Below are 70,928 nucleotides of genomic sequence, written 5' to 3' on the forward strand. Positions count from 1 at the left end.
GACCGATATCTTAGTAATTGAACCTTCCCACCACCCCTTCGTCCCCGATACCATTTTCCGGTCAGCCATCTCTGTCCTGGTAATACTTAGCGTGGCTTGGGCTAATGGACAGAATACCGGTCTGTGAATCAGAGAGGACCTGGGTTCTAATCCCAGGTATGCTATTTGATGTTGGGCAAGTCACTTGAGTTCTCTGTGTCTCCATTCTCCGTTACCTCATCTGTGAAATGGGGCTTAAGACCACAAGTTTCATGTGGGACATGGACTGTGTCCAACCTGATTAGCGTATGTCTACCCGAATGCTTGGTACGGTGCCTGCTCGTACATAGTAAGGTCTTAACAAATACCATTAAAAAAAAAAAAATCAGTCTGTCACCGTAAAAAGAACTAGCCAGCCCTCTGCTGACAGAACCTCCTGCAAACCAGAAAGGCATGGTCCTGGGTCTTACAGCAAGATAACATCAGAACTGGGGACTTCTGCCTCCCTGCCCTATAAAGCCCTTATGGTAATGGCTGAGGAAGTTAGAAATAGGGGATTGGCAACTTTGGCAATGACCTCAAGCACCACTCTGAGGGGAGAGGTACAGATACAGTTAGGAAAACAAGGTCTAGTGCAAAGAGCTTGGCTTTGGGATTAAGATCTGGGTTCTAATCCTACCTCTGCCACTTGCCTGCTGCCTGACCTTGGGCGAGTCACTTCTCTGTGCCTCAGTTTATTCAAATGGGGATTAAGTACCTGTTCTCCCGTTTAGCTTGTGAGCCCCGTTTGGGACAGCGACTGTATTCAACCTGGTTTTTTTTTATATCTACCCCAATGTTTAATACAGTGCTTGGCACATAGTAAGTGCTTAACAAATACCATGATTATTATTACAGCATAACTGTCTAGGTCGTTGGCCTTGAGAAGGAAAGCAATCACTGATAATACTGTCTTCTGGCAACTGTAGCAGGGGTGGACACAGCATCTGGAGAAAGTAATTGCGCCACTTGTGCCAAAATGTTCAGGACTGGCAATCCAAGATGAGAACTAGGTTCACACTGCTGATCTGGTGAAGTTTGCCCAACCAATCTTTCCATACTTAGTTCCCCTCTTCCTCTGAAAATGGGGGAGAATAGTCATGTTTCTGTGCCTCCCCGAGAGGGAAGGTGATGAGGATGGAGAAGGTAGAGTCAAACAAGTGAAGAGAGTGAGGAAGAGAATCAAGGCATAATGCCAGAACAAGGAAATGTTATTTAGGTCAATCAATCAATCAGTTTTATTTATAGAACACATTGTGTTCAGAGCACTGTACTAAGTCCCTGCCCTCAAGGAACTTACGGTTTACAGGAGGAATCAGCCACGCAAATTGATTAGGGATAGGGGAAATAAAGTATAAGACTACCTAAGTATTGTGGGTTGGGATAAGTATCAAACTGTTTAAGGGTTACCTAGCCAGGTTCGCAGTCAACATAGAGGGCAGGGTGGATAGGGGTTAAGAAACAATCTTAACATTGAAAGTTGTTAAAACCTGGAAAGGGTATCCTAGGGATTCATTCAATAGTATTTATTGAGCGCTTACTATGTGCAGAGCACTGTGCTAAGTGCTTGGAATGTACAATTTGGCAACAGATAGAGACAATCCCAGCCCATTGACGGGCTCACAGTCTACTGGGGGAGACAGCAGAGCAAAACAGAACAAAACAAAAACAAGACAACATTATCAAGATAAATCGAATCAAGGGGATGTACACCTCATTCCACCATAGCATCAGGATGGAGCCCATATCTTTGGTCTGGATTTGGAGCCGTCTTTGGCAAAGAGTGGGAGGATGAATTCTGAAGATCCCTGCCAGACCAGAATGCTTGAGATTCTGTCAACATCAAGAGTTATTGTTATGGTCTCTGCAGTTTGGCAGTGAATGTTCTCACTCTGCCTTGCCGTCAGTGCTCAAGGATTTAAATCAATAAATCCTCTGTGTACAACTCCTCCCTCAGCCCTACCACACCCCCTCCACTCCCTTGACCACTGAGTCTTGTGCATTTAAACAGAGACTTAATAGAGCAGCCTTCTCACGATCTGGATCCACTCTACCCCTCCAGTAACACGGAGGTCTTCTCTTAAAAGAACAACTCCTAGTCCTGGCAACAGGGATCCAGGGTTTGTTCCTATCAGATTCTAAGACTCACGGCTGTCCTAGAGAAGAGAACGTGGCAGGGGCAGAGGAAGAGATCTGGAGCACTTCAGCTGAAAGGAAGACAGGTTTTAATAGGAAGGTGAATTGCTAGGTTTATGTACCTTCATCTACCTTTCCTAGAGGGCACATGGTCTGGACCAGAGTGGGCTGAGAGGCCAATTTGTTCTGAAAAGGCAAGCCCCATCCTACAAAGACCGCACCCCCAGTGGACTCTGAAACTAACAGCTGCTTGATAAACCTCCAGACCTCCAGGGCAGGGCACACAGGTCCAAGCAAACTAGACCAGCAGGCTTGTGGCTTGTGTGGAATTTAACCACTTAACCAGGTTAGGGTTGGGGGTGCTTTAAGCTGTGGGAGAGTTAAGGGACCCCCATGAACCTGGGGAGAGAAGTGGAAAGGGAAAAGGGGAAATGCTCTATAATCAGTGGGAGAAAGGGATGAACCTGAAGCCAAATATTTTCTGTTTTATTGGCCTTCAGGAAAGAGAAGAGTATTTCAGAAATGAGTGTCAACTTCCCACATGTTCTTAAGCCCCTCATTTTGAGTATTATTTTTCACTGGCAATACATGCAAAAAGGACATCAGGTAGAGGACACATTTTCCTGTCTGGGGAGAATGGCTCTCATTTTGTAGAGGAGGAAACGGAGTCCCACACAGAGAGAAAGGGATAATTCACCTGAGGTTGCCCAAGGAGCCAGGGGTCGATCTGAAATTCTGACTCTATGACTCAGGAGCAGTTAGAGAGTCTCCCTCGAGGCAGAGCTCTGGAACAAATGACAAGAGGAGGTTATGGAATTTTCCTCTCCGGAGAGCTGTCAGAGTCTTGAAAAATTCACTACCAGCCAAGTATGGTGAAGGCAAGGGGACAGAGTCAGTACCCACCCTAGGCCTCTTAGAGTTGTAACTCAGGGAGAGGACATGAGCAGAACTGCACACTGAATACATTTTAAAGTACATAACACCCTCAGCATTGCAGATTCCATCTCGAAGATGGTGGAAGTGAAGACTCAACCAATCTAAAGGGTCTAGGTGATGTGGGATTTTAGATAGCTTTAAAGCACCTCTAGACTGTAAGCTCACTGTGGGTAGGGATTGTGTCTGTTGTTGCAGGGGAGTACACTGTACTAAGCGCACAGTTCTTTGCGCACAGTAAGCGCTCAATAAATATGACAATGAATGAATGAACCTATTTGGTATTCCATCAATTTTCTCAGGATCCAGTACCAACACCGGGGATTTGCCCCCCACTCAAAAGCCAGAGCTAGGTTAGCGAAGGAGGGGTGATTACTCTTGCTGACACTAGCAAGAACAGCATTAACCTGCTCTGTGGCTGCCGACTGTTGCCAAGTTAAACCATTTCTTCTTTTTTCTCACCCCACTTTCCCCCATCCCTCCTCACAGGGCCCTAAACTCTGCCTCTGTGGATCCCTGGGCCTTATCTCCTATGCAATGGGCCCCTGAAACATCTCCCATGCCCCTCTCTTATACTACCTCCCCTGACCATTCCAACCCCCCAGAGCCTGAAACCCCAATCATCCCCCACCCCCCGGCCATTTCTTTTATTTAAACTTGTCTGACTGTTACCACCCCCGGTTTCTTCCCTTTCAACCCACACTGTCTGGGGCTTCCAAAGCCCCAGGGACAGGACTGGGGTGGGGAAACCTGAGAAGGTACCATGTAGCAGGGAAGTGATGAGAAGGGGCCATCGTGGGACAAGTTGAAAGGAAAGAAAAGTTGAGCGGGGTAGACGTGAGCCTTTAGGGCCATCCGTGGTTCCCTGGGTCAGGGGACAGGAGCATTGGAACTGAGGGACAAAAGTTAAAGGAAGTCAGAGAGGAAAGAAAAAAACCTTTTTTAAAGGCTTATCGGGGCAGCAGGTGACAACCATAAGGTCGCTTACATCAGACTTGTGGGTCCTCTGCCCTGTAAGTGTGTTGTGAGTAGAGGACCTGTCTACCAACTCTAATATATTATGCTCTCCCAAGCACTTAGTACAGTGCTCTGCACATAGTAAGCGCCCAATAAATATGATTGATTGATTGGTGCTGCAAATGAAAGATGCCCCACTGACATAGAACCATTCAGAGACATTCAGAGACAGAGAAGCAACACAGTGTAGTGGATAGAGCACAGGCCTGGGTGTCAGAAGGTCATGGGTGCTAATCCCAGCTCCACCACATGTCTGCTATGTGACCTCGGGCAAGTCACTTTACTTCTCTGTGCCTCAGTTACCTCACCTGTAAAATGGGGATCGAGACCGTGAGCCCCACGTGGGAGAGGGACTGTGTCCAACCTGATTAGCTTGTATCCACCCCAGCTCTTAGTACAGTGCCTGGCACATAGTAAGCACTTAACAAATGCCATTATCATTATTATTACCATGCCGGCTCGGCTCTAGTGCAGAGGTCACGGAGCCTCTTCTGGACTGCCCCTAAATGATGGAGAGGGTTGATCCTCTCCTCTCGCTAGTGGTCCCTGAGAATGACACCCTCCAGCCTACCTCCCGACTTACGCTACTGCAGTGTGAGAGTCTCACACCCTTTACTTTTGGGAAATTCTATCATGAGGACTACAAAACATCTTCTCATTGCACAAGGACAGAAAGTGAGACTCAGAGAGGCTAAGAGAGTCTCCCGAGATCACACATGAATACAGCCAAAATGGAATCTTTATGACTTGCATCCAAGTGCTATTTTCAAAGAGAAACCATGAGATAGATGATTAAGCCAATGGTTGACTATATAACGTGCTGGTGCATTCCCCAAATCTGCACAAAGCCTTGGGGGTACAGGTGCTGAACTCTAGAATTTAAAATCTCTTTTAATTAAAGGCTTTATTTAACATGGGCATTACATTTAAATTTTAAAACAGTAACAGAAGAAGACACAACCATCTACCTTAGAACTTCAATCATTTGTGGGTGCAATGGCAGACAAAAAAAATCCATTAATCGGAAAGCAAGATACCCAGAATGGAAATGAGAGTAAATCATTTCCCTTTTCATTTTCTTTCCCAAATCTGATTGTAGGGATCTGGTTCCCCTGTTTATAGTATTTGGCATATACCCATACACCCCTTAAGCCAAAAGTCTGTGCCAAGCAGAATTCGGGTTAGGTTGCCTTTTAACAGCTCTATCTTGCTCAGAGATCAATCAGTCAATCAATCAATGGCATTTACTGAGTGCTTATTGTGTGCCGAGTGCTGAAGTAAGTGGTTGGAAGAGCACAATATAACAGAGTTGGTAGACACACTCTCTGCCCACAACAAGATTACAATTCCTTCTCCCTGCTCTTCACTCTCCTCTCCAGCCACAAAGGCGGGACCCTGGATTGCCCTCCTACTAGCCTGCAGGTAGTCTCATATTTAAATCATATAAGGGATCCAACCCAAATTTAAAGATTCCTGATGAACCCTTCCAGTGTCTAATAAAGTCCTCCACCTTCTCTGCTGAAGAATGATTTTCCCTTCTTTTATAGGCCCTGCCTACTTTCCAATCATTTAACAGTTCTGGTTGCTCTGCCTGTCTCCTCTCTATATTTCATACCTCCATAAGTTTTCTTCATCTACAGACTGGGGAACCCGGAGGAGGGAGTGGTTATTAGGCCAGTGGTGGTGTGGTATTCCCCCCTTCTAGACTGTGAGCTCGTTGTTGTGAGCTCGTTGTGAGCTATTTGTTGCCGAACTGCACTTTCCAAGTGCTTAGTACAGTGCTCTGCACACAGTAAGTGCTCAATAAATACGATTGAATGAATGAACGAATTAAGGAGGCAATTTCTTCATTGGTAACTCTTACCCAGCTTGTCCTCCCCTCTACCCCAAAGTAAGCCTTACTGCCAAATTCAGGCAAAACCATTCATTCATTCAATCATATTTATTGAGCACTTACTGTATGCAAAGCACTGTATTAAGCACTTGGGAGAGTACAGCATAACAACAGACACATTCCTTCCCACAACAAGCTCACAATCTAAAGGAGGAGACAGGCATATAAGTAAACAAATAGGCAATAAATGAATAAATTACAAATATATACATATGTGCTGTGGGGGTGGGAGGAGGATGAATGAAGGAGAAAGTAAAAGTGGTGCAGAAGAGAGTGGGAGAAGAGAAGAGGAGGGCTTAGTCAGGGAAGGCTTAGTCAGGGAACCAGCCAATCCCCACTGTGCAATTTTTGTGATTTGTCTTTCCAACCTGTTATTTCCATTCCATTTCACTTCTACAGTTTAATACAGATGTGGATGAATCCTAATCTAGCTGCTCACTATTGCAACCATCCCCCTTTCTTTCCCTCCCTCCCCATTACTCTCTAGCAAGGTGTTGTTCACTCCCTTAAAGAAAATGGACTCTCCAGTTCATTAATCAATCAGTAGTATGTATTGAGCACTTACTGTGTTTATCTGTACTTCTTGGGAGAGTACAGTTCAACAGAGTTGCTAGATATGCTCCCTGCCCACAAGGAGTTTACCCTTTAGAGGGGGAGCCGGACATTAATATAAATAAATAAATTACAGATATGTGCATAAATATTGTGGGGCTCATTATCCAGGCTTTGATGAAAATACTAAAGAGGAGAAACACTAAACTTGGGAGACCCTTCTATTGTCTGTCTTGGTGCTATTTATCTCAGACTCTGCCTCAAGCAGAGAGGCAGGCAGTGAGGTGCCATAGATAAAGAGTATCAAAACACACAGCTATTATTCGGTCTTAATTGCTATTCAGTGGCTCGGAAGCCATCCCCTTCTTTCCACTTATTCTTCTTAAATGATGAGATAATAGATGCAATTAAGAAGCCTATATGGAGGAGGACAGTGAGCAAATGAGCCAGCAAAAGCTCAGTTCCTCCTCTGCTGAATGCAAAACTCATGATTCTCTTGACAGGAAGCTGGTGAGGGATTAAGGCATAGGCAGCCGGGTGAAAGGGCAGCAAGTGAGTCACGGTGAACAGGAGGTGATTTGGAACTTGAAGCAAGAGAAGCCACCTGACTATCTTTAGGAACGTCAGCTCATCCAAGTGTAGACACTAGCCTTCTGTCCTTCAACTGCCCCAAATCTAGCCCTAGTCCATGTTCCACACAGAATTCACAGTCTTAATCCCCATTTCACAGACGAAGCAACTGAAGCACAGGGAAGTGACTTGCCCAAGGTCACACAGCAGACAAGTGGAGGAAGTGGGATTAGAATCCAAGTCTTCCTGACTCCCAAAACCCATGCTCTATCCATTACACCATGCTGCTCCTCAGCGGTTCTCACCACCGTGTCACGATGCTTCAAGCAGGGAGGGGGGTGGCTCATTCTTTCCACTGAGACTCCAGAGATGTTGGGCCTGTGGGTTTGGCTTCTCTCTAGAGATTCTGGTAACTGGATCCAGGTCACTCGACAGGCCTCCAGAGCTTGCTGAGTCACCTGCTCCTCACTCCCACCTGTCCCTGTCCGTCTCCCGGAAAGACAAATGACACCTGCAGACGCTCGAGTTGATGTTGGGGGAAGGGAAGAGGCTCTCTGGGTTTCACTAGTAGAGTCTCCAGGACAACCATGATGGCAGGGACAGAGATTTCTGAACCAGAGAACACAGAGGGCAGCGCATGTCCCAGCGTACAAGAGCTCGAGCAGCTCCTACAGACCGGGCGGGTTTCCTGCAACCACGTGGATGAAGTCTGGCCAAACCTCTTCATTGGAGATGTGTAAGTGGCCATTTTGGAGAGAACCAGGGTCCCCGAGCTGACTTTGCCAATCTATAGCTCCGGCACCTGCCCTCCCCTTGGCTTAGAGTTCCGTTGAAAAGCTTGTTTCTGGGCAGGGCAAGGAGTAAATCTGGAGACTTCCTGTTCCTAAAGGTCATTTGCAGAGAGCAGCCTGATGGAGCGATCAGTCAATCAAAGGTATTTATTGAGCACTTGCTCTCTGCAGAGCTCTGTACTGAGAGCTTGGGAGAGTACAACAGGGTTGGTAGGCATGTTCCCTGCTCATAAGGAATCTACAGTCTAGAAAGGGAGGCAGACATTAAAATAAATACATTTTGGGTATATGCGTAAGTGCTGTGGGGCTGAGGGGGAATATCAAGTGCTTAAAGGGTACAGATCCAAGTCCACAGATGATACAGAAGGGAGAGGGAGTAGGGGAGATGAGAGCTCATTCGAGGAAGGCCTCTTGGAAGAGATGTGACTTTAAAGAGGTTTTGAAGATGGGGAGAGTGGTCAGATATGAAAGGCGAAGAAGTTGGAGGGAGGACATGGACAAGGGTTCATCAGCGAGACAGATAAGAGCGAGACACAGTGATTAGGCTGGCATTAGAGGAATGAAGCCTGTGGACTGGGCTGAACTAGGAAATCAGTGAGGCAAGATAGGAGCGGGAGAGCCAATTGAGTGTTTTGAAGCCAATGGTAAGGAGTTCCCGATTGTTGTGGAGGTGGATGGGCAGCCACTGGATGTTCTTGAGGAATGGGGAGATAAGGGCTAAATGTTGGGGTTTTTTTTGAAAAATGACCCAAGCAACAGAGCAGAGTATGGACTGGAGTGGGAAGAGACAGGAGGCAGGGAGGTCAGCCAGGGAGCTGATGCAGTAGCCAAGACGGGAAAGGATAAGTGCTCGGAACACATGGTAGTAGTTTAGATTGAAAGGAAAGGGCAGATTTTAGTGATATTGTGAAGGTAGAACTGATAGCATTTGGTGACAGATTGAATACGTGGGTTGAATGAGAGAGACGACAAGGATAATGCCAAGGTGATATGCCTGTGAGAGAGGAAAGACAGTGGTATTGTCTACAGTAATGGGAAAGACAGGAGGACGACAGGGTTGGGTGGGAAGATGAGGAATTCCATTTTGGACATGTTAAGTTTGAGGTGTTGGTGGGACATCCACGTAGTGACGTCGTGAAGGCAGGCGGAAACATAAGACTGCAGAGGAGAGGGATAAGGGCCGAAGACTACATTGGAGAATCGTTCACATAGAGATAGTAGTTGAAGCCAAGAGAGCGAATGAGTTTTCCAAGTGAGTGGGTGTAGATGGAGAATGGAAGGGGATCCAGAACTGAGCCTTGAGGGACTCCCACATTGGGCAGTGTGGTCTAGTGGACAGAAAATTGGCCTGGGATTCAGAAGGACCGGGTTTCTAACCCCAGCTCTGCCACTTGCCTGATGTATGACTTGGGCAAGTCACTTCACTTCTCTGTCCTTCATTTACTTCATCTGTAAAAGGAGAATTAAGACTGTGAGCCCCATGTGGGACGAGGACTGTATCCAAAATGACTTGCTTGTATCCACCCCAGAGCTTAGTTTAGTGCCTGCCACATTGCAAGCGCTTAACAAATAACACAGTTATCATTATTATTAGTTAGAAGGTGGAAGGCAGAGGAGGAACCTCTGAAAGAGATTGAGAAGGAGCAGCCAGAGAGATAGTCGTTAAACCAGGAGAGGACAGTATCAGTGAAGCCATGGTTAGATAATGTTTCCAGAAGGGGAGGTCCACAGTGTTAAAGGCAGCTGAGCGATTGAGGAGGGATTAGAATGGAGCAAAAGCTATTCGATTTGGCAAGAAGTATATCACTGGTGACTCTAGAGATGGCAGTGTCCAAAGAGTGAAGGGGGTGGAAGCCAGATTGGAGGGGGTCAAAGAGAGAGTTGGAGGAGAGGAAGTGGAGAGAGCAGGTGTAGATGACTCATAGGTGTAGATGGAGGGGGATTTTTTAGTATAAGGAGAGACAGTTAGAGAGGGGTTGTTGAACAGGTGAAGAAAGGAAGGGAGAAGGGAGAAGCCTCCTCTCTGACCAAATTGTGGCTGAGTCCAATCATGAATGGTCTAGCTCTTTTTCATCTGCCCTGTTTAGTATTTGGGTCAGATTGCGGGGGTGGAAGAGATCACATTTATGTAGCTCATCTGCCTCCCATGACCCCAAAAAGATCTCCAGTTTTCTCTGCTTGACACAGTTCTGGGGCTGATGACTGACAGTATGAACTTGGAAATGGGCAGGATCAGAAGGAAAGGATGGAATTTGCACTTGGATTCAAATTCCTTCTAACTCAAAGCCTGAGTTATCAGTCCTGAGGGCCTCTGAGCTTGGTCTCAATTACCCTGTTAGGAGTTCAGTCATTCTCTTTCAGGCAAGCATTCCCTGGTAATAATAATAATAATGATACCTGTAATAATAATGGTATTTGTTAAGCAGTTACTGTGTGCCAAGCACTGTCCTAAGTGCTGGGGAGACACAAGATAATCAGAATGGACAGTCCCTGTTTCACATAGGGCTCACAGTTTAAGTAGGAGGGACAGCAGGGATTGAATCTCCATTTTACAGATGAGGAAACAGAGGCACAGAGAAGTTCACACAGTAGGCAAGTGGCAGGGCCGGGTTTAGAATCCAGTTCCTCTGACACACAGATCTATGCTCTTTCCACTAGCCACACTGCTTCCCTTGGTCAATTCCCTTGGGCCAAAAACAAACCCCCATTCTGGTTGCCTCTCTCCCTTTGCTCCTGCTCTGCCCTAGGAGAAAACGTGTCTACCAACTCTGTTGTACTGTACTCTCCCAAGCACTTAGTACAGTGCTCTGCACATAGTAAATGCTCAATAAATATCCTTGATTGATTGATAGAAGCAGGTAAGCTGAGCTGTCAGCCCCACCATGCAGGACCCAGGGTTCACCAGGCCCCTGGGCGCAAAGGTTTGTTACTATTGATTGGTCTTTACCTCAGAGCTACGGCAAATAACCGATTTGAGCTGTGGAAAATGGGTATCACCCACGTCTTGAATGCAGCCCACGGTGGGATGTACTGCCAAGGGGGAGCCGACTTCTATGGCAGCAGAGTTCACTACTTTGGAGTGCCCGCCAGTGACCTCCCCAGCTTTGACATCAGTGTCTACTTCTCTTCTGCTGCGGAATTCATCCATGGAGCCCTGAGCACGCCTGGAGGTAGGAAGGGGTGTTATCATGCTGCAGAGAGAAGGGACCACACAGCTCAGCTCACCCACAGGCACGGGCGTCGGTCTCTAGCCCTCTGTAACCCAAAGCTCCAAATCGTCCTGCTTTCAAGGAATTCCCTACACCCTACAGACAGAACCGATAATGCAGGCTCAGCAGGGTGACTTAGCTGCATTTCAAGTAGTTCTACTATTGATCCGTTTGATTGATTACAAAAGGCATGGCTTCAAAATTCTCTGAGAGGCAATGTGATCTTTTAAATGCATATATATGCATTCCTAAAGTGCTTTCCTAATGCCTCGAAAAATCATCTAAGAGTAGAGTGTGGGAGAGCAGAGAGCCCAGAGGCAGACCTGGGGTTGGGCAGGGTTGTAAACTGGCTACAGATGGCTGCACTTTGATTTTTAATAAGGAAAAATGTAAACTTGCCTCCTCCAGAATATGCAGCAATGCTCATTTAGCTCCAGAAACAACTGGAGTCGGGTGATGCCAGAATTTCAGAGTTAACCACACTAAAGGCCTTAAAGAGAACAAAATGTCCCTAATCCCTCATCACATCTTTGGGAGTTCGGTAAGACGAGCCCTAGGCCAGGAGCCCAGTGACCTGAAATCTGTTCCGGCTCTGTGTGATCTGGAGAGTGTCACTACCCCTCCAAGGGCCGCCGTGTGCCCATTTATAATCCAGGGAGAAAGAACAGGGACGCTGTGGGGATGGAGATGGTCACGGCTGTTGGACTGGAAACGGCCCGGTTGTAGGAGTGAGGTGCCTCAAAACTGTTCCCTTAGCAGCGAGGACCACAGTTCTTGGCTTGATTGTTAACTTAAAGTTTCTTCCCTCATGTGTCTCTTTGGCCAGTTTCTTCTCCCAACCCATCTTTAGACTGTAAGCCCCCGGAGCTCCCGAGCAGCTCTCAGGGAGAGGGAGGAGGGTGGTGGGAAGACACAAGATAATCAGGATGGACACAATCCCTGCTCCTCACGGGACTCACAGTTTAAGTAGTAGAGGCAGCAGGGATTGAATCTCCATTTTACAGATGAGGAAACTGAGGCACAGAAAAGTTAACTGATTTACCCCAGATCACACAGGAGGCAATTGGCAGGGAGGAAAGAAGGGTGGCTGAGAAGGGGAGGAGGAGGGGGAGAAGACAGCAGCAGTCCATCTCGGGTCTGCTTTCCTGATCAGCTGGCCCAGTCTGGCTGGTCCCTGTGCTGTGGTAATAGCAGCAGGAGCCAGGGTTGAGTGTGGGCGTGGAGATGGGAGGATGGAAAGTCTTTTAGCTGGCTAAAGAATGGGCCTGACTTTGAAACAAGATTGCACAGAGGTGGATTCAGGAGGGTGGAATATTTGGGGGGTCACACAAGAGCCACAGGAAAATAGGAAGCCAATTTTGGGAGGATGTTTGAAGAGGGGAGGGGAGGGTGATAGGTTGGAGTCAGCCAGGAGGGCCGGCATCGCCATCTTAGCTCCACTGAAATACTGGACATGGACAATAAATAGAATGAGTGTCCAAAGGAGACTTACTTAATGTTGGAAAGCTGAAATAGGGTATGCATGGAGAAACATTTTAAATGCCACTCATCATAACTCATAATGCAACTCTAGGTTGGCAGTCCCCTGCTCAGCACTTAGTATATTACTTGTGCACAACAAGCACTCAATAAATGCAATAAATAATAATAATAGTAACAGGGCACCAAGGCTGAGGGAAGAAAGGAGCAATTGAAATTCCAAGATGAGGCTTTATTGTTTCCCATCCCACCCCAGGGCCTGTCTAGTCAGGTTCAGAGCTGGCCAGGTCAGTTGGTTGGGCGGCTTGCTGTCCTGCAGTGCGGGCCGGAGTCCCGGCCCCAGTCCAGCTGGCTGTGCCCCGACCACCCTCTGTCTGTCTGTCTCCTTTGCCAGCGAAGGTCCTGGTGCACTGCGTGGTGGGGATGAGCCGCTCAGCCACCCTGGTTCTGGCCTACCTCATGATTCAGCACCGGCTCTCCCTGGTCCAGGCCATCGACACTGTGAAGGAACGCCGCTGGATATTCCCCAACCCCGGCTTCCTCCGGCAGCTGCGTGAGCTCGATGGGCAACTCCGGCACCCAAAAGACCAGTGACCAGACCCTCCGAGGGATGGGGTGGCCACATTCGGCTCTCAATCTTTGCTCGGTGGCACGGAAGTTTGTTGTCAAGCTGCAGCAAGAGTGAGGGAAACGTCTATGAAGGCCACACCAGGCTGGGGGGTTCACCACTGTTGCGACTTGGGAAGGTGAACCTGAGGTCCCAGACCACATGCCCAGGCTGGGCGAGATGAGGGCAAGAGCGGAGACTGAGTCCCTAGGGGGTGAGAAGTGAGACTGCAATTCCAGATTAAGGCATCATGGGCAAACTGCCCATTCTAAACATCCCCTATCCTTCCCTCCCGATGGTCAGTCGTGATCGAAGCTAAACCCATCAGAGTCCCCTCTTGTTATGTTTTTGGTTTTAGGAAACCCTAAGACTACCTATGTAGAGACAATCGGAACCAAGAGCCACTGAGGTTGAATGGGTTTTTGGTTTGGCCTTGTTAGGGTTTCGTTCTTCTATATTCACAAGTCTCTCACCTCACCGTAGATAAATCAAAGACAAAAGTAATAAAAATAAAAGAGAAGATCCATAAAGAGAAAAGCACGTGTGTTCTCCTGCTTATTCAGATGATGGGGGAGGGACAGTACATGGGGCCACACTCACGCTGGGTCTACTAAGCGGGAAGTAGCATGGCTCAGTGGAAAGAGCCTGGGCTTGGGAGTCAGAGGTCATGGGTTTGAATTCCACTCTGCCACTTGTCAGCTGTGTGACTGTGGGCAAGTCACTTAACTTCTCTGTGCCTCAGTTACCTCATCTGTAAAAATGGGGATTAAGACTGTGAGCCTCATGTGGGACAATCTGATTACCCTGTATCTACCCCAGTGCTTAGAACAGTGTTCTGCACATAGTAAGCGCTTAACAAATACTCACATTATTATTATTATTATTATTAAAGCTTCTTATGGAAGTAGAGCTTCCAAATCCCTACAAATCAGCTTTGCAAATGTGGGAGGGCCCCAGGCCTGGCCCAAATTGGTGTGTGGGACGGCAGAAGTGGTGGTGCAAAGGCACTACGAAAAATCAGGATTTGAATTAAGAGGTTGAATACCCTCATGGGCAGGATCATGTCACCAACTCTATTGTACTGTAGTAATTATTATTATTATGGTATTTGTTAAGCACTTACTATGTGCCAAGCGCTGTTCTAAGCACTGGCGTAGATACAAGGTAATCAGGTTGGACACAGTCTCTGTTCCATATGGGGCTGGGAAGCAGTGTGGCTTAGTGGCAAGAACATGGGCTTGGGAGTCAGAGGTGGTGGGTTCTAATCCCGCCTCTACCACTTATCAGCTGTGTGAGCTGTGTGACTTTGGGCAAGTCACTTAACTTCTCTGTGCCTCAGTTACCTCATCTGTAAAATGGGAATGAAGACTGTGAGCCCTATGTGGGGCAACCTCATTACCTTGTATCTACCTCAGGGCTTAGAACAGTGCTTGGCATATAGTAAGCACTTAACAAATACCAACATTATTATTATTATTATTATTATTAATATTAATAATCCACATTTTACAGATGAGGTAACTGAGGCCCAGAGAAGTGAAGCGACTTGCCCAAGGTCACACAACAGACAAATGGCAGAGCTGGGATCATTATATTCTCCCAAGCACTTAGTATAGTGCTCCACAGAGAGCAAGGGCTCAATAAAACCAGCGGATTGAAAGCAGCGTGGCCTAGTGGAAAGAGCACAAGTCTGGGAGTCAGAGAACTTGGGTTCGAATCCTGGCTCTGCCACTTATCTGCTGAGGGACCTTGGGCAAATCACTTAACTCCATTGTGCCTCAGTTTCCTCACCAGCAAAATGGAGTTTAAATTCTACTCCTATTTAGACCATGAGCCGCATGTGGGACAGAGACTGTGTCCAACCTAATTATCCTGTATTAACCCCAGTGCTTAGTACAGTGTTAACAAATATGATTAAATGAAAAAAAAATTTACTCCTCACTTGGTTCCCATTCTTATGTTGGCTCATCACCATCTGAGGCATTGCTCAGAGACTCTATTGTGGGGAAAGAGGGCAAAGCAAGAGGGCATTTGGGTGAGGTTAATGGGACCAGGAAGCCAGAGATGTTTACATTTTCATTTCATTAGCCCACCCTGGATGAGGTGGCCCCTCCCCAGCTCCTGAGGCCTAGGAGGGCCCAAGTATTCATAGGAGTTTTTGTCCGATAGGGTGAGGCAGTCTGACTGGGTGGGAAGTGAGCCACTCCAGTTTCCTGCGGCATATGCTGAGGAACGACAGGGAAATGGGGCAATGTCCGGGGTGACCCATTCGTTGCCTAATTGGGTGTCTGGAGCAAAGCCGTCTCCTTTCCCTACAGGCGGGGGAGGCAGCAAGTCTCTCTGAGAGAGAGCAGGAAGCTTGAGTCAGCAATGTGGATACCCACCTGTTAGCAAATGTCAGCCACTACTCCCCTCCACTCTTCTTCCCAAAAAAGCAACAGCCCTTTCTGTCCTCCTCCCTCTCCCAGTCCCGCCTACCACTACAGTCCCTCCCAGTCATTCTGCTTGTCCCCTTGATTCACCAGCGCTCAACCCCTCCCTTGCTACATAGCACTTATGTAAATATCTTTAAACTCTGTGACTTCCCCACCTGCAATTTATTTTAGTACCTGTCTCCCAGGCTAGGTTGTAAACTCTCAGAGGGCAGGGATCGTGTCTTTTAACTCTACAGTAGCCTTCCAAGTGTTTTGTACAGTGTTCTGCACACAGACAGCGCTCAACAAATACTATTTAAAGAACCAGCATGGCCTAATGGAAAGAGCACAGATCTGGGAATCAGGATGCTCTGTTCTAACCCTGGTTTTTCCACTTACTGCTATATGGTCTTAGGCAAGTGTGCCTCAGTTTCTTCATCTGGGAAAATGGGGTTGAAATACCCACTCTCTCTCTGCCTTAGACTGTGAACTCCACATGGGTCAGAGACTGCATCTGACCTGATTATCATGCATTTAGACCAATGCTTAGTCCAGTGCTTATCACATAGCAATCGCTTAACAAATAACACAATTGTTATTATCGAGTGGTTGACTGAGTGAATTAGAGGTGCTTCCGCTCCTCAACCTTCCCAACCCCCTGCTGATCTCAAGTCTTCATGTTGAGGCACTTGAAGACTTCCTGGTAAGTCGATTAGACTGTAAGCCCGTCAAACGGCAGGGACCGTCTCTATCTGTTGCCGACTTGTTCATTCCAAGCGCTTAGTACAGTGCTCTGCACATAGTAAACGCTCAATAAATACTATTGAATGAATGGTAAGTTTTCAGATCCAGACCAACCCCAAGCCATATAAGTAACACTAGCCTGTAGCTGGCAAACCTCTCCTTTGTGAACCCTTCATTTTCTTCTGCTGGACCTTGGGCAGACATAAAAGGAGCTACCACAGGGCAAGCCAGTAGAGTCAGTGAGCCTAAAGTTCCTCTTGGTGGTGGAGACATTTTCCAGGTTGGTTCTGCTGTTCATCAGTCTGGGGAGCCAAATAATAATAATAATATCTGTATTATCGGTTAAGTGCTTACTACGTGCCAGGCACTATACTAAGCCCCGGCGTGTATCAAGCAAATTGGGTTGGACACAGTCCCTGCCCCATGTGGGGCTCACAGTCTCAATCCCCATTTTACAGATGAGGTAATTGAGGCACAGATAAGTGAAGTGACTTGCCCCAGGTCACACAGCAGACAGGTGGCAGAGTCAGGATTAGAACCCATGACCTTTGATCTCCCAGGCCCATGCTCTATCCATTAAGTCATGCTGCTTCTCTGTTCTCACTGCTGCTTCTCATTTAGGCAGCTGCCCCTGTAGTAAAGCTAAGGTCAATGACCTTCTGCCAGGAGGAGACAAAATGCACTTCCACTGTTTAGCACAGTGCCTGTAACACAGTAAGCACTTAGCAAAAAACATTTTAATAAAAAGAGTGTTCCGGATGGGAAGGAGGATTGGGAGGGGGAGAAAGGGGAGTGGGATGTCAACCGTGGCTAGTCTGAGGAGTTTAATGGTTGAAACCCATCCCCCTCACAGAGGAGGCAATAAAGGCTTTGCAGGGGAAGGGCTCTGAGCAGCAGTCAGACCTCAGCAAGGGGTCACACACAGTCTCAGGTGCCACAAACTGCAGGTCCAAACAAGTCCAGCTTGGGACGCTGGGCCATGCCGCCCTCTGCTGTCTCTGCTGACTCTCCCAGGGATGACTTTCATGTGCAACTTAAGCATCAGAGAAGCAGCGCGGCTGAGTGGAAAGAGAGCCGGTACTTGGGAGTCAGAGGTCATGGGTTCGAATCCAGGTTCTGCCACTTGTCAGCTGTGTGACTATGGGCAAGCCACTTAACTTCTCTGTGCCTCAGTGACCTCATCTGTAAAATGGGGATGAAGACTGTGAGCCTCACGTGGGACGACCTGATTATCCTGTATCCCTCCCAGCGCTTAGAACAGTGCTCTGCACATAGTAAGCGTTTAACAAATACCAACATTATTATCTTCACTGTTCCATCCCTAAGGCAGCCATCTCAAAATGGGATCCTCATTTGCTTCTCATTGTGCATTAACTTCCCCCAGCACTGTTCCCCAACCCACTCACCACATTGTCCTTAGTCCTTGCCCTTTGCCCTCATGTTTCTAGACTCTGTTCCTATCATCTCAAGCCACTGCACAATCTTTACCCTCACCATCTCTGAAATCCCCCAACCTCCTCACTTGCCTTCTCTCCAACACACCTCCTCCCTGCAAATCTGTGCTGTTCCCTCACAGAGACCTCCTATCCTTTTGGCCCTCCTATTTCTCAGTTCATACCCGAACTACCTTCCCTTAAATGACCAAATTAACACTTTCAACAGCGCCCTCTCTAATGAACTCAACTCACTCCTCCTCTATCCCTTCGTCGATCTCATACCATTTACCCACATCCCTGGATCACTTCCACATTCCACGCCTTTCACTCTTGTGCATGAGCCACCAGCACTGCTGGCGGAAATCTAGATATCAATCAGTCAGTCAACTGTATTTATTGAATGCTTACTGTGTGCAGAACATTGTACTGAGCATTTGGGAGGGAACAATATAACAATATAACTGACACACAGTCCACTTCAAATTAATCCTTGTATGTTTTAACTTTGTCCTCTCCTCTGCATCTTCAACTGTTCGCTCTAGAATGGCTTCTTCTCCACTGCTTTCAAACGTGCCCATTCGTCCGCTATCCTAAAAAAACCTTCCCTTGATCCCACACTTCCCTCCAGGTACTGCCCCATCTCCCTCTTACCATTCCTCTCCAAACTCCTTGAGCAAGTTGTCTACACCTACTGCCTCAAGTTCCTCTTTCCTCTCCTCCAATTCTCTCCTTGCCCCCTTCCAATCTGGCTTCTGTTTCCTTCAGTCCATAGAAACCATCCTCTCAAAGGTCACAGATGATCTCTTTCTTGACAAATCCAACAGCCTCCACACCATCCTAATCCTTCTGTACCTCTCAGCTGCCTTCGACCCTGTTGACCTCTCCCTTTTCCTAGAAACATTATCCTACCTTGGCTTCACTGACACTGTCCTTTCCTGGTTCTCCTCCTATCTATCCAACCATTCATTTTCAGTCTGTTTTGCAGGCTCCTCCTCTGCTTCCCACCCCTAACTGTGGAGATCCCTCAACGTTCAGTTCTGGGTCCCCTTCTATTCTCCATCTATCACTCCCTTGGATGTCCTCTTGTCACCTCAAACTTATCAAGCTTAAAACAGAACTCCTTATCTTTCCACCCAAACCCTATTCTCCCCTGACTTTCCCATACTTTTAGACAGCACCCCCATCCTTCCTGTTTCCCAGGCCCATAACCTTGGCTTTATCCTAGACTACTCTCTCATTCAGTCCTCTTAATTCAAACCATCACTAAATCCTGTCATTCATTCATTCAATTCATTCAGTCGTATTTATCGAGCGCTTACCGTGTGCAGAGAACTGTCGGTTCCACCTTCACAATGTTGCTAAAATCCACCTTTTCTTCTCCATCCAAACTGGTACCATGTTAATCCAATCCCTTATCCTATCCTGTCTTGACTACTGTATCAGCCTCCTTGTTGACCACCCAGCCTCCTGTCTCTCCCCACCCCAGTCCATACTTCACTCTGCTGTCCAGGTCATTTTTCTACAAAAACGTTCAGGCCATGTTTCCCCTCTCCCCCAAAGCCTCCAGTGGTTGCCCATCCACTTCTGCATCAAAAAACTACTCCTCACCATTGGCTTCAAAACAAACACCTCGCCCCCTCCTACCTCACCTCGCTACTCTCCTACTACAATACAGCCCACACACTTTGCTCTTCTAATGCTAACTTTCTCACCGTACCTCCATCTCTTCCTTTTGCCACCAACCTCTTGCTCACGTCCTGGCTCGGTCCTGGAATGCCCTCCCTCCTCATATCTGACAATGACTCTCCCCCACATCAAAGCCTGATTGAAGACACATCTCCTGCAAGACGATTTCCCGGACTGAGCCCTTTTTTCCGTTCCCCCCCCCCTTCTTTGCCGCCCTGACTTGCTCCCTTTATTTATTCTCCCTTCCAGCCCCACAGCATTTAAGTACATATCTGTAATTTATTTATTTATGTTAATGTCTGTCTCCCCCTCTAGACTCTAAGATCATTGTGGGCAGGGAATGTGTCTGTTATATCGTTGCATTGTATTCTTCCAAGTTCTGTTATAGCGTTCCATTGTATTCTTCCAAGTGCTTAGTACAGCGCTTGGCATACAATAAGTGCTCAATAAATTGATTGACTGACTGATCCAAAACATCCCTATCCGTTGCCTCTAGTTTTCTGGCTCCGAGTCCCATGGCATAGTGGATAGAGCACGGGCCTGGGAATCAGAAGGTCATGGGTTCTAATCCTACTCCGCCACTTATCTGCTGTGTGGCCTTGGGCAAGTCACTTCATTTCTCTGTGCCTCAGTTACCTCATCTGTAAAATGGAGATTAAGACTGAGCCCTATGTGGGACAGGGACTATGTCCAACCCGATTTGCTTTTATCCACCTCAGAGCTCAGTACAGTGCCTGGCACATAATAAGCTCTTAAAAAATACTATAATTATTATTATTACCCAGCCTGGTAAAGCTATAGTTTGGACTCCACCCTTGAAAGCCTGGCCAAGGCCTAGATGTCAAGCGTGAACACACTCCCAAAATCCAGTTCGAAGTATAATCCTCCTTCAGTCCTGGCCCCTGGACTCTGGACTGCAGGGGTGGAATCTGGCTCAGGGCACCGGAGCTCCTTCAGCCATCTGACCAGGCACACGTCTTCTTACATCGATTCCTTTTTAGCAAAGAGGAAGCACCAGATTACAAAACTGCTTCTGGGTCATGGGATTTTGGATCTTACTAATGCGGAAACGTGGGACCAGAGAGTCGCCGGGGTTATACAGAGGTCATAATGGTATTAGCGGTGATAATAATAATAATAATAATATTAGCAATATTTGTGAAGTACTTGGTAGGTGCCAAGCACTGTGCTAAGTGCTGGGGTAGGTACTCTAAAATCAGGTCAGACACAATCCCTCTCCCATCTGGGGCTCTCAGTCTGAGGGAGGGAGAATAAGCAATGCTTAGGGGAATTGAGGCACAGAAAAATTTAAGTGACTTGCCCAGGATCACACAGCAGGCAAGTGGCAGAACCAGGCCTGGAATCAGTTCTCCTAACTCCTATGCCGTGATCTTTCCAAGAGGCCACACTGGTCTCCAGAGAGGCAGGGATACTAATGACCCCAGGACCTGGAACTAAGCTATACAGTGAGCCACAGGAGCCCAGGGGAAAGAACAGAGGCTGGGAAGGGGGAATGGTACCCTGAGTTGTCAGTTCTACCTTCACAGCATCTCTAGGTTCTAACCCTCCCTCTCCATCCAAACTCCATCCATTCTGTTCTAAGCATTTATCATTTCCAACTTCCTCCTTGACCTCCTTACTTCTAGTCTCCCCCCTCTCCAGTCCATATGCCATTCTGCTGCCCGGACCATTTTTCTTAAAAAACATTCTGCCCATATGTCTCCATTCCTCAAAAACTTCCAATAGCTGCTCATCCATTTCCATATCAAACAGGACCTTCTTACCATTAACTTTAAGGTACTCAATCAGTTCTCCCCCTCCCATCTCATCTTGATAAGCTCTTATTGCAACTCAACCCATACATTTTATTCCTCTAACACCAATCTATTCAATGAGCCTTAAATTGGTTTTTCTGGCCATCAACCCTTTGCCCATGTCCATCCCCCGTCATAGCTGATGGATCACCACTCTTCCCATCTTCAAATTCTAACTAAAATCATATCTCCTCCAAGAGCCTTCCTTGACAAAACTCTCATTTTCCCACCCTATTCTCCCTCCCTTCTGTGTCATCTAGGCACTTGGACCTGTACCTTTTAAGCATATTTCTATTTACCCAACCCCCAGCCCCACAGCATTTACATACATATACTAAAAGCTTCCCCTTTAGGTAATTTTGTCTCTTTCTCTAAACTATAAGCTCCTTGAGGGTAGGGATCAGGTTTATCAACTCTATTGAAGAGTACTCTCCCAAGATCCTAGTACAGTGCTCTGAACCCAGGAAGAGCTCAAAAAAATACCACTGACTGATGGGCTGGGAGAAGAAATCAAGATTAGGATGAGAGTGCTTGCCATCCTATCTTATGGGGGCTAGGAAGCTGGGAGGTTAGGAAACTTGGGGCCCATCACCACGCAGGGAAAAATGCTGTCCTAGGTGGTCACTCTTGGCTTCAAAGCTCTCCATCACCTTGCCCTCTCCTACCTCACTTCCCTTCTCTCTTTCTACTGTCCACCCCGTACACTCCGCTCCTCTGCCGCTCACCTCCTCACTGTCCCCCGTTCATGCCTATCCCACCGTTGACCCCTGGCCCACGTCCTACCACTGTCCTGGAATGCCCTCCTTCTTCACCTCCGCCAAACTAACTCTCTTCCCCTCTTCAAAGCCCTACTGAGAGCTCACCTCCTCCAGACTGAGCGCCCCTTCCCCTCTCCTCACCCTCCCCTCCCCCCCTTGGCCCTTCCCCCTTCCCCTCTCCTCAGCAATGTGCTTATTTGTATATATCATTTATTACCCTATTTATTTTGTTAATGAGACGTACATCCCCTTGATTCTATTTATCTTGAGGATGTTGTCTTGTTTTTGTTTTGTTCTGTTTTGCTTTGCTGTCTCCCCCGTTTAGACTGTGAGCCCTTCATTGGGCAGGGATTGTCTCTAACTGTTGTCGGATTGTACATTCCAAACGCTTAGTACAATGCTCTGCACATAGTAAGCGCTCAATAAATACTATGGAAGGAAGGAAGGAAGGAAGGAAGGAAGGAAGGAAGGAAGGAAGGAAGGAAGGAAGGAAGGAAGGAAGGAAGGAAGGAAGGAAGGAAGGAAGGAAGGAAGGAAGGAAGGAAGGAAGGAAGGAAGGAAGGAAGGAAGGAAGGAAGGAAGGAAGGAATGGTCACCCTAGAGGGTAGGGATGGCCAGGAGCCAATGCCCCGGGGGATAAATTTTCTGAACAGACAATCAAGGGGTGGGTCTGAACTTGGAGGGTGGTCAGTCAGCAGGGCAAGGCTATCCTCACAGCCTTGTTCCTCCCTGTCCCCTGCTGGTCAGCACCTGGGCTATCACAGCTGGGAGGTCCTATGAGTTTCCATGAATGAATAATAATAAGAATAATAATGGCATTTGTTAAGCCCTTACTATGCGCCAGGCACTGCACTAAATACTGGGGTGGATACAAGCACATCCAGCTGGACATAGTCCCCTGTCCTACATGTCCCACAGGGGGCTCACAGTCTCATTCCCCATTTTACAGATGAAGTAACTGAGGCACAGAGAAGTGAAGTGACTTGACCAAGGTTACCCAGCAGACAAGTGGCAGAGCCGGGATTAGAACGCATGACCTTCTGAGTCCCAGGCCCATGCTCTATCCACTTTGCCATTTATTGAGTGCTTACTGTGTGCACCCTTCACAAATCCTACTAGAAGAGTGTGGGTGGGGACGAAGGTTGGGCCCGCTCAGTTGACGAGGCCCAGGGAAGCTGGCAACTTGAGTGGATAACCGGGATAACTGGAACTAGGTAAGACGCGGCTGGTCTTCTGGCCAGAAGGAGCACCACTACTCACATAACCTCTTTGTGGGAAATCTTTTGGGGCTGCGGTGCTCCCTAGAGATCCTACTAATTAATGGGAAATTTGTTAAGTACTTACTGCGTGCCAAGCATTCCACTAAGTTCTGGGGTAGATACGAATTAAGCTGGATACAATCCCTGTCCCACATGGACACAGTCCAAGTTGGAAGGAGAACAGGTAGTGAAACCTCATTTTACATATGAGGAGACTGAAACACAGAGAAGTTAAATGACTTACACAAGATCACACAGCAGGCAAGTGACAGAGCTTGAATTAGAACCCAGGTCCTTTGGCTCCCAGGCCCAGGCTTCTTTCCACTAGGTTTCACTGTTTCCTGCTCCTTCCAGCCAGGAGGGGCCCCTGGGTACAACCCTTAAAGGATAATCTGGGGCCTGTGGATGGGGCTCAGCAGGAGAAGGAGAGCTCTCTCTCCCTAGAACTCAGATAGTTTAAGAAGAGATGTTTAGGGATGCTTAGGGATGTCTTAGAGGACACAGCCACAACCCCTCCTCTGCTTCCATGTCATGCTGTTGGTTGGGAATAAGGCGATGTTCCAGAGCCTGCTATCTTTCATCGTCAGAACCCTAGAAGGTGGTAGGCATGTCTGTGTCACCATCTCACCATCTGGAGGGAGGCAACCTTCAATGAACATCAGTGGTTTCTTCAAGATAACTCACATTACCCAGGACTCTAGGTTAGGCAGGTGAGTGGGGATACTCCACACCTAGCAAGATTGTCAGGTAACTTGAGGGAAATAATTGTGGTATTTGTTAAACTCTTACTATGCTCTAAGCACTGTACTAAGTGCTAGGGTAGATACGAGATCATCAGGTTTCATGGGGCTCATAGTCTCAGTAGGAGGGAGAATGGGGATTGAATCCCCATTTTGCAGATGAGGCAACTGAGGCACTGTCCAAGGTCATACAGCTGGTAAGTGGGAGAGCTGAAATTAGAACTCAGGGCCTCTGACTCCCAGATCTGTGCTCACTAGACCTCACTGCTTCCCATACTTCACTCTTCTGCCCTCACCTGAATTGTACACCGTTGTTGAGTGGGACACTCATATTCCCTAGGCTGTGAACTTTTTGTAGGCAGGGAGGGTGTCTTCCATCTCTATTATATTTCACTCTCCTAGGAGCATAGTACAATACTCCACACTCAGTTATGCTCATAAATACCACTGATTAGCTGAGTGATTGATTCATTCATTGATCTCCACTACCAATCGCTGTGGTCTTCCATCTCTATTATATTTCACTCTCTCAGGAGCATAGCACAATACTCCACACTCAGTTATGCTCAATAAATACCATTGATTGGCTGAGTGATCGATTCATTCATTGATCCCCACTACCAATCGCTGTGGTCTTCTCCTTATCATTGGCTTCAATCACTTTGCCCTCTCCTACCTTACCTCCTTGATTTCCTACTACAACCCAGTCCACATAATTTACTACTTTAACGCCAACCTATTCTCTGTACCTCAATATTGTATAGCGCACCGGCGACCTCTTACCCACGGTCCTGTCTCCGGCCTGGTCGCCCTCCTTCTTCATATCTGACAGATGATCACTCTTCCTACCTTCAAAGCCTTACTGAAAGCACATCTTCTCCAAGAGGCCTCCCCTGGCTAGGCCCTCAATTCCTCTTCTCCCACTCCCTTCTGCATCGTCCTTGCACTTAGATTTGCACACTTTGCTTGGCAAATAGTAAGCACTTAACAAATACCATCATTATTATTATTATTATTATTCCCTCAGCCCCATAGCACTTATGTACATGTCCATAATTTATTTACTAATATTAATGTCTGTCTCCCTCTGTACACTGTAAACTCGTGGGCAGGGAACATGTCTACTAGCTCTGCTATACTGTACTCTCCCAAATGCTCAGTAAGCTCTGCACACAGTAAGTGCTCGATACATGAGACTGACTGATTGATTCAGTGGGAAGCCAGAAAAGAATACCTCTGTGTGGACTCTCAGCAGCGGATTTTGATATGCCCCAGTTGACCTGTATAAAATATCAAAAAGCAACAGGTATAGGATGTGAGAGTGCCACTTGTATACTGAAAAGTTATTCAATGGAAAAGAGCTACATATGGAGGGGTCTCTCACCCATCCTGAACCAAAGAACCCAAAACAGAAAGAACATCCAGAAAAAGCTGCACAAACTAAAAGACAGAATTGGCTTTCTGTCTGCCCAGATCTGGTTTGACTCCAAAGAAAGCCCCCAGACCAACTCCTCGCCAAGAACCAGTCAATGAGCACTCAGACCAACAACTCAATCAACTCCATTGATCATAACCAAATAAATCAATCAATAATAATGATGATGATGGTATTTGTTAAGTGCTCGCTATGTGCCAAGCACCGTTCTAAGCGTTGGAGTAGATACAAGGTAATCAGATTGTACCTCGTGAGCCTCACAGTCTTGATCCCCATTATGCAGCTGAGGTAACTGAGGCACAGAGAAGTTAAGTAATACTTATGGTACTTGTACTTTTAAGTCACACAGCTGGTAAATGGCAGAGCCTGGATTAGAACCCACGATTTCTGACTTCCCAAAACATGCTCTTTACACTAAGCCATGCTGTTTCTCTATCAATCAGTGGTCTTTATTGAGAACTTACTGTGTGCAGAGCACCATACTGAGTGCAAAGAAACAAAAATGGGCTGTTAGTGGCATCTTCTTCAAGTATGGACAAGTCTCTCTCCCTCTCTCTCTCCCTCTCTTTTTCTTCCTCTGTTTCTATGTGTGTATATGAGATGTGGTTTCGTTAAGCACTTGGTACAGTGCTCTGCACAAAGTAGCGCTCAATAAATATGAATGAATGAACATTACACCACAACACGGTGTAAACGTAGCTGACAAGATGATGTGGCCCACATGTTTTCTCCTGCATCATTTGCACCTAAAGAGAGTTCTCTGCTGCACTACTGGGTTTTCCCCATACGAGATTTATCTCTGTTTTTGTGTTTGACCCCTCGGTCTCTTGATCCTTGCGACGCCTTTACTTGAAGAGAGCAACCCCCCTCCCGTCCGTCTCCCACCAGGCTTGTCTGTCTGTCTGTCGGAGTGGTCTCCACCAGTCCACTGTTACCTGCCATTTCACATCTTCCAAACACCAGGAAGGCTCTGATTCCCAAAGTTGGCCATCTAGGAAAGGATCTGCAGCAGGATCAATCCGGGGAGAGGGGAGCCCGACAGAATTCTGGCCCGAGGAGGGTCCCATCTCCAGGATTCAGAGTGGCCTCCCCGGCTTGTGGTTCAGTCCAGCGTGACCTGAAGGCTGGCTGGACTGGTTCAGTCCAGGAAGAGCGTAAAGCAGGCTGGCTCATCCTTTCCTCGCCCACAGGGATGCTCTCCCGTGCTACACTCCCTTACCATCAGCAGATGTCACCATCGTACTGAGTGAGCGTCCGGACCTGCGGCCCAGGAGCCGAGATGGCTTCAATACCAGATGTTTACTTCCCTTCCTCAGAACTGGTCGCTAAATGTTTATACCTGAGATTGGATAAGCCTTCCCTCCATCCCTGCCTGGTGCTTTTCGTAAACAACCCGCAAATGAGAATGCGCAAGGGGAAAACCAAACCAAGTCCCAGATGTGAAAGCAGTACCCCAGGCTTGCCTGAGGGTCGGCCTGGGGTCGGGTCGCAGCTGGGCTGGGCCTTTCGGGGTAGAGCCTGTGAGGCGGGGGAATCTCTCACTTGCAGGATCCTGGGAGCAGGAGAGAAACAAGACAGCTCTGAATCCACCAGACAGCTCATTCGCCCGCTTTTGTAGTTGCAAACGGAGCACCCGAGACGGGGGGGTATTTTTACTAGGTGATCTGCCCTCACTTAGAATGTGCCCCGCTTTTCTGGGACATCCATGGCTGCCCTCGTGGTGAGCTCAGCTCTGCTTCCATTTCCCTCCTCGCTCTGTCGGTTCGGAGCTTAGCTAGCCAACCCTTCAAAGGGAGTCTCTTCCTACACCCCCAGCCGGGCTTCTCTCGCCCCATTTCCGCCAACGCCGAGGCCTTCGGCTCACAGAGAGGAGCGGGCCTGGTGTGGGAGAGTGGGGTGGAATGGGGAGGGGGCGGCAGGGGAGAAGCAGATCATGGTTTATAATTAACGCTATCAAAAATAGAAGCAGAATAAACCATCCGCAGACAGCCGGCTGGAAACCTGCAACGAAACTAGCTCATCAGGAAAAACGGCCAGTGATTCCGTTTACGCTCAGCTCTCTGCGGTCAGGAACGGGGCACTCTGGGTGAGTTCTTCCCTGCTTGTGAACGGGAGGGCTGCAAAGCGTGCGCTGGGGGGAGAGTAGGGTGGAGAGACAGGCTGGGGGGTGGGGGGTGGGGGGGGGCGGTCCCTCAGTTTGCTCGATAGAGGAAGGGAGGGAGAGTGCCCCAGAGAGAGACAGAGGGGGAACCTCCATCCCCACGGATCTAGAGTGTAAGGAATGGTAGCAGCAGAGGAGGTCAGGAGCTCTACAACCTCGACAGGTCTGAAAGGACAAAGGTTACACAGCCCTACCCTCAGTGGCGCGGCCTGCCCCCAGAGGAGAATTCCGGATGCTTTCGGAAAACTGAGCCCTTTAGGGGGTGGGACTTCAGATTCTCAGAAAGTCCCCAAGGGCCTTAACCTGAGTCTTGCTCCCAGCAAGCACATGGAAGCTCACTGTGGGCAGGGATTGTGGCTACTTACTGTTATATTGTACTCTCCCAAGAGCTCTGCACACAGTAAGAGCTCAATAAACATATTTGATTGATTGACTGATTGGTTACTATGAGTTCAGTAACCTTCCGGTGGGCCCAGGGCAGAGTTTTGGGCTCCTTCTTTCTTCACGTCCTGACCAACATGAGAATGGAGAAGGGGAGGAAAGTCTTTAAACCCACAGTTGCTCCTGCGAGAAGCAGGACGTGGGGAGGGGCCACCACTACTGTGAATGCTCTAAGCCCAGAACATGAGTGAAGAGGCCTTCATCTCCTCCGAGAGGCCTTCCCAGACTAAGCTCCACTTTTCCTTATCTCCCACTCCCTTCTGCATTGCCCTAACTTGCTCCCTTTCCTCTTCCCCCCGTCCCAGCCCCACAGCACTTATGTCTATATCTGTAATTTTATTTATTTATATTGATGTCTGTCTCCCCCTTCCCCCTGCTCATTGTGGGCAGGGATTGTCACTGTTTATTGTTGTATTGTTATTTCCCAAGTGCTTAGTACAGTGCTTTGCACATAGTAAGCGCTTAATAAATACATTTGAATGAATGAAAAGCAGTATGGCCTAATGGACAGAGCAAGGACCTAGGAGTCAGAAGGACCTGGGTTCTAATCCCAGCTCTGCTACTTGTCTGCTCTGTCACTTTAGGCAAGTCATTCACTTCTCTGTGCCTCGGTTAACTTGTCTTTAAAATAGGGATCAAGACTGCTGAATTGTACTTTCCAAGCACTTAGCACGATGCTCTGCACATAGTAAGCGCTCGATAAATATGATTGAATGAACGAATGAATGACTTTGACTCCCATGTGGGACAAGGACTGTGTCCAACCTGTCTTGTACCTACCCCAGCACTTAGTACATTGTCTGACTCATAGTAAGCGCTTAAGAGATACCATTAACGAAATGAGAGTCTAGTCATCCTTTCATAAGTAATGAGGGCCTGCAGTCTCAGAAGATTGCAGGTAGGCCCCCGTGGAGCCCACGGTCTGAGGGACAAGAACTCCGGCACCCCAGTCGGATTTCACTCGTGGGGTTCAGAATGGCATAAAGGGATGGAAGCACCCAAGCATCATCCGGTGTCAGGGAGCAGGAGTGACAGGCTAGGGAGCTACAGCAGATGGGAGACTTGCCAAGCTAGCAGATCCTGCTCTCAGAATGGGAGCCTCCCCACCCACTGTGTCCCCACCTCCCATCTTTGGCTCTAGGAACTCAGGGATCCTGATTTCAGACCTGTTTCCTAAGAGCTTCTTGTGCCTTCTCCAAATTCCCTTTCCTTCTCCTCTTGCCTCTCTGAGCTAAAGTCCTAAAGGCATCAGGGTGGCCTAGTGGATAGAGCATGGGTCTTAGAGTCAGCAGGACCTAGGTTCTAATCCTGATCCACCACTCATCTGCTGCGTGACCATGGGCAAGTCACTTCACTTCTCTGTACCTCAGTTTCCTCATCTGCAAAGTAGAGATTAAGACTGTGAGCTCCACTTGGGACAGGGACCATGTCCAATCCAATTTACTTGTAACCATTCCAGCGCTTAGTACAGAGTCCAGCACATAGTAAGCCCTTAATGAATACCACAATTATTATTATTATTATTATTATTATATCTCAAGTTGCCCCTCCCAGCCAGAACATACCAACACTTCTTGCATGATCCAGGACAAGGAAACCAAGCTGGTTAGCTTCATCTCCCTGGCCTGCCCATTATCCCTCTCCACAGCTCCAGCCCCTTGTGCCATGTGCCACACAGTTGTTTTTTAAAAACTTTCAAAACCTGAGTTTGGGTCTGAGAGAAGCAGGTGGCTAGAGCAAGTCTCCTCTATTCCTGCAGGCTCCTCTCACTCCCTGGGGGCTAGCTTTATACTTCTGCTCCCTCCCCTATGAGTTCAGAAGTCTGGGGTGCGGAGGGGTGGGGGGTGGCGTATGTGTGTGTGTGTATATATATATAAGTATGCTTGCTGGCTTCTCCTATTTTGTTATTCCATTCTCATGCTGTTTGCCAGCAAGGCAGGGAGCAGACCTGGCAGGACCCTGCCTGCTGCCTTTGAGGTATGAGTAATTATTACACGCATCTGTTATTTTGATCTCCCTCTCAACAGGTGGAGGACAAGCTGCTGCTCTGATAGAGATTTGCAGTCATGGATGTCCCTGGGTCGAGTGTCAGACTGTCTGTGTGTGTGTGTGTGGAAATGATATACAGGATTTTAGCAACAGTTCAGAAAAACATGCACAATTGTTGAGAGCTGGGAGATTAAATCTCTTTGCAAGGAATAAACCAATGGTAAACCCCGTAAGACTAGAAAAGGGTGGGGAATGAAGAAAAATCAAGAATCAGAGGGGATGCTGGACCGGTTACCATGGTGGTGAGGAGGAGGAGGAGGAAGGCGGAGGGCAAGTCAGGAGAGCGGTCAGATGCAGCTCGGAGTGGGCAGGAACCCTGGAATGATTTGATGGGATCCATGCTGAGGACTGCGTAAAGGTGAAATGGGTGATTTCTTCATGCTAGAGGGAGGTTGTAGTGAGAGGAGCTGGGGAGGGAGTTGCTGGAATATGGCTGCACTATTATCTGAGTCCGTATTAGAGAAGCAGCGTGGCTCAGTGGAAAGAGCCCAGGCTTGGGAGTCAGAGGTCATGGGTTTGAATCCCGGCTCTGCCACTTGTCGGCTGTGTGACTGTGGACAAGTCACTTCACTTCTCTGGGCCTCAGTTGCCTCATCTGTAAAATGGGGATGAAGACTGTGAGCCTCACGTGGGACAACCTCATTCCTCTGTATCTCTACCCCAGCGCTTAGAACAGTGCTCTGCACGTAGTAAGTGCTTAACAAATACCAACATTATTACGTCATTAGCAATACCAGCACTTAGCACAGTTAATCTGGTTGGATATGGGAAAGGGACTTTGTGTCTCCATTTCTTCTGCAGGTAAGAGGGGCTGCTACCTCTTCTAATGATAATAATAATGAAAATAATTGTGGTACTTGTTAAGCGCTTACTATGAGCCAGGCACTGTACTAAACACTAGGATAGAGACAAGATAATCAGGTTAGACACAGTCCCCATTCCACAGGGGGCTCACAGTCTTAATCCTCATTTTACAGATGAGGAAACTGAGGGTCAAAGAAGTGAAATGAGTTGCCCAAGGTCACAAAGCAGACTAAATGGTAGAGCCAGGATTAGAACCCAGCTCTTCTTACTCCCAGGCCCATGCTCTTTCCATTAGGCCATGCTGCTTCTTTCCCCGTGGCTCCATTTCTTTGTTTCAGCTGCTGAAGGTAGGCTCAGGCCTTGGTCACTGAGTCCCTTTCCTGGGGGCTGAGTTCCTGCATCTCCCCTGTGCTTTGGTGACAGGGATCCTTGTGGGGTGGAAACCAGGGAGGGGAGAACTCAGCTCCCTCATCCAGGTTGGAAAGAGCACCAAAGAAGCAAGGTTGGGTTGCCTCGGAGGGCATTGGGGACCCGCAGGACAACAAATACTTTTCAAGGGCAAAGTTACCGTTGGCAGTGGATCACTAATCTAGATCTCTCCCTAGGATACTCTTAACTCTTCCCCTCCGGTAATGACTGATATGATGTTACTAACCCCCAGAAGTCTCCACCTTTATAAAATCTGCCTGGTGGCCTGGCATCATGGAAGTTTTCCCTTGAACAGAAGTCAGGGTGTTTTGGAGTTTCCTGCCCAATGGCCACGGCCCTGCCTCTCAGCCCAACACCCCACTGACCCTTTAACCCCTACCCAGACCCCCACCTGTTGTGTGGAGCTGCTGGCTTGTGGTTGATGGCCTCATTCTTTCCAAACTGCTCTCAAGTTCAGAAGGTCAAGCACGGAAGAAAGGAAGAAAGAGGAAGAAAGGAAGCACTAGGGCAAGCAGCCCATTGGAAAGGAAGGAGGATGTTGTTCCACTGCTGGGGGTTCTTCGACGAGAGGAACAAGAGAGACGGAGAGGAGAGGGGCAGCTGGGGAGTTTCAGGATGAGGCTGGGACCAGAGTGTGGCCCGGAGGAGAACAGGGATGAACATGTTGATAAGATGCTTTGCTTTTACTGTTTTCTCTCATCTACTATCTCCTCCTGGGAAGATGAACTGAAGGCCAGCGGCATTGAAACATAGCAGATTAATGTGATGGGGCCCAGTGGCAAAAGCGTGGGCCTGGGAGTTAAAGGACTTGGGTTCTACTCCCAGCTCCACCACTTGCTTGCTGTATCATCTTGGGCAAATCACTTAACCTCTTTGGGTCTCAATTACCTCATCTGTAAAATGGGTGATTCAGTCCCTGTTTTCCCTTGTAAGACTGTGAGCCCCATGTGGGACAGGGACAGTGTCTGATCTGATTATTAATGACAAGCAGCGTGACCTGGTGGATAGAGCATAGGCCTGGGAGTCAGACGGAACTAGGTTCTAATCCCGGCTCCACCACTTGTCTGCTGCTTGAACATGGGGCAAGTCACTTCACTTCTCTGTGCTTCAGTTACCTCATCTGTAACATGGGGGGCATTAAGACTGTGAGCCCAAATGGGACAGGGGCTGTGTCCAACTGGATTTGCTTGTATCCAGCCCAATGCTTAGAACAGTGCCTGGCACATAGTAAGAACTTTACACATACCACAATTATTATGTTGTTAGCAATACCAGCACTTAGCACAGTGCTTGGCACAGAATAGAGAGAAGCAACATGGCCTAGTTGATAGAGCATGACCCTGGGAGTCAGAAGAACCTAGGTTCTAATCCTGGCTCCACCACTCGTCTGCTCGTGTGACTTTGGGCAAGTCACTTCACTTTTCTGTGCCTCAGTAACCTAATGGGTAAATGGTGATTAAGAGTGTGAGCCCCATGTGGGACATGGACAGTGTCCAATCTGATTAGTTTGTATCTACCTCAGTACTTAGCATAGTTCCTGGCACATAGTAAGCACTTAACAAACCCCACAATTATCATTAGTTTTACCACAGTTATTATTACTTGTCCAAAGCCTCAGAGTGCATCTGTGTCAGAGTTGGGACTTCAATCAATCAATCGAAATGTTTTATTGAGTATCTACTGTGTGCAAACTGATTGTTCTGACTCTTAGCCTTTGCTGAGATCACACCTCTCCAAAAAGCCTGAGATTAGCTGGGTAGTTTTATTTAGCTTGAAAGCAAGGACCTAAGAAATGCCCATGAAAGAAAAGTCTCTCCCATCCTCATTCTTTTCTCTTTTTTCTGAGATTTTTTTTAATGGTTTTTGTTAAGCACTTACTACGTTCCAGGCACTGTGTTAAGCGTCGGGGTAGAACCAAGCAAATCGGTCCATGTCCCACATGGGGCTCATATTCATAATCCCCATTTTACAGATGAGGCACAGAGAAGTTAAGTGACTTGTCCAAAGCAGATAAATGGCACAGCAGGAATTAGAACCCAGGTCCTTCGGTCTCCTAGGCCCGTGCTCTATCCAGTAGGCCACACTGCTTCTCTAGAATCCACACTCCCCACCAGGAATGTCCCCACTCACTCTCAGCGGGAGCCAGCTCCACCTTTTTCCTCACAGAACTCCTCACTCTGGGTTCCAGGAGATGCTGCCTCCTCCTCCTTGCTCCTCCTTGGCCCGGCTTGGCAGTCAGAGCAACGTTGAGGAAGTGAGCGGAAACTAGAGGGAAGGCAGAGGGGCTCCCAGGCTCCATTTCCCCCTTCTCACCCGCTACCTGAAACACGGATTTCACTTCCAATTTTTCCTCAAGTAGCTGCTAGCCAGGACTTCTCTCTCCTTCCATTCCTTGTTTGATTCTTGTTTTCCCAGCCTGCCACCTCAACATAGCTGCAAGGCACCAAACTACTCTAAGGGCCTGCTTGTCCACAAGGGGGTGGACTTACCCTGCTTTACATCTGTGGGGAAAGTTGCAGGGGATTCAAAACAGAGGAAGCAAAGCCAGCAGAGATGCATTTCTGACTCAGAAATGGAGCAAGATGGGCCTTACCCATGCTCCTAAAGCATTGAAATGGAGGCCTGGAGATAGGCCGGCTCGGCCTAGGACTGAGAGGGCACCGTCCCCCGGCAGAGACCGGCTCCTGGCTGGGAGGGGTACGGGCGGCTGAATTTTTCTGTACGTTTCTACATTTGTGGCTTTTTAACTTCTTTGTCGAATCCTTCCTATCCTGGGCAGCCCGGCTTTAGCGGGGCCCCTCAAAGACCCCTCTCCCTGCCTTTCTCCCTGCTAGAGTCACTGACCCTAGACTGCTTGGCTTTGGAATTATAGACACTTCACAAAGCCTGGGTTCTACGGTGGAATCTGAAACTGTCATTCTGCTTCAGAGCCCGGCCTGAACCTGCTACCCTCCCCATCCCTGAGGTTACGGACTGGGGTAAGTGTTAGAAAACTTCCCTGGGCTGGGACCATCCTGGGAGAAATCAGGAGTGTCCGGTCCCAACCCCGAGCTGCTCTGAATGAAATTAGTGGAAGTTTTGAAGGCCCATGACAGGCCGAACTGTTCTCCCGTGGGGCTCGGCCTGACACACCAGAACCTTAAAGAGGCAGTGGATAGGGGCCAGTGGGTGGATAGAGGCCAGTGGATAGAAGCCAGGGGTTGGATATTGGTCAGTGGATAGAGGTCAGTGGGTGGATATTGGTCAGTGGATAGAGGCCAGTGTTTGGGGAGAGGTCGGTTTCTACCAACCCTTTGCTGGCTTATTATGTGACCATGGGCAGGTCCCTTGACTTGTGTCTGTTTCCCACTCAGGACAATAAGTAACCCATCCCTTATTCATAGAGCTATTGTACGGAGGAATAGGATGACACGTGGTGGAAAGTACTGACACGGAAGGAAAGGATGGCCCTCTCCTCCTCAGAAAACCAAATCCAAGGAGAAGCTGTTCCCTAGAAGCAAGACCCTTTAAAAGCTAGGTCTTCCATAGGATGCAAACTTCCCTCACTTGCTGGAATGAGTCCATGTTGCAGCCTGATCCGGTGTGTATCCTGAGAGTTAAGTTCAGTCAGGCCTCCGTGCAGAACATCAAGAGGCTCCAGGAACTACATCGGGACAAAGCAATCAGCCTTCTAGAAAGTGGCAAAGGAAGCGAATCAAGGGAAGCGAATCCTGCCTGCCCTCAGGAGGCCCTAATGTCCACAACCACTGCTCCCTTTCAGAATGCTATGTCCCCATAGGAAAAAGCAGCTCGAACATGCCCATCAGGAATGGGAGGCATAGGATTGGGAGCCGGAGGACCTGTGTTCTAATCCTGCCTCCGCCACTTGTTCATGTGTGACTTTGGGCATAACACTTAACTTTTCCTCATCTGTTTCCTCATCTGTAAAATGGGGATTCAACATCTGTTCTCCTCCCACTTAGACTGTAAGCCTCATGTGGTCCAGGAACCAGACCGTGTGTGATCTGATTGTATTATGTCTACTCCAGTTCATAGCACAGTGCTAGGCATATAGTGAGGACTTAACAAATTCCATAGTTCTCCTTGGGAGACTACTTCCAGGCTCTTTTGCTAACACTTCTCCCTCTGTGATTCCCTCAAGGCACATCACACGGGGGGGGGGGGGGGGGGGCAGAAGGGGGAGGGGAGAGTTGTTTGAAGATCAGAAGGGGCTGATAGGCTTCTCTGCTCCCTCTGGTCCTGGGCTCTAGAGATTTCAGGACTTTTCTGGAGGTCCCATAGCTATGCCTATAGGTGCCAGGGCATGTCTGGCACAGGTTGTGCCCCTGCTCCCAGAATCCTGTGAGGGGGAAGGGGGTAGTCCCCAGAGGGGGCTAGGGCACTCCAGGCATTTGGCTTGGGTCCCTGACAATGCACCCATTATCTTGGGGACATGATTCCGGGAGCCCCTGGCAAATGGGAAAATGAGAGGGGTAGGCAGAGTTGAAAAGCTCCACACTCTCATGGGCTCCCTCCTGTTTACTTGCTAAGGACCACCGTGGGGTCCTTTGCTAGCTACATGGGGAACCCCTCTCTGGCTGTTCTGACCAAACTCAAGCTAATGTCTCCAGTTTCTTCTTGATGACAGACATCTTGTTGTATCTGGTGGAATCAGGAGCGAGAAAGAGGTGCAGCCAATTCTACCCTTTTCCAACTGACTCCGCCCAACTTCCAGCTTACTCCACCCATCTTCCAGCCAATTCTGCCCTCTTCTAGTTAACTCTGCCCCTCTGCCAGCCAAATTCTGCTCTTCTTCCAGCCAAATCGTGCCCATCTTCCAGCCAATTCTGCCCTCTTCCAGCCAAATTCTGCTCTTCTTCCAGTCAGATCCTGCCCCTCTTCCAGCCAAATTCTGCTCCACATCACAGTCAGGGAGTGGTTTCGGCCCCCAGGGTGCTAAGTACTTGTAGAGCCAATACTGAATACATTTGCCATCACTCCTCCTTAATGCACAGGGTAGAACTGGGATGTCACAACCACATTCTGAAATTGTACTGACCCTCCCAGATGACCATCTCATCTTTCTTCTCTATATCTCCAACCTCTTGTAGCACTTGTGTACATATCTTTATACTCTATTACTTCCTCCCAGCTGTAATTTATTTTAGTGCCTGTCTTCATCACTAGATGGTAACTTCCTTTAAAGCAGGAATCTGTCTACTAATTCTATAGGACTTTCCTGAGTGCTGGGTACAGTGCTCTGCACATAGTAGGTGCCCAATAAATAATATTGATTGAATAATTATGCTCCACCATTATCTCCTTCCCTGCAGTTCTGCCATTTTTTAAATCTGGATAGACCAAAATAGGACTAGCCCTTTAGGGATTCCCAACCAAGGGCCAGATTAGCTACAAACCAGTCCTCCGCCAGAACATATGCCCCAAAACACCCTCCAACGTCCTCCTAAGTCCATAGATATGTGAATCCCAAAGATGCCATGGGATTTATGGACCTCCCAGGACCAGCACCGTGGCCTCAGATTAATAAGAGCATTATTTGTTAAGAGCTTAATCTGAGAATTTAGTACTCTATACTGTCGGGGCAGATACAAGATAATCAGGTCAGACACAATCCCTGTCTCACATGGGGCTCCCAGTCTTTAAGTAGGTGTTTAATCTCGATTTTACAGAAGAGAAAACTGAGGCCAAGGCCACACACAGGCAAGTGGTGGAGCCAGCATTAAAAATCAGGTCTTCTGACTCCCAGGCTCTTTCCATTAGACCATGTTTTCTCCTATGCTGCCTTAGGGACTGGGGCCGTCAGAGACTTCCAACAAGCCCCTTCTAGCTCAAAGAGGATTGTGTTCTGAGGGCACAGTTTGGTTCGTGTTTATGCTCTGCACTTTGGCTTCTTGTTCTCCAGAGCCCATACGGAGGCCCAGGGGCAAAGCCCAGCAAAGATGCCAACTCCACGGGGGACATGGGGGTGGTCCTGTTGTACCAAGGGTTTCAAGCTGGGGGAGAAGAAGCATCCACTGTTTTGGATATCCAGCTTTTTTTTTGAATGGTATTTGTTAAGCGCTTGCTATGTGTCCAACACTGTTCTAAACACTGAGGTGGATATAAGTTAATTAGGTTGGACATAGTCCCTGCCCCACATAATAATGTTGGTATTTATTAAGCGCTTACTATGTGCAGAGCACTGTTCTAGGCGCTGGGGTAGATACAGGGTAATCAGATTGTCCCACGTGAGGCTCACAGTTAATCCCCATTTTACAGGTGAGGTAACTGAGGCACAGAGAAGTGAAGTGACTTGCCCACAGTCACACAGCTGCCAAGTGGCAGAGCCAGGATTCGAACCCATCCCTTCTGACTCCCGAGCCTGGGCTCTTTCCAATGAGCCACTCTGCTTCTCTATATGGGGCTCACAGTCTAAGTAGGAGGGAGAAGAGGAGAACCGAGGCACAGAGAAGTTGTCACTTGCCTAAGGTCCCACAGCAAGTAATTGGCAGAGCCAGGATTAGTATCCAGGTCTTCTGACGTGCAGGCCCTCTGACATCCAGCCCTGTGCTCTTCTGACTAGGCCATAATGCTTCAGGTAGTCAAGGTTGTCAGCTTGGCAAGACCTGAGAGCATCCAAGCTGAGCCAAAAGGAGCTAAATCCTTTTATTTTTTTGACCTGATTATCTTGTATCTTGTCCAGTGCTTAGTATGGTGCTTGGCACATAGTAAGGACTTAACAAATGCCATAATAATCATAATAATAAAGGCTTTCTCAGCAGGCCTGGTGTCCTCCACTGGGATTTCTGACCTGTAAACTCCTCCAAGCCTGTCCTTCCTGTGAGTCCCCACCAATGCCCTCCTCCTCCACCCATTCTCAAGGTTTCACCTTGGCACATATAGGCTGTAGGGCCCTGGCAGGGTGGGTGAGTCCCTGACACAGACCTGCCAAGGAATCCTCTGGGCAAATCACTTCACTTCTCTATGCCTCAGTTCCCTCATCTGTAAAATGGGGATTAATACTGTGAGCCCCATGAGGGACATGAACTGAATCCAATGTGGCCATCCCCTTGATTCTATTTATCGCTATTGTTCTCGTCTGTCCGTCTCCCCCGATTAGACCGTGAGCCCGTCAAAGGGCAGGGACTGTCTCTATCTGTTACCGATTTGTACATTCCAAGCGCTTAGGACAGTGCTGTGCACATAGTAAGCGCTCAATAAATACTATTGAATGAATGAATGAATGGTTAGCTTGTATATACCCGATGCCTAGTACAGTGCTCGGCACGTAGTAAGCACTTAACAGATACCATAAAAAAAATAGTCCACCCGCAGCCCACGGTACTAAGTTCCCCGTCTCCAGACCTGAACTAAATTTGGTACTGGTCTTCAGATGGCAGCCTCCAGCTGCCGGGCAGATTTCCTTACACCCAGATGGCTCTCTGGATAACTTGCACATCCCAAGGAGCGGCCAGGATCTCACCTTTCAAGCCCGGCGAGCCTAAACGTCCTCGGCGCCACTCTGACACAGCCGGCAGTAGGGTTCGGGTCTGAAGGGGGTATGGCGGGGGTTCAAAGCCGGGCAGACAGTCATCTTGGCCACTCAGCCCGGAGTCATTCTAGGCCGCCCCCTGGCCCCCTGGGCAAGGAGGGATTTGGGCACTTACAGTTCTCCACTTCTGCCTGCCTCCCTTCCAGCCCCGGCTATGGTTGTGGGGAGGAGATGGAAGGGGTAAGGAGCCTACAGATCAGCCTTCCTTGGGCTTCAGCAAGGTCCCTGTAGCAGAGGAGAGTGGCTGGCATTAGGGACAGTGTTCTTGACTTGTGTGCCCTAGGACTGGAGTGACTAATGAGGCCTGAGCCTCTTGCCGCTTTTCTGGAAGCTGTTTGGGGTGGGAAGATAGAAATGGGTTCACCCTCTCAGGCATCACACTCCCTACACCGTCCCAATCCTGTATTTGGCCCCAGGCTCCTGGCCGGGCCCAGGTGTACTCTCCTGTAAGGTCCCACCAGCTGCAGGAGACTCGGTGGGAAGTTCTTCTCCAGGCTCCAACTGCCAAGTTCCTCTAGCCTGATCTCACCCTGCCCTGCTTTAATCAATCAGTAGTATTTATTGAGTGGTTACTATGTACAATACACTGTACTAAGCCCATGGGAGAGTAAAATAAATTAATAAATAAACTGTGGTATTTGTTAAGCGCTTACTGTGTGCAAAGCACTGTTCTAAGCGCTGGGGGATACAAGGTGATCAGGTTGTCCCACGTGGGGCTCACAGTTTTTTAATCCCCATTTGACAGATGAGGTAACTGAGGCCCAGAGAAGTGAAGTGACTTGCCCACAGTCACACAGCTGACAAGTGGCAGAGCCGGGATTCAAACCCATGACCTCTGACTCCAAGAGAAGCAGCATGGCTCAGTGGAAAAAGCCCGGGCTTGGGAGTCAGAGGTCATGGGTTCTAATCCCAGCTCTGCCACTTGTCAGCTGTGTGACTTTGGGCAAGTCACTTAACTTCTCTGTGCCTCAGTTCCTTCATCTGTAAAATGGGGATTTAGACTATGAGCCCCACGTGGGACAACTCAAAAACCTTGTGTCTACCCAAGTGCTTAGAACAGTGCTTGGCACATAATAAGAGCTTAACAAATGCCATCATTATTATTATTATTACAATACAACATGCTTGGCACACAGGGACCTCCAGTGGGACCTGAGGCAGCATGGCGTAGTGGAAAGAGCATGGGCTTGGGAGTCAGAGGTTATGGGTTCTAATCCTGCCCCCATCACTTATCAGCTGTGTGACTTTGGGCAATTTTACAGAAGTTACCTCATCTGTAAAATGGGGATTAAGACTGTGAGCCCCACATGGGACAACCCAATTACCTTATAACTACCTCAGCACTTAGAACAGTGCTTGGCACATGGTAAGCACTTAAGCGCTTAGTACAGTGCTTTGCACACAGTAAGAGCTCAATAAATACACTGAATGCGATTGAATGAATGACCTGACTGACTCCATCCCAGCTGAACCCAGCAGGTAGGTGGCCCAGATTGGCTGGGAGACCAGCAGGCCTTCCCCGGGGCAACCGATTTGGGCAGGGAATGTGTCTGTTTATTGTTGTATTGTACTCTCCCAAGCGCTTAGTACAGTGCTCGTCAGCAGGCAGGGATTGTCTCTATCTGTTGCCGAATTGTACATTCCAAGCGAATTGTACATTCCAAGAGCGCCACATAGTAAGCGCTCAATAAATACTATTGAATGAATGAATGCGCTGCGCAAAGTAAGTGCTCACTAAATAGGATTGAATGAATGAATGAATGACAAAATGAATGAATGACAGACAGCTGAATGTGAAACTTTGCACACACTTCTGTGTTCAAACCATTAAAGTGAAATGGCTCCTACCTCCCACCAGCATCCTGGGTGCTCAGCTGCCTGACACATCCAGGCCCCGCAGGGAGGCTGGGGAGAAGGGGAGGAGCTTCGGGACCGAGCAGAAAAGGTTACTAAGCAACTTCTCCTGAGCCAGGGATGCCAGAGAAATCAAAAGTCCTCATTAGCGGCAATCTGGGAACGTTAGCAGGCTCCTGGCTCCTCTTGCTTGTGGCTGGTGGCAGCTGGAAGCGCGGAAAGAGTGCTGCCATTTCACCCCAGCCCTTCTCTCCAGGACACGCTTCTCGGTCCCTACCCTCTTCTCTTCCTTTCTCCAGGCCTCTGCTCTCCCCCTCAGGACATTTGCTCTTAAAGGGGAGATCCCAGGGTGGAAGAAAGGGGAACCGGCAGAGAAACTTGCAACCAAAGTGGGGGTAGGGCCCATCCCACAGTTCTTTGTTTCTGGACGGAAACAGTACTCAGCACCACTGGTACCGGATCCTCTGGTGACAATGTTGTTCCAACAACCCATTTAACTTCCCCTTCCAGAAAAAGAGGCCCAGAGCATCGACTGATTTGTCTGAGGTCCCACAGTGCCAGTGGTGCAAGTGGACTGGAATCCTCAGCTTCTGAGTTTCTGGAGATGTGCTCCTGGTGGGCCTGGACTGGGGAAACCAGGCAGCCAGAAACTTAGGGGAGGAAGCCTCCTGTCCTGTAGGCTGCGGCAGTGGGGTGTCGGGCTCTGATGGCCTCGTCGGGCCTTGGTGAGCTCTGGCTTGCGATGGACTAGCAGCTCCACCCCACTCCGGCTCTCCTCTGGCCAGATAAAATATTTGCATCTCGTTCTTGCCCCGCTGAAAGTGTATCACCGTGACTAGTCAGCCATGTAATAGAATTTTAGAGCCACATTTAGATTAATTTTGAGCCACTTTGTTCTAGCGTTGGCAATTTGGAGACGCAAGTGATCTAATTTCAGTAAATGACAGGCAGCCTACCCCAGTTTGTGGTGCGGTAACTGCCCGGCTCGGAAGGGGTCAGGTCAGGAGAGGAGAGAGGAAAGACTTTTTGCACTTCTTTCTTCACAGTCTGCTTTGGAGGAGCTGGTCATCTCCAGTGTCAGTCCTGGACCACCCCTCCCTTTTTGAAAAGTCTCTCCTGTCATGGCAACCACTCAATGGAGTAGGGCCCATTTGGTCTGCCTGGGCTGTGGCCAAGAGAATGGTCCACTAGGCCTAATAATAATAATAGTTATGGTATTTGTTAAGCACTTACTATGTGCCAAGCACTGTTCTCAGCGCTGGGGTAGATACAAGATAATCAGGTTGTCCCATGTGGGGCTCACAGTCTCAATCCCCATGTTACAGATGAGGTAGCTGAGGCACAGAGAAGTTAAGTGACTTGCCCAAGGTCACACCACAGACAAATGGCGGAACTGGGATTAGAACCCACAACCTCTGACTCCCAAGCCCATGCTCTTTCTACTAAGCCACGCTGTTTCCCTAGGACTATGCATGGTCATGATCATGATGAAGCTGATCCATGTCACATTTGGGGAATGGACCAACAGGAACTTTTCATCAGTCTGCGGGTGGGAAGATGAAGTTTTGGGATGGATGCCCAGGGTGGGCAAGGGGAGGGCCTTTAGGAACTACTAAATTCATTAAATCACATCTCCTCCAAGAGGACTTCCCTGAATAATCTGTCATTTTCCTACGTTCTGCTTCACCTAAATTCTTGGGCCTGCACAGCTTAAACCCCGTTACTCAACCCACCCCAGCCCTTCCGAATTTACGTACATTTCCCAATACTCTGGATTAATATCCTAATACTCCCCTCTCTGAAATTTATTTTAATGATCACTGTGGTATTTGTTGAGCACTTACCATATTCCAAGCACTGTACTAAGTGCTGTAACTACAGGATAATCAGGTCGAACATGGGCCTTACAGAATCTGTTTCCCCCAGTAGACGGTAAGCTCCTCGACAGCAGGGATCGTGTCTACCAACTCTATCCTCTTGTCTTATGTTGTCAAGTCATCTCTGACCCCTAATGACTACATGAACACATCTCTCCCAGAACACCCCACCTCTGTCTGCAATCGTTCTGGTACTTTATCCATAGAGTTTTCTTGGTAAAAATAAGGAGGTAGTTTACAATTGCCTTCTTCCGCACGGTAACCTTGAGTCTCCACCCTCGACTCTCTCCCGTGCCGCTGCTGCCCAGCACAGGTGAGTTTTGACTTGTAGCAGATTGCCTTCCACTCGCTAGCCACTGCCCAAGTTAGGAATGGAATGGGTATGCCTCTGCTTGACTCTCCCTCCCGTAACCGGTAGAGTACTGGAAACTCTCCAGGTGCGATCCTGAGAGGGGAACTCTATCGTATTGAGCTCCAGAGAGCTTAGTTAAATGCTCTGTGCAGCAAACGCTCAATAAATAACATTGATTGATGATAGGAACTGCTTTCTATTTATTGCTAAACACTACAAACACTTGGGGCTGTAGCCACCATGACCCTCGCGGATGACTGGGGGCCAGATCAGTTACACGGAATGACTCAGGATAACTAGATAAGGATGTCAACGCTCCATACTCTCATTTCTTCCCCTCATTTATTTTAGCGTTCATCTCCCTGGTTAAATTGTATGTTCCTTGAGGGCAGGGATCATGTCTGCTAACTCTACTGTACTCTCCCACTCAGTGAAGAGAAGCAGTATGGTCTAATGGATAGAGCGCGGGCCTGGGAATCAGAAAGACCTGGGTTCTAATCCCGGTTCTGCCACTTGTTTCCCTGTGACCTAACTTCTTTGTGCCCTAATTACCCATCTGTAAAATGGGGTCTCAGACTGTGAGCCCCATGTGGGACATGGACTGTGTCCAAACTGATAAACTGGCATCTACCCCAGTGCTTAGTAGAGGGTCTGGCATATAGTAAGCACTTAGCAGGTACCATAAAAAAATCAAAATACAATTGATCGATTGAGTGATTGATCCTCATACTTCCCACATGGGCCATGCTCAGGATCTGGGAGGGGTGGCCTGGATACTCTTATCTGCAGGAATTGGTGACCACGACTGGGAGTCTCGGGAGTGCAAACTCATCCCAAGAGAATGAGTTTAGGGCATAAAGCCCAAAGGCTAATGATATCTCCCCTGTCCTTCCTTCCTTTCATCAGTTGGGTTTGTAGTCAAAGATCCTTCTCGGGGAGAGGGGGATGCCCAACTAGTCCTCTAGAGTGTAAGCTCACTGTGGGCAGGGACTGGGTCTACGAACTGTTTTATACTATACTCTCCAAGCTCCAAAAGTACAGGAATCTGCACTAAGTGCTCAATAAATTCCATTGATCGATTGGTTAGTTGTAGTCTCAGACAGCAGTGGTGATTGGAAGAAAGCTCACTAGTAGGGAATGGTGAATATGACTCAACCATTCAGGAGGAGGGCAAGGCCTCAGGGGGGCAAGAAGCGAAGTCTTTGCTAGCTTTGGAAGCTCCATGGTCTTGACTGAGAGAGACGATTCCCCGCCAGCACTGGGACATTTGCCATCAGATCTTCTGGCTAGGGATAATAATAATAATGTTGGTATTTGTTAAGCGCTTACTATATGCAGAGCACTGTTCTAAGCGCTGGGGTAGATACAGGGCAATCAGGTTGTCCCACCTGAGGCCCACAGTCTTAATCCCCATTTTACAATTGAGGTAACTGAGGCCCAGAGAAGTTAAGTGACTTGCCCACAGTCACACAGCTACCAAGTGGTAGATCCGGGATTCAAACCCATGACCTCTGACTCCCAAGCCCGGGCTCTTTCCACTGAGCCACAAGGGATCAACTGGAGGGGGAACTTTGGGCACCTTGGGGACACAACCGCTGGTTTTCTGTTCCAGGATGGATTCGTTACAGAGGCAGGATCTCCGGCGTCCCAAGATCCACAGGGTCCCCCGAGCCAGCATGCGGTGCCTCCATGCCTACCAGACCCCTACCCTGGCTGACCTGCAGCGCCTCCTTTTGGAACACAGATCCTCCCTGGGTCACGTCAATGAAGTGTGGCCCAACCTCTACCTGGGAGATGCGTAAGGACCGTGCGCGCCCAAGGCTCTCTGGGGGGCAAGCTAGGGAGACGTGGGGGAGGATAGTTGGGGTGGGGGAGGGCCTCCCTAGAGGAACAGCCTCTTCCACCCCAAGGACAAATACTCCTTGAGGAACCAGGGATTTGTCTAATTGGGCTTCACTTGAACAATGGGATGGGTTAAGACTGGTGGAGAGAAGGAGGGAAAAGAGGGACTAATTTAGACTGACCTCACTTAGCTGACTTTTCCTTCTTTGTCTTATCCACCTTTCAAACCCACGGCTCTCCTGGCAGGTACACTGCGAGGGACAAAAGAAAGCTGTCTCAGCTGGGCATCACCCACATCTTGAACGTGGCGGCGGGCAGGTACCACGTAGACACAGGGCCCAGATATTACCAGGAGATGGCGGTGGATTACTACGGGATCGAAGCGGACGACAGCCCATATTTTGACCTCAGCCCCTACTTTCATCCCGCCGCTCGCTACATCCACGCTGCACTGAACACCTCGCGAGGTAAACAGCGCCTGCTAGGAATGCCCTTCTCTGGGGCCCATTGGTCAAGGGCAGGGAGATGGGGGAATTCAGAACAAATTGGGGCAAAGAGGAGGGGAGACCTACCTTCACAGCCTGTTCAGCCCTCTCTGTCAGGTTATATTGTTGGTATTTGTTAAGCGCTTACTATGTGCAGAGCACTGTTCTAAGCGCTGGGATAGACACAGGGGAATCAGGTTGTCCCACGTGGGGCTCACAGTCTTCATCCCCATTTTACAGATGAGGGAACTGAGGCACAGAGAAGTGAAGTGACTTGCCCACAGTCACACAGCTGACAAGTGGCAGAGCTGGGATTCGAACTCATGACCTCTGACTCCAAAGCCCGGGCTCTTTCCACTGAGCCACGAGGTTGTCTGGCCAAGCTCAGAGGTCCTTAGACATGGGCCACTAGGCAGGAACAGATGGCTAAAGAGCACCGGCCTGGGAGTCAGAAGGCCCTGAGTTCATTCATTCATTCATTAGCATTTATTGAGCGCTTATTATGTGCAGAGCACTGTACTAAGCGCTTGGAATGGACAACTGGGCAACAGACAGAGACAATCCCTCCCCAGTGACGGGCTCACAGTCTAAACGAGGGAGACAGCAAAGCAAAACAGAACAAAACAAGATCATCAAGATAAATAGAATCATAGAGATATGCACGTCATTAACAAAATAAATAGGATAATAAATAATATATACAAACATGCACAGTGCTGAGGGGAGGAGGAGCAGAGGGAAAGGGAGGCTAAGTCTAGGAAGGCCTCCTGGAGGAGGTGAGCTTTCAGTAGGGCTGGCTGGGAATGGGCCCTTTTACTGCTGCACTGTCCTCTCCCAGCGCTTAGGGCAGTGCTTTGCACCCCGTAAGGGCTCAATAAATAGGCCTGAAGGCACACTCTTCCCACCATCCAGACTGTGAGCCTGTCGCTGGGCAGGGTTCATCTCTGTTGCCAAATTCAACAGTATTTATTTAATCGTATTTACTGAGCCCTTACTATGTGCAGAGCGAACTGCACCTTCATTCCTTCAGCAGTATTTACATTCCAAGTGCTTAGTCCAGTGCTCTGCACATAGTAAGCGCTCAATAAATACTACTGAATGAATGAATACTTAGCGCCAGCAGTCCTTTGAGTTCTAATCCAGGCTTTGCTACTTGTCTCCAGGATAACCTTGGGTAAGTCACAACTTCTCGGCGCCCCCCTCATCTACAAAATGCAGATTCAATACCTGTTCTTCTTCTTTCTTAGACGGTGAGCCCCATGCGGGACCTGATCATCTTATATCTACCCCAGTGCATAGTACAGTGCTTTGCACAGAGTAAACGCTTAATGAATACCACAATTATTTAAGCACCCGCTATGAATAGATTCCCTTTCCAAACCTCTAATCCAGTGCAATCTCTGGTTCCTGGGAACTGAGCCTGAGTCTTCCAGACTCCTTACCTCAAAGCTAAATGGCTTTGAATTTCCACTGCCCCAGGGCAGCGGTGGAAACAGAGCTGAGAGCAGCAGGCTGAGGGTTTGGCCCGTGTGGGGAGCAGGATTCTAGTGGTAAAATTCTGATTTAGAGGATCTGTTCCTGGGGAAATCCCTGGAATCCTAGCAAGGGAGGAGGGCTCAAGCCCCAGGCAACACACATTAATATGTGTGTGTATATGTGTGTGTATATTTGTTTAAATTGCAACGATAGAATCATCCACTTCAATATAACTGGCTGGAGCAGGCGTTGGGGGGAAGAGGGGGGACTCTTCCACCCTCTTCCCTGTCCAGCTTTCACTCAGGTCTCTGTGTTAAGCGGAGGGCAACTGTGAGAGGTGGAGCCAACGGGCCCAGCTGTCTCCCCTGGGGCAAACCCACCGTGTCAGATCCGGCTCAGACCAGAGGGTGCTTCTCTCCCACATTATCCCCTCTGTGTCCCACACTCACACTCACTGTGCGCCCCACAGCCCGAAGCAGAGCCCAAGAGGCGACTCAATCCCATCTCTGTTTCCCTCCCACCTCCTCCATCTCTTCCACCCAAGGCCTCTGGGCACTCTCCTTCCCGGATCCCTGTTACCAGGCTTTCCCACCTCTTCACAACCCACCAAGTGAGGGTTATGGCATGTTTACTTGGCTGGGGAACACGTTGCTATCGCCTCCAGAGGTGCTGGGATGGTGGTGCCTAAACCCTGGCGTCACAGTTAGAGCAGCATCCACACAATGGGAGGCCTGGGGGTCAGAGTGCTAACTTCACCCCCTAGAGAACCAGAGAGCACAACCACTGCCATCCCAGTGGGCCATCAGCTCGTTCCTCTGACTCTGACAGGACAAAAGAATGGATGGGGGAAAGGTCACCACCCTTGACACCCACCCTAATAGCTATAAATACACATCTAAATCCTTAACCTTGCCCTCCTTAACTTTTCATCTAGTTGCCTGATATGGACCACTCTTCTAAGAATTCATCCAAACCACTATTAGCCCTGCTGATATTTTTCACTTGGGCGATTTCCATAGGTAATGAATTGCACATGCTGACCAGGGTGCCCCAGTTTCTCCATCTGTAAAGTGGAAAACTCCTCAGTTTTGCTATGCCAGGACTCGTTCTCTAGGAGTGTTAGTGACCCACCCAGGTCTTATGTGGGCAGAAAATAAATGAATTAAATTAATAGCAATTAATGTGCTGGAATTCCTCTAGACTGTCAGCTCCTTGCGGGCAGGGAACTTTTCTACCAACTCTGTTAGATTGTACTTTCCCAAGCACTCAAGAAATACAGTGGTCTTCACACTGTAAGTACTCAATAAATACCACTGATTGATTGATTGATCTTCCATGGGCTTTCCAAGGAGAAACAGGAATCTTGGTAAAAACTCCACTTTCTCCGCATGCCTGGTAATTATGGTATTTGTTAAGAACTCTCTGTATGTCAAGCACTGAATTAAGCAGTAGGGTAGATACAGCATATGCAGATCAGACACAATCCCAGTTCCACTTCGGGTTCAAAGGGAGAGAGAGTCAGGTATTTAATCCCCATTTTACAGATGAGGAAACTGAGGCACAGAGAAGTTAAGTGACTTACCCAAAGTCACACAGCAGGCAAGTTCCAAAGCTGGGATTAGAACCCAGATCTGATCTCCAAGCCCATGCTCTTTCCACTGGGCCACCACAGATACTGCTCAGGAAATTAGTTCCACCTGCCTTGAAACTTGCCCTCCTGAATTAGACATCGCAGCTCAGGTGGCCCTAGGCCAGATATAGCCTAGCCCCATCTGACAGAGTGACAGAGGGCACCTCAGTTGGAAATTTCTAGCTCATCTCCCTGTCCCTGTCTCAGGAACCCACCTGAGGCCAGTGGTGTCAAGGCGAGATGGCTGCTCGGGAAAGATGGGAGGAAATCCAGGACTTTATTTGGGCAATGTCTCTTGGCACCAAAGAGGAATCTTTTCTTTTCTTTTAATGGTATTTGTTAAATATTTAACTATATGCCAGGCACTGTACTAAGCACTGCGGTGGATACAAGCAGATTACGTTGGACGCAGTTCCTATCCCACTTGGGGCTCACAGTCTCAAGCCCCATTTTACAGATGAGGGAACTGAGGCCCAGAGAAGTAAAGTGACTTGCTCAAGGTCACACAGCGGACAGTGGCAGAGTCAAGGTTAGAATCCATGACCTTCTGACTCCCAGGCCCATGCTCTATCTACTACGCCATGCTGCTTCTCAATCTGATAGAGGTAAAGGAGGGAATTTGCTAGAGACTGCCATGGAGGCTCACGTGGCTAGAGAAGCAGAGTGGCTTAGTGGAAAGAGCATGGGCTTGGGAGTCAGAGGTTGTGGGTTCTAATCCTGGCTCCCGCATTTGTCAGCTGGGTGACTTTGAGCAAGTCACTTAACTTCTCTGTGCTTCAGTTACCTCATCTGTAAAATGAGGATTAAGACAGTCGATAACCTTGCTTGTATGAGAAGCAGCGTGGCTCAGTGGAAAAAGCACGGGCTTTGGAGTCAGAGGTCATGAGTTCGAATCCCGGCTCTGCCACTTGTCAGCTATGTGGCTGTGGGCGAGTCACTTCACTTCTCTGTGCCTCAGTTCCCTCATCTGTCAAATGGGGATTAAGACTGTGAGCCCCACGTGGGACAACCCGATTCCCCTGTGTCTACCCCAGTGCTTAGAACAGTGCTCTGCACGTAGTAAGCGCTTAACAAATGCCAACATTATTATTATTATGTACCCCAGTGCTTAGAACGGTGTTTGGCACATAGTAAGTGCTTAACAAAAATTATTATTAAAAGAGGTGATGCCCTGGAGGGATGTGTGCGGTCCCAGGAATTCTCTCTCTGTGCCCATTTTCCCCTTACCTAGGTCAAAGAAAGGAGCAGGTGGGGTTTTTATTATTATCATAATAAAATACTAATAAAGCCTACTATTAATAGTAATGGTATTTAAATTTTTAGTGTGTGCCAAGCCCTGGTCTGATGCAGGGGTAGATTCAAGACAATTAGATCAGGCAGAGTACCTGCCCCACCTGGGACTCACAGTCTAAAGGGGAGGGAGATGAGGTATTTAGTCCCCAATTTACAGATGAGGAGATTGAGGCACAGAGAAATTAAACAACTTGCCCAAAGTCTCACACTAGGCAGACAGCGAAGCTGAGATTAGAGCTCATCTCTCGGCTCCCAGTCCTGTGTCATATCCACTAAATCATTCTGTTTTTTAGGTAGGAAGTTTGGCAGCCCCAGCCCCTACGCCACCTGGGTGGCAGGAGCCTACCCTCTCTTCCCCACGGTTCAGTGCAACCTCAAGCCTGGGTCAAAGTAAGGGTCAGGAGCCTCCCTGACAGGAAGTCTCTGGAGAGATTTTGAGTCACTTTGTCCCTTTTCCCTCTGAGATTTCTTCTGCAGGGTGGTCTCTGATCCCAGGCTCAAGGCAGACTGGTACCTTCCCTCCACTCCAGAAGCTGAACACAGTGCAAGTTCCCTTCCCTCTTGAAATACCAGTTAGACCCTACCCACGCCCCAGGCAGTGAGACATTCCAGGAGCATTTCTTCCCCTGGTTCCTTCCCTCCCCCATCTCCAGGGAGCAGGTGATGGTGTGGTCACCTCATCAGAGTTGGAAGTGGGGCCCCCACTCTGGCTCCTTAAATAAAGATTAAGTCATCAGAGGAACCTGAGCTGGGATGAGAGTTCATTGTGAGTAAAGCACCCGGCAGGGCTGCCAGGCAGTGAGAGGCTGAGATCAATTTTCCCAGGATAGGAACGGCCCATCTGCCGGAGAACTGAGTCCCAATCCCCTGGAGATAGAGAGGCTTAAAAGCTGTGACCATGATGGCAAGGAGGGTTGAGTGTGTCGGTGGGGGAGTGGGAGGAGGAGGAGGAGGAGGAGGGCATGGTGGTAATGGCTAGGGCAAGCTGGGATCAGCAAGCACTTGTCTCCTGGGGGATTTGCAATAGCTAAGCTGCCTCCCTGTAAAACCAGCTGAGACTCCCTCACCTCACTTAGTTGTCACTTTAAATAGCCCACATTCTGTCTCAAGAGCAGGAGATTCCTGGTAAAATGCAAAATGAGGAGAAAACCCCAAGAGATAGCCTTCCCACTGCTTAGTGGCCACTGTCCTGAAGCCATTGTACTTTCCCAAGCTGCGGTTCTGGGCTTTTTTTTCTTTAAAGGCATTTGTTATGTGCCAGGCACTGAACTAAGTGCTGGGGTAGATACAAACTAATCAGACTGGACACAATCTGTGTCCCAGGTGGGCTCACAGTCTTAATCCCCATTTTACAGATGAGGGAACTGAGGAAGAAAGAAATTAAGTGATTTGCCCAAGGTTACCCAGCTGACAAGTGCTGGAGACAGGATTAGAACCCAGATCCTTCCAACTCCCAGGCCCAGGCTCTATCCACGAAGCCACACTGCTTCTCACTGGGTTTCATGTGGGTGAGAGCCAACCTTATCGTACTCTCCCAAGCGCTTAGTACAGTGCTTTGCACACAGTAAGTGCTCCATAAATACGACTGAATGAATGAATGAATGAATGAATGGGGAGCCGGGCAGGGAAGGGGAAAGCACACAGCTTTGGAAGGCAGGAATGTGTCCCCAGTGTGTCTCTCGCCCCGTCCATGGCACAGAGAATCCAGCCAGCCCTGGGATCCTTGGTCATGGTTTCTGAACCAGTCTCTTCCCCTGACCTCCCATCCCTCCACCCGTTCCCCCAGGGAAACTTGCCCACACACTGTGACCTTTGGAGATCCATTTATATACATGACTATTCATAGTTGTGCTGAACAAGGTCCAGATATCCGGTATTCATCATTGGGCACCAGCACGGAGCACCCAGAGAGAGAAGAGGAAAACCCCAGGGCATCTTAAAGGGCCTGAGTTCTCTAGACCAACATTAGGAATTTCCAATGGACCCATCCATGGAAAACCAAAGAGAGGATCTTGCTCTCTTAGATCATTAGAAACTACATATATTTCTCTCTGGTTCCATTAATTCCTTGATCCTTTGTAGGGTAAGCCATCTACCACGGGTATCTACCAGGAGCAAAGGGGAAGGTGAGGAGAGCAAAGAGAATGTAACCTGAGTTTTCATACCCCCAGTGCCTAGCACATTGTGAGACAACTCAATTCTGATTATGGCTGATGATGGGGGGGTGACAGGGTCTGGGGTATGTGGGGGAAGTAAGAGGAGAGGGATAACCCTATCATCCCTTATTATTTATTAATATTAATATTTATTGATTTGTTAAGTGCTTTCTATGGGCCAAGCACTACTCAAAGTACTGGGTAGATACCAGGTAATCAGGTTGGACACAGTCCCTGTCTCACATTCAATCATTCATTCATTTAATCATATTTATTCAGCGTTTACTATGTGCAGAGCACAGTACTAAGTGCTTGGAAAGTACAATTTGGCAACAGAGACAATCCCTTCCCAACAACGGTCTCACATGGGTTTTACAATCTAGGTATGAGAGAGAACAGATATCGAATCTCCATTTTACAGTTGAGGAAACTGAGGCATGGAGAAGTTAAGTGACCTACCTAGGGTCACCCAACAGGCAAGTGGCAAAACTGAGATTAGGACCCAGGTCCTCTGACTCCCAGGCCTAGGCTCTTTCCACTAGGGTGCATGAAACTCAGAAAGGAAACCGCAGGGATACAGAAACCTAGCTTCCTGCAAAAAGGCTGTGGCTACAAAGGGGAGGCAGCGGGTACTGACAGCATGGGAGCAGGGGGAACGAGGGACTGACAATACCTGTCATGCAGCCCAGCAAAACCTTGGGACAAGAGCCTCACTGCAGGGCTCAAACAGGAATCATCTCCAAGGGGTCTAAAGACCCTGTGTTGTCTCTTCCACTTCTTTTTCTGGGCTTTGAACTCCATTGTTTCCCCTTGCCTGGAATATATTTTAGTGTCTTCCTCCCTGGTTAGATGGTGCAGGGATCATGCCTACAATCAGTCAATCAATCAGTATTTATTGAGCACTTACTGTGGGCAGAGCACCTTGCCAGGTGGTTGGGAAAGTGCAACAAAGTTGTACTAGCTTTAGTATAGTCAGTCAGTTGTATTTACTGAGCGCTTATCATGAGCAGGGCAATTTACTAAGCACTTGGGCGAGGACAGTATAAAATAAACAGACATTCCCTGCTCATAATGAGTTTACAATCTCGGGGGGAGACAGACATTAATATAAATAAAAAATAAATTACAGATATGTACAAAAGTGCTGTGGGGCTGGTAGGGGGAAGAATAAAGGGAGCAAGTCAGGGTGATGCAGAAGGGAGTGGGAAAAGATGAAAGGAAGGCTTAGTCAAGGAAGGCCTCTTGGAGAAGGTGTGCCTTCAGTAAGGCTTTGAAGGTGGGGAGAGTAATTGTCTGTCAGATATGAGGCGGGAGGGCATTCCAGGCCAGAGTCAGGAAGTGGTCGACAGGTCAGTAGCGTCGACAAGACTGAGGGACAGCGAGAGGGTTAGCATTAGAGGCGGCAAGGTGATAGAGTGATTTAAAGCTAAAGGTGAAGAGTTTCTGTCTGGGAGAGTGTATTCTCCCAAGTGCTTAATAAGAATAATCATCATAATATTGTAGTATTTGTTAAGCACTCATTATGTGCCAAGCACTGTTTTAAGCACTGGGGTAGATACGAGGTAGTCAGTACAGTGCTCCTCACAGGGCGAGTGCTCCGTACATACTACTGATGGAGTGCTGACCGACTGGTGATTCTGTAAGCCAGGGCTCACCTCTCCTGGGGCATCCGGCTTCCCCTCAGCTGAGGATTGTGACGGTGACCTTTGTGTCCGCAGGACGGGTCTTCGTGCACTGCGCGATGGGGGTGAGCCGCTCGGCCACGCTCGTCCTGGCCTTCCTCATGATCTGCGAGAACATGACTCTGCTGGACGCCATCCGGGCAGTGCGCTCCCACAGAGGCATCTGTCCCAACTCGGGCTTTCTCCGGCAGCTTCAGGTCCTAGACCGCCGGTTACAGCAGGACACCGGGAGACTGTGACGGTGGGCCGGGTGGCCGGCCCCCGAGAAGGAAACCAAGTCCAGCGCCTAGACCCTGAAGGACGATGCGGGGACTCACCATTGGCAGGACCCTGAGATGTACATAGCCGCCGTCAGAGTTGCCGCTGCCGTTTCTGCTGCCGCTGCTTGGGTGTGAGAAAGATAGATTTAGCTGGTGGAAATACCATAAATATAACTTATTCATTAGACTGTAACTTGCAATAGAGAGATCATTGGGCAAAAACAATTATTCCGGATCTTGGGTTATTTTTGATGTGTTGGGTTTTTTTTGGTGTGATGTGGTGGAAGCAACGTGCAAATCTCTCACCGCTCCTCTGTTCTTTCACCATGATCCCAGCCCACCGCCTCATTTTTCCTATAGATGGACCGGTGACACCTGTGCAAGATTAAACAGTCTGCATCCTCCCATATGCCAAAATGGACCCCTCCCCTCCTTTGTCCCTGCTCAGACAGGTCACACCACCTCTGGGAAGCCTTCCTAGACTAGTTCATATTGTGACATTACTGAGAAAGCAGTGTGGCCTAGTGGATAGAGTGTGGGCCTGCGAGTCAGAAGGACCTGGGTTCTAGTCCCGGCTCCGCCACTGTCTGCTGAGTGACTTTGGGCCGGTCACTTCACTTCTCTGTGCCTCAGTTCCCTCATCTGGAAAATGGGGGTTAAGACTGTGAGCCCCAGGTGGGAAGAGACTGTATCTAACCTGATTTGCTTGTAACCACTCCAGCACTTAGTACAGTGCCTGCCACATAGTAAGTGTTTAATACCACAATTATTATTATTATTAGTGGGGGGTGGTCTCAGCGCTAAATCTGTGCTGAAAGAGACCTTCAAATCACTTTAGGAGTTCCTGGACCTTGGTCAGCCTCTGCTAGTTTTTAAAGCCCTCCCCTTCTTCCAATGTAGATGTAGAGACCTTTTTCCTCCGTGTTCCCCAAGTCCCTGCCCCTGTGTTTCTGCCACCACCCTTCAACTGAAGCCCAGGCGTCTCCCCGAGGGTGAAGCATTCATCGGGGATTACTACCACTCCCCTCCTTGGGCTGGTAACAGTAAGTTCGTGGAGAAAGCGCTCCCTTTCACTCTGGGAGCTTCCCAGATCCACGGGTCTCCCTGGCTCCTGGGGCTTCTCCTCCAGCCCACTGCAGGTGGACTCCAAGATCTGAGATCTCAACAATGTTTCACGGTTTCTTAATTTGGTAACAGTCAATCCATCAGTTAATAGTATTTTTTGAGTGTTTACTGTGAGCAGAGCACTGTTCTAAGCTCTGGGGAAAGTATACTACGACAGAGTCGGTAGATGTGATCCCTACACGTAATAAGTGCTTAACAAGTAATGCTGAAATTAAAGGAGCTTACAGTCTACAAGGAGTCTACGGTAACAATGAAAACAATTCTTGTTCAAATTGTCTTTCACTAGAGCTGACAATTTTTACTCCAGGACTCTCTGGGGCATCTCCTGTTTCAGTCTCCCCTTCTCAAGTCCTTTAGAAGCAGGATCTCAGTATCTTTTCTCCTCTTCTGGGAAAGAACCCTTGCTCCTCTAGAGTCCTACCTCTGGACCCCAAACTTTCCAGGGTATCCTAACCCGCTCCAGGGATTAGCTCTGATCCCATCCTGTGCCCCATTTCCATCCAGGGCACAAGGTTTCCCTGTACTCATCTCTTCAGGGCCCACTGTTCTCCGCAACTTGGCACAACTACCTGGCCCCACAATTCCTCCCCAATCCTTCTCCCTGAATGGCTCAACTAAGTATTTACACTCCCTTCAGGGTGTGGCACCCTGGAGTGACTTTCCTGGCATCCTCCTCCCCCTCCCAAGTGCAGGGACCAGCTAGATCAGTCACCACACATATCTTGAGGCAAACTCAGATCATCTCAATTAACCTTCACACTGTGCGTGTATGTGCGTGTTCACTCCCTTGGTGAACTCATTCGCTCTCACGGCTTTGACTACCATCTCTACATAGATGACACGCAGATCTACATCTCCGCCCCGTCCTCTCCCCCTCCCTTCAGGCTCGCATCTCCTCCTGCCTCAAGGATGTCTCCACCTGGATGTCTGCCCTCCACCTAAAACTCAAAACGAGCAAAACTGAGCTCCTCATTTTCACTCCCAAGCCCGGTCTTCTCCCAGACTTCCCTATCACCGTGGATGGTATGACCATCCTTCCCGTCTCTCGGGCCCGCGACCTCGGTGTCATCTTTGACTCGTCTCTCTCGTTCACCCCACACATCCGATCCGTTACCGAGACCTGTCGGTCTCACCTTTATAATATCGCCAAGATCCGCCCTTTCCTCTCCACCCAAACGGCTACCTTACTGCTACGGGCTCTCATAATATCCCGGCTAGACTACTGTGTCAGCCTTCTCTCTGATCTCCCTTCCTCCTCTCTCTCCCTGCTCCAGTCTATTCTTCACTCTGCTGCCCGGCTCATCTTCCTGCAGAAACGTTCTGGGCATGTCACTCCCCTTCTTAAAAACCTCCAGTGGTCGCCTATCAACCTCTGCTCCAAACAAAAACTCCTCATTCTAGGCTTTGAGGCTCTCCATCACCTTGCCCCTTCCTACCTCTCCTCCCTTCTCTCTTTCCACTGCCCACCCCGCACGCTCCGCTCCTCTGCCACCCACCTCCTCGCCGTCCCTCGGTCTCGCCTATCCTGCTATCGACCCCTGGGCCACGTCCTCCCGCATCCTGGAATGCCCTCCCTCCTCACCTCTGCCAAACTAATTCTCTTCCCCTCTTCAAAGCCCTACTTAAAACTCACCTCCTCCAAGAGGCCTTCCCAGACTGAGCTCCCCCCTTTTTCCCTCTGCTCCCTCTACCCACCCCCCTTCACCTCTCCGCAGCTAAACCCTCTCCTCCCCCGTTTCCCTCTTCTCCTCCCCCTCTCCCGTCCCAGCCCCTCAGCACTGAACTCGTCCGCTCAACTGTTTATATCTTCATCACCCTATTTATTTTGTTTAATGAGATGTACATCACCCTGATTCTATTTGCCATTGTTTTTATGAAATGTTCTTCCTCTTGACTCTATTTATCGCCATTGTTCTTGTCTGTCTATCTCCCCCGATTAGACCGTAAGCGCATCAAAGGGCAAGGACTGTATCTGTTGCCGATTTGTACATTCCAATCGCTTAGTACGGTGCTCTGCACATAGTAAGCGCTCAATAAATACTATCGAATGAATGAATGAATAAGCAGCTATCGGCGGGGGCTGGCAGCCTAGCAGAAGCCATGTCTTCCCTAGAAGCATAGCCTAGTGGATAGAGCAGGGGCCGGGGAGTCAGAGGCACTTGGGTTCTAATCCCGGTTCTGCCACTTTTCTGCTGTGTGACCTCAGGCAAGTCACTTCTCTGTGCCTCAGTGACCTCATCTATAAAATGGGGATTAAGACCGTGAGTCCCATGTGGGACAGGGACTGTGTCCAACCTGATTAACTTGTATCTACCCCAGCGGTTAGAACAGTGCCAGGTACACACAGTAAGTGCTAAACAAATACCATTGAAAAAAAACCCCTCTGCTTCCATATGCCTCCAGACATTGTGCCAAACAGCCATTAGGCTTAGTAAGATACTTAAGGCCCAGATAGCCTATTCTTAAGCTGCTGAGCCTTTTTTAGAATCAATCAATAATAATAATAATAATGATAATGGCATTAGTTAATCACTTACTATGTGCCAAGCACTGTTCTAATCAACCACTCGATGGTATTTATTTAGCGCTTGCTATGTGCAGAGTACTGTACTAAGCACTTGGGAGAGTACAATGCAACAGATTTAGCAGACACGGTCCCTGCCCATAATGACCTTACAGGTTAGAGGGGGAGAAAGATGTTAATATGAATGATTTATAATATGTAATGTAGAGATATGTGCGTAAGTGCTGTGGGTTTGGGGGGTGGGGTGGATATCAAATGTCCGAAGGTCACAGATCCAAGTGCAGAGATGATGCAGAAAGGAGGGCGATCTGGGGAAAAGAGGGCTTCACCGGGGAAGGCCCCTTGAAGAAGATTGCTTTGAAGGAGGAGAGAGTGGTGAGTTTGAGATAAATGGAACGAGAGGAAGTTCCACACTAGGGGAACGGGGTCGGCGGGCACAGTGAGTAAGCTGGTGCTAGAGGAGCAGAGTGTGCAGTCTGGGCTGTAGTAGAGGACTAGTGAGGTGACGTGGAATGGGAAAGTTGATTGAGAGCTTTGAAACTGATGGTAAGGAGTTTCTGTTTGATGTGGAAGTGGATGGGCAGCCGTCCCTACCTCTCTTCCAACTCCAGCCTCCATTCCAGGAAGCTTGAGAGCCATGACCCACTGACAGAACTCAGGTACTAACAAATGTGTTGCTTTTAATGTCCATGTTCCTGAAATAACATGCTGACTGTCACCATCTACTCCACACTTTCTTTTGACTGCTTCCCCTCTGCTTTCAAACACAGCCACGTGTCCCATATTAAAAAAAAAACCAAAACCTCTCTCAATCCCACTGCACTATCCAGCCACCATCCCATCTCCCTCATACTACTCCTGACCAAATTCCTCTAGTGAGTCGTTCACACCTACTGCCTCTGCTTCCCCTCCTCCAACTCCCTCCTTGACCCTCTACAATCCAGCTTCCGCCTCCTCCGCGCCACTGAAATTTCCCCCTCCAAGGCCACCAATGACATCTTTGGCAGCGTTTTCTTGGTTCAGAAGAATAGGTGGGAGCTAAGGGCAATAGGAGCCTGGATCAATGGCATCTTCCATCCAGGGCGTGTGGGGATGATACAACTCACAGGGTTATTCCCCCTGAGATAGGTTCGGTCGGGAACACAATCTGCTGCCCCTGCCCCATTGATTCCATATATTCTCATCTCTTTGGCTGAGACAGGTCTCCACTTGGTGCCTTCTTTGGACGTCAAATGGAAAGGTAACAAGTCAGTGCCACAGATTGCTATAAAACGCTCTACAGATTTGTGTCCACTCTAAATTCCCTGGAAAAAAACATCTGCAAGATTGTTCCTTGCTCATCTCAGAAACACTCCGGGGAAGGAAGTCTAGAATCTGGTCTTTGTGGGATAACCCTCCCTTGTCTATGCTTATCCCCCTTAATCTGTAGACATGCAGTTTATGGGAGTTCTCCAGATCTGAACCCAGGCACATCCTGTAAGGCTCCAAGCAGCTCAGTCTGCTTTTGCTGTACAGTATTTAAATCAATACATCTGTGGGCAACAACTTGCAGTTCCATGAATTGTTCTGACACAGCGTTCCAGGCAACATCTGTTTTCACTCCAGGCTCTTTTAACTTTCAGATGTGAGTAACAAAAGCTCGCTTTCATGCCGGTCCTTCCTTTCCAGTTGGCAGGAGCGTCGTTCTTACGAAAGGATTGTTCGGCAGGATGCTCTGTTTGCCATTTCATATTTTTCCTATTGCATCTATTTTTAGCGGACGATTGGTATTCCTGAGGACCTGCTCCTTTAATCTTTGTCGTTAGAGCGCATCTCGACAATTCGGATCTCCATTTATCTCGTCGAGACCAAACCACTTCCTCCGCTTATCCGAAATGAGCTTCGTGCTCATGTGCTTTCAGCTTCAAATGCCGTCCAGCTGGTCTTCATCCTGACCGGCCCCTTCTGGGCTTTCAGTCTCCTGCCGAACTGTTGTCGGTCCCCAGGGGGATCCAGATGTTATTTAGTCTGTTGCTCTCGGGGAAGGTGGGCACTGAGATTTAAAGGCTGAATCACTTTCCCCACTCATAAAAAGTTCCCAGAAGACTATGCTGCCCTCAAAAGAATCGTGCTGCAAAGTTTCAGGCCCGGGGACCAGACTAATGGTAAAATAGTTGAGTCAGAAGGACCAGGGTTCTATTCCAGATTCCACCATTTATCTGCTAGGTGACCTTGGGCAAATCATTTATTTATATACGTATATTAATGTTTGTCTCCCCCTCTAGACTGTGAGCTCAGTATGGACAGGGAATGTGTCTGTTGTTGTACTGTAATCCTCCAGGTGCTTGTTACAGTACTTTGCACACAATAAGTGCTCAATGAATACGATTGAATGAATTAATGAATGAAGTCATATCTTCTCTGTGCCTTAATTACCTCATCTGTAAAATGGGGATTAAGACTCTGAGCCCCATGTGGAACATGGACGATGTCTAATTTGATTAATTGGCATCTACCCAGCACTTAGTACAATGCCTGGCACATAGTGGGCACTTAACTAATACCATGAAAAAGAAAAAAAACACAGGGTCAGGTACCGCAACAAGAAGCCCACCCCAAAATGTAAACAGAATGCTCAATTGGAAGGCCCAGAGGGAAGAGCGGGTAATAGGCTGGAGTAGTGTGACAGAAAATGAAAACTTCCCAGCTATGCTAACCCTGCTGATGATTTAGTTTTTCAGTTTGTTTAACCTGGCTCCCTCTAGACTGTAAAGCTCGTGTGGGCAAGGAATGTCTGTTATATTGCACTCTCACAAGTGCTTAGTACTCTGTACACAGTAAGCATTCAATAAATACAACTGACTGACTGACTGACTGAATGACTGACTGCCCAGTGAAAAACCATCCTTCTGTTTCACTTTCTATTTGTAGCCAGCTTTCTGACTACAAACAACAGAAATAAGAAAGCTGTGTGATTAGCATTTATATCTGGCTCTTTGATGCGACCTGTTCCAGAAGGCAGAGAAGCAGTGTGGCCTAGTGGAAAGAGCACAGACCTGGCAATCAGGAGACCAAGGTTCTAATCCACCATTGCTTTTTGCCTTCTTGGGTGACCTTCGGCATGTCACAATTTCTCTGTGCCTCAATTTCCTCATCTGTAAACTGGGAATGAAAAACCTATTTCCCCTCCCCCCCAGCCTCTGAATCCTGTGTGGGCCAGGCATTGTGCTGATCTTGAATCTACTCCATCGCTTAGCACAAAGCTTGTCACATAATAAGTGCTTAAACAGCACAATAAAGCCAAGGAGTCTGAAATCCCTGCACAACCACACAAGGCTTCGATCAACCGCTAAAGAAGTACTTGTGCAGGATTCTAGGCTCTGGGCATGCATCCATGGGGGCCAACATCTCGATCGCTCTGTGGGCCACATGGATACTTCCTTCTCTTTCAGGGAAACATGGGAGAGAATAGTTTGCCTGTATCATGAGAAGGGCCATGGACCATTGGGTGGATTCAAAGGAAAGTGAGATACACCAAATATAAATTAGTCTGTGGGCATGCAATCATTTTAATCAAATGAACAAAGATCCTCACACCATTCAAATGACCTCTCCTTGACAATAACAAACGTAGGACACCAGTTAATCAGCTTGGACAGTCTCTGGCCAAGCATGGGGCTCACATTCTAAGTAAGAGGGAGAACAGGTATCCAATCCCCATTATACAGATGAGGAAACTGTGGCACAGAGAAGTGAAGTGACTTGCACAAGGTCACTTAGCAGACAAGTGGCAGAGCCAGGATTAGAACCAAGGTCCTCTGGCTCTCTGACCTGTGCTCTTTCCATTAGGCCATACTCCTTCTCAAGTAGAAGTAGAGGAGTGCTTATCATGGCTATGGCAGCAGCTGTGGAGGTTTCTGAAAGACAACTAGTCAGTCAGTCAATTGTATTTATAGAGCACTTACTAGCTGCTGAAAACTGTACTAAGCTCTGGGGAGAGTACAATCCAACAATATAACAGACACATCCCCGCCCATAACCACCTACGACATTCTGTGAGGTGGGCAGACCCCAGCGGGAATCCTGAAAAAAGGCTGGCTAGCTTGGGCGGAGAAGACCCCAGTGGCTACCAAGGCAATTGTCTATTGCACAATAGCCGGGAACGGACGCTTTGCTGCAATCTTTTTGGCCGCAAATGGGTCCTGCAGGTGGCAGTGAGCTGCATCTCTGCCTGACGGCTCACTCATTGCATTCCAGGTCCCAGTGAGAAAATGGCTGGCTGGGATGAGAGACAGCAGCGTGGCTCAATGGAAGGAGCCCGGGCTTGGGAGTCAGAGGTCGTGGGTTCTAATCCCAGCTCTGCTACTTGTCAGCTGTGTGACCTTGGGCAAGTCACTTAACTTCTCTGGGCCTCAGTTCCCTCATCTGTAAAATGGGGATGAAGACTGTGAGTCCCACATGGGACAACCTCATTCCCTTGTATCTACCCCAGCGCTTAGAACAGTGCTCGGCACATAATAAGCGCTTAACAAACGCTAACATTAACAAAAACTAACTACCACTCTAATTCCATTGAGCAGGTCCTGAAGTGTACGAACTGAAGCTTGCCCTTCATCCTCGATCGGAAACTCCATCGTCAGCATCACGCAGGGTCTGGAAAGTAAACTTTTCAATATGAGTAAAAAAACAAATGAACCTGAGATTACCCATTTCAGAAAGAAAGAGCCTGAATTACCGCCTTCAGAGATATGAAGTAGTATGATTTTTTATGATAGTTATCAAGCGCTTAGTATATGCCAGGCACTCTACTAAGCACTGTGGTAGAGACAAACTAATCGGTTGGGCACAGTCCATGTACCACATGGGGGCCACAGCCTTAATTCCCTATTTTACAGATGAGGTAACTGAGGCACAGATAAATTACATGACTGGCCCAAGGTCTCACAGCAGACAAGTAGGGGAGTCAGAATTAGAACCCAGATCTTTCTGACAACCAGGTCTGTGGTCTACCAACTAGGTCACACAGCTTCTCAAACTAAGGATGGTGCCCAGATGTTCCCATTTTCACTGAGGGTAGAATAAGAATAAGAGCAAATTAAGATTAAATTGCAGCAGGAGGGATTTAAATTAGCTCTAAGGTAGAATGTCCCAGTAGGTTAATTGTCTAAGAGCCCATGGATGGTGAGGGAGGTAGTATTTTCCTTCACATGAAATCACTAGGAACCAGGCAGACACCCAGGGACTTTCCCCAGAGGGATTTGGATATTTACCAGGTAAACTGAAGGTTAAGTTATATTTTGCACTCTTGGAGGGCAGCCCGTTCTTCCTACTGAAGGCAAAACAATGGCAGTATCTCCCCAGACGAGGAAGTGACCTTTTGTTTGATATGATTTCAGATGCATATTGGAGCCAAAGTGGTGGGGGCCATTTCATTCATTCATTCATTCATTCATTCATTCATTCAATCGTATTTACTGAGTGCTTGCTATGTGCAGAGCACTGGACTAAACCCTTGGAATGTACAATTTGGCAACAGAGACAATCCCTGCCCAACAACGGGCTCACAGTCTAAAAGAGGGAGACAGACAACAAAACAAAACAAAAAATCAGCCATCAATACCATCAAGATAAATAGAATCACAGATATATACAAATCATTAATTAAATAGAGTAATAAATGATACATACAAATATACACGTCACACCATGCAGTATTTCATGACCTGGTCTCTGCTCTGAAATTAGAACTGCCGATTTATAGATACTTTGCATACCAGTTACTTGGATTCGCTGAGAAGATCCAAGATGGGTAATCCTAATAGCCTTGTGGAAAGCCTTGGGAATTTTGATGGCTCTTGATATCTCCCAGACAATTAACACCAAGGAGAGGAAATCTGTCCAGTCTTTGTGTTTTTGCAGATAAACCGATGGACTACAACTCTGTCATTTTGAAAGAAATAATTCACAAATATGCATACCCGATTTCTGACAACTGGAAAAATCATATTACAGTGGGATTTATCAAAATCATTAGGCATTAGAATAGCCACTGCAAAGGAGCACCAAATTTTCCAAGACCTTCAACAGAACTAAGGGGATTATAATGATAATAATAATAATGTTGGTATTTGTTAAGCGCTTACTATGTGCCAAGCACTGTTCTAAGCGCTGGGGCAGACATAGGGGAATCAGGTTGTCCCACGTGGGGCTCACAGTCTTAATCCCCATTTTACAGATGAGGGAACTGAGGGACAGAGAAGTTAAGTGACTTGCCCACAGTCACACAGCCAAGTGGCAGAGCTGGGATTCGAACTCATGAGCCCTGACTCCAAAGTCCATGCTCTTTCCACTGGATTATCTGCCATGGAGGTCAGAGCACCATTCTCTCAATAAACCAAGGCAGAGGCTGTCTCACCTCCTCCATACAACTTTCCCATCTCAGCTAGGAACACCATCATCCTCCTCATCTAGCATGCATTACCCTTAACTCCTCCCTTTCTTCAATCCTTATATTCAGTCAATCTCCAAATCCTGTTGGGGAAGCAGCAGGGTGTAGTGGATATAGCACTGGCCCGGTAGTTGGAAAGTCATGGATTCTAATCCTGGTTCCACCACTTCCCAGGCTGCATGTCCGCTGCATGGTCTTTGGCAAGTCACTTCACTTCTCTTTGCCTCAGTTACCTCATCTGTAAAATGCGGATTGAGACTGTGAGCCTCATATGAGAAACCGACTGTGTCCAACCCGATTTGCTTGTATCCACACCACTGCTTAGAACGGTGCCTGGCACTCTTGTTTGTTAAGCACATAACAGATTCCACAATTACTATTATTATTATTCTCCCACCACAGGTCCAGAATCTACCCTCTCCTCTCCATCTAAACAGCCTCTAGGTTGGTTCAAGCATTTGTCATAGCCCAACTCAGCTACTACTCCAGTCTCCTCGTAGATCTCCCTGCTACCAGTCTCTCCCCTCTCCAGTTCATATTTTACTCGACTGCTTGGATCATTTTTCTAGACATTGTTCAGTCCATGTCACCCCACTCTTCCAAAACCTCTTAGATTGTGAGCCCCCAATGCTTAGGTCAGTGCTCTGCACAAACTAGACACTGAATAAATATTACTACTTCTACCTCCGATGGGTGCCCATTCCTCTCCATATCAATCAGAAACTCCTAATTGCTTTCTTCAAAGCACTCAATCAGCTCTCTTCTTTCTACTCATCCACTCTTCTCCCACTACACCCAGCTCATACTTTTCATTTCCCCTAAGGTAATCTACTCACTGTACCTCATTTTTCATCTTTCCCATCCCTGAACTTTTACTCACATTCCCTGCTGCCTGGAACTCCCTCCTCCTTCCTATGTGCAGACTACTACTCTCCTCATCTTCCAATCCCCTCTGACATCTCCTCTCAGAGATCTTCCCTAGTTAATCTCTATTCTTCCCCATCTGTCAGTAGGCTACCTAAACACTGAAGTATTTTCAATCCCCACAGCATTTATGTACACATTTTTATAGTTTATTACTCCCCTATCTGCAATATATTTAAGTGTCAGCCTCCCCACCTAGAGTGTGAGATCCTTGAGGGCACGGATCTTGCCAACTAATTTTTTTTAATGGTATTTGTTAAATTCTTACTATGTGCCAGGCACCGTACTAAGCACTGGGGTAGATACAAGCTAATCAGGTTGGACAGAGTCCCCGTCTCACATGGGGCTCACGGTCTGAATCCCCATTTTACAGATGAGGGAACTGAGGCATAGGAAGTTTAGTGACTTGCCCAAGGTCATAGAGCAGACAAGTGGTGGAGCCGGGATTATAACCCTGGCGCTTCTGATTCCCAGGCCCATGCTTTATCCACTAGGCCATACTGCTTCTATTATGCTCCTTCTATTGCTTAGTAGAGTATTCTGTAAAAGGTTAAGGGTTCACTAAATGCTACTGATGAAATCTGGAGTTCTAATCAAACTAACTTCCATTTTAATTTTAGGGCAAAGGCTAAGGAAGTGAAAAATCTAACTGATGTGTTAATGGTTCCCACCACATCCACTGCAGCCTCTTTCAGGAGCCCAGCTGCGGGAGCCCAGTGGATGAGAGGTGAATTGACTGGTCTTGGGCTCCATTCTTGAAAACATAAGCACATTTTTCAAAACCCTTCAGCCTAAGAGAAAGGGGCAGACCACTTAGTCTGTGGGGACTGGAAATAAATACTGAAATGGGCAGAATCTATTCTGGGGGATAATTCTTCTAAGTAACAACCTTGTTTTACTCTTTTCTGATCCAGGTTTGGGAGCTCCTGGGAGCCTTGGGAGGAGTCATACAATTTACAGAATCTCAGTCATGGTAACTGATGCCACTGAGATTGAGGGTGGGCACAGACCTCATGAGGGTTTTCTGCTTCCCTAAATTCCCATTCCCTACTGCCAGATCTTATTTCTGCTTTGTTGAGAGGCAACCGAGGGGGGAGTCTTTCAAATCTGAGACACCATGCACAGATTCCACTGGTCAGCAGAGACCCTGGTGTTGGGGGGCTGACAAGGGCTGGAAATAAATCTGGGCTTGCTGCTATCGTGCTCTACAAGTAACTCTTTTGATTCTCCCTCCCTTCCTCTTCATTCTCATATTCAACTCCTGCTCCCTCCCCTCTTCTGTTTTCAAAGCACTGGTGGAGAGCTAGTTATTTACAATATTTATTCAGCATTTACAGTATGCCACCGTACCTCGATCTCATCTTTCTCGTCGCCGACCTCTGGCCCTCATCTTACCCCTGGCCTGGAATGCCCTCTCTCTTCCTATCAAACAGATAATTGCTCTCCTCCATTTCCATTTCAAAACCTTATTGGAGGCACATCTCCTCCAAGAAGCCTTCCCTGACTAAGCCCTCCTCTCCTCTTCTCCCACTCCCTTCTGCGCCACTCTTACTTGCTCTTTCATTCATCTTCCCTCCCATCCCCAAAGCATATATGAATATATCTGAATATAGCTGTTATTTATTTATTTATTTATTTTAATATCTGTTTCCCCCTCTAGACTGTGAGCTCATTGTGGGCAGGAATGTGTCTGTTATTATATTGTACTCTCCCAAAGCACTTAGTACAGTGCTTTGCAAACAGTAAGTGCTCAATAAATACTGTGGTAAGTGCTGCAGTAGATTCAAAGTAAATATATCCATCACTATACTTGTCCCACCCAAGGCCTACAATCTAAGCAGTAGCTTAAACTCACCCAACCCGTTGGTTGGCAGAGCTGAGATTAGAGCCCAGGTTTATTTTTTGTCTTTGTTTTGTTTTTATGGTATTTGTTATATGCCTACTGTGTACCAGGCACTGTTCTAAGCACTAGAGTAGATATGAGATCATCAGGATGGACAGAGTCCGTGTCCCACATTTTACAGATGAGGTAACTGAGGCACAGAGAAATGAAGTGAGTTGTCCAAGGTCACACAGTAGTCAAGTGGCAGAGCTGTGATTAGAACCCAGGCCCTTCTGATTCCCAGGCCCATGCTCTATTCACTAGGCCATGCTGCTTCTCTGAATCTTGACTTTTAGCCCCATACTCTATCCACTAGGCTTCACTGCCACCACAATTAGGAATTAAGATGGACTTTATGGAGCTTCTTTAGCCTGGAAGTCTGTGAAAAGATCCTCCCCTGCCTCTATCTCTCATTTTCTCAAATCACCCCCAACACTGCAAGGAGACTAGCCCTTTATTTATTGTGGGTGAGTTGGGGATAGGTGGAAAGGGGAGCAGGGATCATCAATCAATCAATCATATCTATTGAGCGCTTTGTGGGTGCAAACAACTGTACTAAGTGCTTGGGAGAATACACTATAAAAGTAAACAGATATATTCCCTGCCCACAATGAGTTTACTCAGCAGGTTGAAAGCAGGAGAATTGGTTATAATTTCCTTCTGCCAACAAAGAGCACTGGGAACCTGGAAGGAGATGGGGAGCAGGAGGTAAAGGAATTTCTGCTCCTCAAACACCCTCTTCCTCCCCACTGGGAAGTCCAGTTAAGGATTTGGGAGACAGTCTGGCCCTGATCGCTGAGTGTCTCTGTGCCTCGCTGGCAGGGATGGGGTCCCTGGAGCTCAGGGCCTCGGGCAATTACCCCACCAGCTCTACCCTGGGGAAGCCCCCTGTTCACGGTGCTTTCATTTTCCATCAGATCAATACATATGGGTATTTCTTCCTCATGCACCGTCAGCTGAACCAAAAATAGCAGCTGCTCAGTCTCACTTCGGGAACCTATCTCTAAATCTTCATCTTAAATTGCAGGCAATTTCCTCCCAGCTGGAGAACTATAGTGCTGAAATAGCACCCCTAGGACAGAGGATTCAGCTTCAGCAGATCTCATTCTTGGGTGCACAAATACAATGGCTCTTAACTTCACAACCACCTCAACAACATCACCTCGCCATTCTGACTGGGGGAGGAGGGGATGTGATCTGAGTCGGGAAGCTCAGGAGACCAGCAGCGTGAGGAATAGGGGCTGCTGCAGGCAAGTAAGGAGGGCTCAGCCCCTAGCTTTTCAGCAACCCACCCTCACCTTGTATTTCTACTCTTCACATGGGCTTCCTACCTGTGATGGGATCAGTCTGCCCATCGGAGTCGGTCTTCCAACTCCGAGCTCAACGACAGGGCCCTGGATGGTCTCTGGACACTATCCAATTGGTCCAGAATCCACGCTCCCCAGCCCCACTAATCCCCCCACTCACGGTTTCCTCAGTGTTCTGTTCAAAGTATTCCCCATTTCCTGCGTAAAGATGAGGGATCGGGCCCACATTCCAGTATTCGTCTCAGCCTGCTGGCCTCCCTGCTAGTGAAGAACCCAGCCAATTTGCCTTTTTCTAAGCCTTGGTTCTGCTCTCTTAGACAGAAGCCAGAGAAGTCCACTCCCTGGGGGCAGTGGAAGTAATGGCTTTTTAAGCTGGACTCCAAGACCTTGGGCCAGAGTTGAGGGTTTCCAATCTTGGGTGAAAAGAGGAGCGGTGTGGCCTCTTGGAAAGAGCACAGGCCTGGGACTCAGAAGACCTGGGTTCTTCTGAAGAACTGGCAGAGTTGGGATTAGAACCCAGGTCTTCTGAGTCCCAGGCCTGTGCTCTAATCCCAACTCTGCCAGTTGCCTCCTTTGTAACCTTTGGCAAGTCACCTCACTGTTCCGTGTCTCTGTTTCCTCATCTGTAAAATGGGGATTCAATGCATATTCTTCCTCCTACTGAGACCGTGAGCCCCATATGGGCCAGGGACTGTGTCCAACCCGATTAACTTGTATCTACCCCAGCGCTTAGAACCGTATTTGGCACATAGTAAGTGCTTAACAAATATGAAAAAAAAACCCCAAGAAGGTAGCTTTCTGGTCTGTTAGCTCTTTGAAATCTACCTCTCCTATACTCCCCACAAAATACTTGTCTTCCTTTCAACCCTTTTTTTAACTCAGAATGTGCACTTTCCCAAGTGCCCAGTACAGTGCTCTGCATGCAGTGAGCAGTCAAAAAATACCACTGAAGATGATGATGATGATGACGGTGATGACGATGAATTCAGAAGCAATAAGCAAGGTGTATTTTGGGGCCTTGTCCTTGGGAACCAAAGACCACAAGGCACTGTGTCTTTCCTCTCTCAAAGAGAAGGGAGATGGACAGCTCCTTCTAGACTGTAAGCTTCTTGTGGGCAGGGAACGTTTCTACCGACCCTGTTATATTGCACTCTCCCCAGAGCTTAGTACAGTGCTCTGCACACAGTATACACTCAATAAATACAATTGACTGACTGATTGATAGGACTTCCTCCCAGCTTGGAGTTTTGACCCTGTAGCAGAGGATGATTTTGTACATCACAGCACAAAGGAGAAAGAAGACGAGAGTCTCTGTAATGTCTCCCAACCCTGGAATCTTCTCCCTGTGAGCCCAGTGTTTCCTGAGTGCCCAGTTTTCAGGCTGCCAGATCATTCTGATAGTGAGCTCCTGGGAAAAGACAGGCTTCATTGTTCTCCTTTACCTCCTATTTAGAACCAGGAATCATCCTGCTCCTTTTGGACAATTTCCCCATCTTTCCTTTTTAATCTCCTAAACAAACTGTTTGCCAACACCTTTGATGTCTGAGCCAGCCAGCTCCCACCCTTCTAAGGAGCTGCCGGAGTTGAGAGGATTTCCCCTCCTCATAGCTGAGGAGGATAATTGCTACTTCAAAGCCCGTTGGCACTTTTTCACTGGCCTCCTCTTTCTTGACACAATAAGTGTGCATTCTGCGGGCCAACACCACTAAGACCCGTAAGCAGCTGCACTCAAACACCCGTTATTAACGTGGCTTTGCCCCCTCCCCACGCCGGTGCCGCCTGACCGTGGGGACGGGTCCGCGCATTGCCTGGAAACGGCTCCTTCGTCCCCCAGCGGTGAGCCGCCAGCCAGCTCGCCATCTCTGTCTTTAGATCTCGCCTGGCAGGGAAACAGAGAGCTGCCTGCAGCCAGAAAGCCAGAGAGTGCTGTCCACTCCAGGATGTCTGGTTTCACAGAAGGGCTCCCTCTCTTTGGAGTTTTTCCAGGCTCTGTTAGAACAGCTTCCCACATGGGCCTAAGTGGGACGACAGAACCAGGGGGAGAGAAGAGGGTGTGGGTTCGGAGTCCCCGCTCTGAGACAGGGGATGACCAGATAAACTCCTAGAGGGCCAGGGTGCTTTCGTGAAGCTTCTTCAGATGAATGGCTTCTTTCTTCCCTCTTTGTCTGTGAAAGCCCAACAGCGAACACATAATGTCTAGTTCAAAGGCTGCTTGCCAGCGCAAGGATCCCATCTGGATTCGTTTTTACGTTTGACTTTTTTCTCCTATATAAAGTTTCTTAACTTTTGCCAAGTGACTTTAAGTGAAATGGTTTCTGCATTCTATTAGCCTCTCAATATGGCCGCAAACTTACATTAGGATATTGAGTTGTAATTACATATATAGTTTTCCCATGTTCTAGCCCCACGTTTCCAAATTCTGGCATGTTTGCTTAATGGAAAGAATCTTTCAGGCACACAGAGCTCCTAACTAGCTTCTCTTCAGTGCCTCAATTTGAAAAACGATAGAGAAATATTAAAACCCTTGAAAGAAAACCTCCCGACATTTTTCAATGAAGCGGCTGGTGTGGTCTGGCCAAGATAGATGCGGTTTCCATGACCAGAGGCCTATGGGAGCCTTATGAGAAAAATCTGGAGCTTCTCAGAATTTTATCACATTTCATTAAAAGCCCCTCATTAAAGCACTAGGTAAACAATTGCATCGTTGGCAGCAAGGCCGGGATGTTAACCCACTTTCGTTGTCTTGAGAGCAGGCGTGTCTCCAGGGGGCCAGCTCAGGGTGGTGGAAAGGGACAGGAGGCGGATCTTCTGAAATCCTGAACACAATGTGCTTCCAGGAACTGAAAAGAAGACAAATGGACCAAGTCGTTGCCCATCGCCTCCTGCTGCAAGTCGTTAGACCGTCGCCGTGCGCTGAGCTGATCT

General features: G+C 48.2%; 2 protein-coding genes and 1 non-coding gene across 4 annotated transcripts; 2 read left to right on the forward strand and 1 right to left on the reverse strand.

Moving 5' to 3' along the window:
- The first annotated feature begins 7,710 nt into the window (after positions 1-7,710).
- DUSP13 (dual specificity phosphatase 13) lies at positions 7,711-13,732 on the forward strand. The gene is made up of 3 exons (XM_029059884.2): positions 7,711-7,856; positions 10,864-11,081; positions 12,994-13,732. Exons 1-3 carry the CDS (start codon positions 7,711-7,713, stop codon positions 13,191-13,193), a joined length of 564 nt encoding a protein of 187 aa, XP_028915717.1. The 3' UTR covers positions 13,194-13,732.
- A 13,748-nt stretch (positions 13,733-27,480) lies between these two features.
- LOC100075375 (dual specificity protein phosphatase 13) lies at positions 27,481-54,059 on the forward strand. Of its 2 annotated transcripts, none has more exons than XM_007660849.3 (4): positions 27,481-27,578; positions 44,603-44,788; positions 45,079-45,299; positions 53,591-54,059. In XM_007660849.3, exons 2-4 carry the CDS (start codon positions 44,604-44,606, stop codon positions 53,791-53,793), a joined length of 609 nt encoding a protein of 202 aa, XP_007659039.1. In that variant the 5' UTR covers positions 27,481-27,578; position 44,603; the 3' UTR covers positions 53,794-54,059. The 2 variants fall into 2 exon arrangements, with proteins under 2 accessions (XP_007659039.1, XP_007659043.1); XM_007660853.3 differs by lacking the exon at positions 27,481-27,578 and adding an exon at positions 34,285-34,354.
- LOC114810803 lies at positions 42,962-43,093 on the reverse strand. Its single transcript, XR_003758495.1, has one exon. It is a non-coding gene; the product is annotated as a small nucleolar RNA SNORA7 (small nucleolar RNA).
- Positions 54,060-70,928: the final 16,869 nt, after the last annotated feature.

Source organism: Ornithorhynchus anatinus, chromosome 3 (genome assembly GCF_004115215.2).
Source record: "Ornithorhynchus anatinus isolate Pmale09 chromosome 3, mOrnAna1.pri.v4, whole genome shotgun sequence".
Taxonomy (NCBI): Eukaryota; Metazoa; Chordata; class Mammalia; order Monotremata; family Ornithorhynchidae; genus Ornithorhynchus; species Ornithorhynchus anatinus.

What these genes read in the sequence shown, in the direction of transcription:
- LOC100075375 (XM_007660849.3), top strand. Translation starts at nt 44,604, where the DNA reads ATGGATTCGTTACAGAGGCAGGATCTCCGGCGTCCCAAGATCCACAGG. An exon ending in AACCTCTACCTGGGAGATGC is followed by an intron (nt 44,789 to 45,078) that starts GTAAGGACCGTG and finishes CTCTCCTGGCAG; the next exon opens with GTACACTGCGAGGGACAAAA. An exon ending in TGCACTGAACACCTCGCGAG is followed by an intron (nt 45,300 to 53,590) that starts GTAAACAGCGCC and finishes TTGTGTCCGCAG; the next exon opens with GACGGGTCTTCGTGCACTGC.
- DUSP13 (XM_029059884.2), top strand. Translation starts at nt 7,711, where the DNA reads ATGGCAGGGACAGAGATTTCTGAACCAGAGAACACAGAGGGCAGCGCA. An exon ending in AACCTCTTCATTGGAGATGT is followed by an intron (nt 7,857 to 10,863) that starts GTAAGTGGCCAT and finishes TCTTTACCTCAG; the next exon opens with AGCTACGGCAAATAACCGAT. An exon ending in AGCCCTGAGCACGCCTGGAG is followed by an intron (nt 11,082 to 12,993) that starts GTAGGAAGGGGT and finishes CTCCTTTGCCAG; the next exon opens with CGAAGGTCCTGGTGCACTGC.